General features: G+C 39.9%; 2 protein-coding genes and 1 long non-coding RNA gene across 4 annotated transcripts in view; all 3 read left to right on the plus strand.

Moving 5' to 3' along the window:
* Positions 1 to 13669: 13669 nt before the first annotated feature.
* On the plus strand, positions 13670 to 35994 carry LOC121858368. The gene is made up of 6 exons (XM_042354809.1): positions 13670 to 14133; positions 28616 to 28784; positions 31730 to 31968; positions 32419 to 32516; positions 33111 to 33239; positions 33432 to 35994. The coding sequence occupies exons 1-6, from the start codon at positions 13912 to 13914 to the stop codon at positions 33547 to 33549; spliced, it is 975 nt and encodes a 324-aa protein (XP_042210743.1). The 5' UTR covers positions 13670 to 13911; the 3' UTR covers positions 33550 to 35994.
* Positions 35995 to 38003: 2009 nt separating this feature from the next.
* Positions 38004 to 55702, plus strand: LOC121858369 (protein jagunal-like). 2 transcript variants are annotated; one of them, XM_042354810.1, is made up of 6 exons: positions 38004 to 38261; positions 46451 to 46480; positions 49655 to 49796; positions 50119 to 50211; positions 51364 to 51486; positions 54464 to 55702. In XM_042354810.1, exons 1-6 carry the CDS (start codon positions 38173 to 38175, stop codon positions 54593 to 54595), a joined length of 609 nt encoding a protein of 202 aa, XP_042210744.1. In that variant the 5' UTR covers positions 38004 to 38172; the 3' UTR covers positions 54596 to 55702. The 2 variants fall into 2 exon arrangements, with proteins under 2 accessions (XP_042210744.1, XP_042210745.1); XM_042354811.1 differs by lacking the exon at positions 46451 to 46480 and having other exon boundaries at positions 38007 to 38261.
* An 11511-nt stretch (positions 55703 to 67213) lies between these two features.
* Positions 67214 to 72089, plus strand: part of LOC121858456 — a 6033-nt gene continuing 1157 nt past the window's right edge. Inside the window, exons 1-2 of the long non-coding RNA XR_006087442.1 lie at positions 67214 to 67282; positions 69430 to 69550. This is a non-coding gene — a long non-coding RNA (uncharacterized LOC121858456). The remainder of the gene's footprint in view (positions 67283 to 69429; positions 69551 to 72089) is intronic.

The raw sequence follows: 72089 nt of genomic DNA on the forward strand, positions 1-72089 counted from the left end.
CACACACACACACACACACACACACACACACACACACACACACACACACACATTTAATTATGACTGACGGCGCTCATGAGATACTCGACTCTCTTACATCTCCTGTTATGCTGTGTATAAATTTATTTTTATTTTTCCGTCTTAATCTTTATCTCCGGATACATTACTGCTCTTTATCTCTCTCTCTCTATCTGGTAAAATAAGCTACGGGGTTAGGTTAGGTTAGGATAGGTTAGGTGAGGACTGATTAGGCTAGTATTAGGTTAGTGTTAGGTTAGCTTTATATAATGTTAGGTTAGGCTCATATCCATCCAACCTATGTTTGAAGCTATCCAGAGTATTCGAGTTAATGATGATGTTTGGTAACTTGTTCCACTCATCCACTATATTTCCAAACCAATGTTTACCTATTTCGCGCCTAAATCTAAAATTATCTAATTTAAAACCATTGTTACGAGTTCGCTCCTGGTTGGATAGTTTGAGTACCTTTGTAATGTCCCCTTTGTTTAGCCCTGACTTCCATTTATACACCTCTATCATATCGCCCCTCACTCTACGTCTCTTGAGGGAGTGCAAATTAAGATGCTGTAACCTGTCTCTGTATTCAAGGTTCCTAATGCCCAGGATTAGTCTTGTCATTCCCCTCTGAATTCTTTCTGGGGATTCTATATCCATTCTGTAATACGGTGACCAGAACTGAACTGCGTAATCCAAGTGAGGTCTCACAAACGCAAGATATAGTTTTAGGATGACCTCGCTAGTCTTGTAACTAACACTCCTTTGTATGAACCCAAGTACTTTATTAGCCTTGTTTCCAGCAAATACACATTGTTTACTTGGCTTAAGATTCCTACTTATCATTACTCTTAAATCTTTCTCACAGTCGGATTTCTCAATAACATCGTTGTTCATCTGGTATCATGTTTCTCTGTTTACATCTCCTACACTAAGTACTCTACATTTGTCCACATTAAATTTCATCTGCCATTTTCCAGACCATTCGAATTTTTTTATGATTTTATGTTTTTCTGGTAATAGTCAGTGTCCAAATCTATGTGTCATGACGTCTGTGTATATGTGTTCTTGAAATGTGTTAAGGTCAGAGATTATATGTGTGTGTGTGTGTGTGTGTGTGTGTGTGTGTGTGTGTGTGTGTGTTTTCCCAATGGTGACACGTGTATAAGGTGAGGCTCGTTATAACAGGAGGAGGAGCGGCAGACGGGTGTGTTTGGGAAGAGGCAGATGTTTCCTGTGAGGTTGGAGCTATTAATAGTATCCTGCTTTTTCGTTTAATGTGTCTTAGTCAATTTTATGTCATTATACTACTACTGCTATGATGACGACAACTGTGACTACCACTACATCTAATAATAATAATAATAATAATAATAATAATAATAATAATAATAATAATAATAATAATAATAATAATAATAATAATAATAATAATAATAATAATAGTAGTAAGTGTGCAAACATGGGGCTTCATCTGCCTGAGGCATGACGAAGTAAGGGATCTAACAGCAAATATACTGTAGGAAATCTGCCACGACGTCATGGTGGAACCGCCCCTCCTTCCCTTGGACGGTGAGAACCTTCGTCACAGGACTTCAAACACATCTAACGAAGCCCGTGTGGACGTCAGTGCTCGAGGATTCTGGACGCGGGAACAGCGAGCCTTTGATATCAGGATATTTGACCCCATGGCCGCATGTCACCGTAACAAGCTCTTGAGGCTACACACAAGAGGAACGAGAATGACAAGAACAGGGCACAGCTTTACTTCTCTGGTGGAATGGGACCAAGTGCAAGATGTTCCTACGCAAGGTTGGCCGAGGTGTATATGAACAGAAGCAGCAGCCCAGAAGTTATGCTACTGCCGGGTTGAGATGTCGACTGTCGTTCTCTCTCCTTCGGTCTGCTTTGCTCTGCCTCAGGGGAACGAGAGCCCTAAAGCCGACAACGGTCGCAGATATTGACTATGAGGCAACAGTCACTGAACACCGCATAGATCTGCGGCTCAACTAACTCAACACAGCTAGGGTAGCTACTTACTGTATGTGTTAGGATATTTTATTTTAAGATAATAAAATGGTGGTGAAGGTATGGCTATTGGGGGAGTCTGGAGGCCACATTTTAAAAAAGTAGCAGTAGTATTGTGTTATAACACACACACACACACACACACACACACACACACACACACGCAACGAAAATCTTAATGGTTATAAAGTTATATTATTACTTATTAAAAGGTTCTTTGATAAATTTCAGGTGACGTATCTTGTTTGGAATTTAATTGTTGATGATTACTGTGTCAACTAACCCGGTGTGCGAGCGTCAACCCTCAGTCCAGCGATTTTCAACCAATGTGCCGCGGGAGTTTAAATAGTATTTGGGTAGCATTTAAAGAAATGGCATTTGGATGCGTTTTGACATTACTGGTACTTTTAAGGAGCGTATTAAACTCCTTTTTTTCAATGATGCAATAAATAAATGAATGTGTCGTTCATTAAAAGCCCAAATGGCAGTTTTAAATTCTCTCCTTAATTCCGTGGTGTAGCTCCGCCGATCAAATATATCCTTAAATACTGAGATGAAAAAGGTTGAAAATCACTGCCTTAGTTTTGCAATACATAATGGGTCACCTGAAGATTAGTCACCCTTGATTATTTCACCTTAAGATTAACCACTCTAACGCTAACCTAACCTAACTTAACCTAATTTAAATAACCTAACCTATCCTAACCTAACCTAACCAACCAAGAAAAATATGCTAGGTGTTACGTGCTAGAACACAGGTGAGCTCTAATTTATTACTTCGAGAGAGACATCCGAATATTAAGTGCTGAACCTTTCCCAGTGTGTGTGTGTGTATGTGTGTTAAGCTTATACTGTATGTGAGAAGTGATAGTGTTATGCTACTTATCTATCTGTCTGTGTTTACTCTTCATGTTTCACTATATTGCTGAGTGCCTTGTCTGTCTGTCTGTCTGTCTGTCTGTCTGCCTGTCTGTCTCTTTTCTGTCTGTCTTTCTCAGTTCCTGTTTGTCTTGTTTCTCTATCTCCCGATGAGATATTTGCCAGAATATCCTGGAGGATAGTGAATGAGATACCGATTTTCAAGAAGGGAGATAGATCACTATCCTCTAACTACCGTCCAATCAGCTTAACATCAGTTGTAGTCAAATTACTGGAAGCGATAATTTCAAACTCCATTCGAATTCACCTGAAGAAGCACAAGTTGATCAATGATTCCCAACATGGCTTCACAAGTGGGCGTTCATGTCTAACTAATCTATTAACATTCTTTTCAGCTGTCTTCGTATCAGTGGACGACGGGCACAATTATGATGTGGTATATCTCGACTTTAGCAAAGCCTTCGGCAGAGTCCCCCACGAAAGACTAATACGAAAAGTGGAGGATACTGGAATTGGAGGAGATATTCTAAAATGGATTAGGGCGTGGTTAAGGGACAGAAAACAGCGAGTAAGCATTAACGGCACAAAATCTGATTGGGGTAACGTCACTAGTGGAGTACCCCAAGGCTTAGTACTTGGACCATTACTATTTATTATATACATAAACGACATAGATATAGACGTAGACAGCAACATAAATAAATCTGCTGATGACACTAAAATAGGGCGGGTAATTAAATTTGATGAGTGCTCCGCAAAACTACAGAAAGATCTAAACAAGACTAGCGAGGCCATCCAAAAACTATATCTTGCGCTTGTGAGACCTCACTTGGAGTTACACAGTTCAGTTCTGGTCACCGTATTACAAAATGGACATAGAATCCCTAGAAAGAATTCAGAGGAGAATGACAAGACTAATCCCGGGCATTAGGAACCTTGAGTACAGAGACAGGTTAAAGCATCTTAATTTGCACTCCCTCGAGAGACGTAGAGTGAGGGGCGATATGATAGAGGTGTATAAATGGAAGTCAGGGCTAAACAAAGGGGACATTACAAAGGTACTGAAACTATCCAACCAGGAGCGAACTCGTAACAATGGTTTTAAATTAGACAAATTTAGATTTAGGCGCGAAATAGGTAAACATTGGTTTGGAAATAGAGCAGTGGATGAGTGGAACAAGTTACCAAACATCATCATTAACTCGAATACGCTGGGTAGCTTCGAATATCGGTTGGATGGATATATGAGCGATAGGGGTTGGGTGTAAATGGGACTGCCCAGTATGGCCCGTTGCAGTTCCCTCCATTCTTGTGTTCTTATGTTAAAACTAAATCATGCAGTATGAAGTGGCATCGTAAGTGGTTCCTGTTATTAAGTGGCATCTTAAGTAGCTCCTGTTATTAAGTGGCATCCTAAGTGGCTCCGGTCAGTTAGTTTCACACTTCAAGGATGAAAAAGCTGTATCGGTGTTACTAATTATTTTAGGTCGGCGATCTGTAGGGTGAACCACTGCTCACTCACCCATTTAAATGAAGATGGTGTTTGGAATAATGTTATTAGTGGCCAAAGTAGTACTAATAGAACCGTTAAGAAGAAGAAGAAGAAATACTAATTATAGAAGTCATCTTTGCCGACATTTTTAATCTCCACAAACAGGAAATAGAAACAAATTTAGAAAAAAAGGAAATTGTTAGTAGACAGTCATTGATACTGAGTACCACTTGACCAGTTCCCAGCAACACACACTCACTCACAGACACACTTGAGTCTTTGTTAAGTGTATACGATGCTGTCAACCCCTCTATAACCCCCTTCCTACCCTACCCTACCCTACCCTAAACCTAACTTAACCTAACGCTAAATAACACTAACCCTAACGCTAACCTAACCAGGGTGTCTAATCTTCAGGTGACCCAGGTTCTCTCATTTCCCATCAATTAAGGAAAAATTTACCTCGTGGTCACAGATAAGAGAAACATATGAGGAGCCATCACTGCGCAGCAACATGAGTAGGTCAGACAGTTAAGTTCAAGGAAGAGAAGGTTTCCTAAATGTCTTCTCAAGAATCTAATAAAAGAGGAAAATTAAGCAAAGGGGTTAGGTTAGGTTAGGTTAGGTTAGGTTAGGTTAGGTTAGGTTAGGTTAGGTTAGTTTAGCGTTAAATTATGTTAGGCTAACCTCTATGGTAACCTAATTTAGTAAGTCAAAGATGGGCCAATTTAACCTAATCTAATCTAACCTAACTTAACAAGAAGTAGGAAGGGCCAAATTAACCTAACCTAACCTATCCTCTATAAACAAACACCTCAATATCCGTGTTTACCTTGGAGGTCTGATAATGACTTCAATATTGGCTCTTATATTATAGGCTAATTATAGGAGCCGTGACTTATATAATTATCTCTCAGTACCAGAGTCAGTTTTCACGTGACAGCTAATTAAATTGGTCATGTTTGGTGGTTAAGGGTGAGTCTCTCTCTCTCTCTCTCTCTCTCTCTCTCTCTCTCAGCAAAACCAATCGACAACGCCTAACCCTCTTTCTTGTCTCAGTACTGTGAATTCAGATAAATAAAACATGGTTCTTGAAGGTCGTTTGACGCGTGTGTGTGTGTGTGTGTGTGTGTGTGTGTGTGTGTGTGTGTGTGTGTGTGTGTGTGTTCTCGGATCAAGCAATGATGTGGAAGAGTAGAAGTGACGGCTATGATGCTATCACTACCCCACGACACACTCTCTCTCTCTGTCCACACACACACACACACACACACACACACACACTCCACCTCCCACACACACACACACTCCACCTCCCACACAGTCATTCAGTAAGGATAGAGGAGGACCCAGATTGTATCAGTTACCTTGTGGGACACCTTACCCGACGCCTCTACAGTGAAATACACTATAGGCTCATCGGGTCTCCTGACGAAGGGGTGGTCGTTTGGCGTTATATGGGCACTGAGAGAGGTGCTGGTTAAGCCTAGCTTTACCCCTGAACTACCATGACCAAACCTAACCTAACCTAAGCTAACCTAACCTAGCCTAACCGGATCTAACCTAACCAAAAATAACCTAACTAAGCCATGAGCAATGTACACCTGGAGAGCGAACAACAACAAGAGAATCACATTAAAAGCCGATTATCCTAACTAACCTGTCCTAGTTTACCTGTCCTAGTTTACCTGTCCTAGTTTACTTGTCCTAACATAACTTAGTTCTAGAGCTAGCTAACTCACCTTGACCTCAGTAGTGGGTAGTATTCAGCTGCAACTGACGTGTTGTTTTGTTGAATAATATAAACCAGGAGAAAGTTCTTATCGTGCACATGAAAAAATCCTTACCAATTAATGTTAATGAGCAAGATTCGCAGGTGAGTTACAAGGTGAAGTCCCGTAACATATAGATGAACATACAGTATACATAATATAGAGTAATGAATAATCACAAGAAAGTATATGTATACCTAAATAAATGGGTTAAGGAAGAATACTTTTAGTTAAATGAATGTGTCTAGAAGGGGGTTCCCCGGGCCGCCGCTACCGTCTACATGGCGCCATCGTCGTCACCTCCATCATCTGGCCGCCAGTGAGGCATCTCTCTCTCTCTCTCTCTCTCTCTCTCTCTCTCTCTTACTTTAGCGTGAAGTACATATACACCATAAGAGTTTCGTCGTGTAAGAAGTACTTAAACAACCTCAGAAAAGGAGCGGCTGCCTCTCAGAAAAATGAGGCAAGAAGGAAAACTTTGTCTAGTTGTCAAGACGCGTAACCACCCTCCACTCCTTGCATTGTGTCGGGTCGAGTAGATGAATCATCATGTTGTAAGAAAAGGTATGAAACTGTGAGAAAACGAGTCACTAAACATGCTTGGTAAAGATGATACCACGATCGTCATTTGTTAGTATAAGGGAGATGAAAGGCGGGATAATACCACGATCGTCATTTGTTAGTATAAGGAAGATAAAAGGCGGGATAATACCACGATCGTCATTTGTTAGTATAAGGGAGTTGAAAGGCGGGATAATACCACGATCGTCATTTGTTAGTATAAGGAAGATGAAAGGCGGGATAATACCACGATCGTCATTTGTTAGTATAAGGAAGATGAAAGGCGGGATAATACCACGATCGTCATTTGTTAGTATAAGGAAGATAAAAGGCGGGATAATACCACGATCGTCATTTGTTAGTATAAGGAAGATAAAAGGCGGGATAATACCACGATCGTCATTTGTTAGTATAAGGAAGATGAAAGGCGGGATAATACCACGATCGTCATTTGTTAGTATAAGGAAGAGGGAATATGAGAAGATGTGAATATTGAAGTTGTTAAAAGAGGAAATAATAAACACTGACGCAGAGGAACACACAAACATTAACTGGAACATATTGAAGGTCTGCCATGTCCGTCGTGTGTGCCGTGTCTGCTGTGTGAAGATAACGTCACCATCATCAGGGCGGAGCGGCAGGTCACACCCTATTCATCATCTTCTTCTATTAAACCTTACATATATGGCGACACACCTCAACCTGTGGTGTGTACATACATACATACATACTTACCTGTACATTCATACATACATACATACATACATACATACATATACAGTATAGAATTCTCTCTCACTCGTACAAATGACACCACTGAACCCAACTGAACACACATACATAAATTACAAAAAATATATAAATGCAATAGGTTCTCCTCACAACTAACTTAACTACTTAACAAGAGTATCATAAGTGTGCATTCTGAGGTTTGTTGATAAGTGTTAGTGTGTATAGAGAGAGGTTAAGTATGTGCCTAATGAATGTAGGTATTGAGATAATGTGTGTGTGTGTGTGTGTGTGTGTGTGTGTTAGTAGTAATGATTGTGTGTCTAGATAACAAAACTTTATTCCAAGATCAACAGAAGTTTCCATTTTATTGATTTTCCCTCTTCTTTCCCCTCTCCTTTCCACTGGTCTTTTTTTCCTGTTTCCTTTCCCAGTTCTACCTCTTCTCTCCCTCTTCCTTGACCCTCCATCTCTCCCCCTCTTACTTTCTTCCTCCTATCTCCTTTTCCCTGTCACTTCCACTGGTCTATTTTCCCTTCTCCCTCTCCCATCTCTCTGTTTCCCTTCCTCCTCTCCCTCCACCTCCCCCATCTCCCTTCCCTTCCCCTCACCATAGATGATGGGATCGCCTTCTGGGAGTAAAATAAACCTGTTATGCTCAGTTAATTAATACTGTTACCTGTATTTAACTAAAGGTGTAAGTCTTAATTTATATACCTACAGAAATAACCAAGAAGTATGCTAGGTTAGGTTAGGTTAAATTTTAGTGGCATTGGTTAGATTAGGTTATATTGGGTTAGGTTAGGTTATATATTTGATAAATAACATAATACACTGGAACCTAACCTAACCTAACCCCCTACCCCAGGTAACGATAAGGTGTTTAATCATCAGGTGAAATCATCTTGGGGGGGGCTAATCTTCCGGTGATATAGAAAGGCACCTGATTAACATTGACGAAGATGAAAGAAAAAAAAACTTAGAAAATCACATCCAAGTCCGGTTCTTAATTTAACTGTATATTTATGTATGCTAACTAAAGTGCTTGATATATAACCCACTAGAACGAGCACAGTTGTTGTTAAGAAGTGGTTAGAGGTCACATGTCAGAGGTCAGGTCAGGGACTCAAAGTTGTTGGGCGTGCGTGAGGTTATTATCATCCTACAGGTCCCCAGCCGTTACCAACACCTCGTCCCTCCCTGACCAGATATCCCTCCTCCTAGAGACAGGCCTGGCACTAGGGACCTGCCACACTTTGACATAAACAGATGAAATGTACCGGGAATTTCCTTCCCACACTCATCATTCTGGCACTTTATGTAACTTGCTGACAAAACCTATGACCCTTAATGCATGAGTCATAAAGGCAAGCATGAACTACGCATGCCCAGATGGGCGCTGTAAACGCTTCTGCGTTTCACCTTGCACAGGATGTAAGGGGGTGCCCAATAAATTAGCTCCCTCGGGGGCAATCTATTATCGTAGGCTGTGTGTGGGTAGGTAGGGAGGGAGGGTTAAAAGACACCTTCTTAGTAATTATATATATTCTCTCTCTCTTTCATTTTCCTTTCTCCTCAATGCACCCAGAACTCTCTCTCTCTCTCTCTCTCTCAGACACAGATCATCACCACCACCACAGGCAGGACACCGACTAGCAACACCTAACCTTGAATTTGACATTGTGACACAGCCGACTGTCTTGAGATTTTTTTTTTTTACATATAGTTACTCAAGACACACACACACACACCTTGTTTACTTAGAGCGCAAGTTTCATGTAGAAGTGAATAAAATGAACTTGATGAATAATAATATTTTAATCTTGGTGGTAATGGTGTAGACACAGTGTATAAGTGACGCGAATTGTTAAGAGTCAATATAGAATGTGTGTTACCTGATTATTGACGTCTCTACCACCTAAGCTTTTCGCCTGATGATCAATTAATTCATTTGTGACCCTGGACAAAAGACTCATTGGGGTCCTATGCAAGAGAATCATTTGGGGCTCTCTCATCACCGGTAAATTAATAGGTATAATATTTTGGGCTGCCATAAAGTGTGGAACGCCCACTTGCCCGTCACTAAGAGTAACCATCCACTCACTGCGCAGTGTACCATCGCTTCAGCTCGTGAGTAGAAGAAAAAAAAAAGAATTACGTCAATGCTCTTTTTTTTATCTGCACACACACACACACACACACACACACACACACATACACACACACACACACACACTTAACCTTCCTCGCGGCGACTTTGAATGCGCATAAGAGAACTAATTAACCCCAGACAGCTCAACCAGTGTTTGAGTGTGTTTCTGTCAGCTCCTTCTCAAACACTCTTCAACTAACCTAACCTAACCTAACCTAACCTAACCTAACCTAACCTAACCTATTAACTTAGATATATAATGAGTGCCCTAAACCCGAGTTGTCTTAGCTGGGTTAGGTTAGGTAAATTGAACAGTGCAAAGGCCTTGTTATCATGGGTTATTAATTACGTACTTTAGGGGAATATTTTCAGGTTTGGAGTTAGTATGGTGTATGTTTTTGATACGTGTGTGTGTGTGTGAGGAGGCATATAACTCGACTCACCTGAATTTCTTCGCTGTTTAAGAAAGCAGTTCCTCACACACACACACACGCACACACACACACACACACACACACACACACACACACACACACACAAGCAGTGACGTTAGTAGTAAACCCGTGTCATTTTTTTTGTGATAACCCGACAACAACACGACTGTACTAGAGCTTTAAATTCTTCCTCGTCCTCCTTCTCTCTCTCTCTCACAAGGCCGTTCCCTCCTTTCCCCCACCACGCTCCACTACGCTCCACCTCCCTTACATTTTCATTCCTTCAGAGCATCCGTGTGTGTGTGTGCGTGTGTATGTGTGTGTGTGTTTGTGTGTGTGTGTGTGTGTGTGCGTGTGTGTGTGTACAATGGCCCACCCCCACCCCCCATACAACCCCCCTTCATTTTCTTACATTCCAACATACTTGTCCAAACATACAGGGAGGGAGGGAGGGAGTGAGGGGTCTGCCACACATCGCGTCACCCTCCCTTCCTCCCTCCTTCCCTCCACTTTGACTTGTGACTTAACCAATGTTCTTAAAATTTCAGAAGTTTTAATACAAACTTTTCATTTTTGTTACATTTTACTAATTATCTCACCACACGAACTTTATAGAGATGTTTAAAATTAATGGATGTTTTTAGAATACTGATATTAACTTCCTTTAATTCATCGCCATAATGGATTGTGTTGACTAGAAGAAAAAAATAATTAAAATCGTCCGCCATGATAATATAAACAAAAAACACGTTAAGTCGACCTGAGACAGAGAGGATGTCCCCAGTGGATTCTCCCCATCAGCCACTCCCACTTCTCTTCACGGCCAAATCGGCCAAACCGTTTTTCATATTTGGCCAAATCTTTTTGGATGGGAAGCATAAGGCTATTTTTGCAATCCACTCAAAATAAAAGTCTCCCCTACAATATTCACTTAAAATGTCATAAAAAAAATTAACTTGGAATTAAGAGTCCAATAATTACATTAACATAATATCTGTAAATTACAGTGAAGATTTACCTTACTCTGAAATGGTGGTGGAGCATGATAATGGTGGTGGAGCATGGTAATGGTGGAGGAACTTGATAATGGTGGTGGAGCATGATAATGGTGGTGGAGCATGGTAATGGTGGAGGAACTTGATAATGGTGGTGGAGCATGATAATGGTGGTGGAGCATGATGATGGTGGAGGAGCATGATAATGGTGGTGGAGCATGGTAATGGTGGAGGAACTTGATAATGGTGGTGGAGCATGATAATGGTGGAGGAACTTGATAATGGTGGAGGAGCATGATAATGGTGGAGGAACTTGATAATGGTGGTGGAGCATGATAATGGTGGTGGAGCATGATAATGGTGGTGGAGCATGATAATGGTGGTGGAGCATGATAATGGTGGTGGAGCATGATAATGGTGGTGGAGCATGATAATGGGGGAGGAACTTGATAATGGTGGTGGAGCATGATAATGGTGGAGGAACTTGATAATGGTGGTGGAGCATGATAATGGTGGAGGAACTTGATAATGGTGGTGGAGCATGATAATGGTGGTGGAGCATGGTAGTGGTGGTGGAGCATGATAATGGTGGAGGAGCATGATAATGGTGGAGGATTTTGATAATGGTGGAGAAACTTGATAATGGTGGTGGAATAAGGGCGCCGGTGGTAGAGCGGTACCGCTCTTGCCTCGCAAGAGAGATGTCACTGGTTCGATTTCCGGGCCGGTGGAAAGTTGTTTGAACACACTTCCTAGTCCTCCTTGGTCCCTGTTCACCTAGCAGTAAAGTAGGTACCTGTTGTAAGTCGAAAGTTGTGAATTCGTATTCAGGGACAAGTTGTCTGAGCGTCCAATAACTTGATGACATAAACCATTGACTCCTCAGGCTTCTACGCCCTTGACAAAAAAAACCTATGACCCTTCAGGCTTGTACTCCCTTATCTCATGAGACACAAAGGCAAGCATGAACTTAGCATGCTTCCCAGATGGGCGCTTCTGCACTTCACCTTACACAGAATGTAGGGGGGTGCCCAATAAACTATAAAAAAAATGGTGGTGGAGCATGATAATGGTGGTGGAGCATGATGATGGTGGAGGAACTTGATAATGGTGGTGGACCATGATAATGGTGGCGGAACTTGATAATGGTGGTGGAGCATGATAATGGTGGAGGAGCATGATGATGGTGGAGGAGCATGATGATGGTGGAGGAACTTGATAATGGTGGTGGAGCATGATAATGGTGGTGGAGCATGATGATGGTGGAGGAACTTGATAATGGTGGTGGAGCATGATAATGGTGGTGGAGCATGATAATGGTGGTGGAGCATGATGATGGTGGAGGAACTTGATAATGGTGGTGGAGCATGATAATGGTGGAGGAACTTGATAATGGTGGTGGAGCATGATAATGGTGGTGGAGCATGATAATGGTGGTGGAGCATGATGATGGTGGAGGAACTTGATAATGGTGGTGGACCATGATAATGGTGGCGGAACTTGATAATGGTGGTGGAGCATGATAATGGTGGAGGAGCATGATGATGGTGGAGGAGCATGATGATGGTGGAGGAACTTGATAATGGTGGTGGAGCATGATAATGGTGGTGGAGCATGATGATGGTGGAGGAACTTGATAATGGTGGTGGAGCATGATAATGGTGGAGGAACTTGATAATGGTGGTGGAGCATGATAATGGTGGTGGAGCATGATGATGGTGGAGGAGCATGATGATGGTGGAGGAACTTGATAACACCAGTTGACGTAATCAAAACCATCTAGTCCGTCATCGTCCCCTGGTTCTTCCTTCTCGTACATGTTTACAGAGTTGAATAGCTCCATCATGTGTGGTGTTACATAGAAATATCTGCAAAATTTTCCTTGGAACTGGAGGTGTGAGCGAACACTAATAATTGCGTCCAACATTTCAGAAACGAGCCGATTTCGTAATTTGGTTTTGGCATAAGAACATAAGAATGGAGGAAACTGCAGCGGGCCTATTGGCCCATACACCCAACCCCTATCGCTCATATATCCAAATACCTATGTTTGAAGCTATCCAGCGTATTCGAGTTAATGATGATATTTGGTAACTCGTTCCACTCATCCACTATATTTCCAAACCAGTGTTTACCTATTTCGCGCCTAAATCTAAATTTGTCTAATTTAAAACCACTGTTACGAGTTCGCTCCTGGTTGGATAGTTTGAGTACCTTCGTAATGTCCCCTTTGTTTAGCCCTGACTTCCATTTATACACCTCTATCATATAGCCCCTCACTCTACGTCTCTCGAGGGAGTGCAAATTAAGATGCTTTAACCTGTCTCTGTACTCAAGGTTCCTAATGCCCGGGATTAGTCTTGTCATTCTCCTCTGATTAGGTGAGGTCATGACAAGGTGAGGTGCTAGACTTGTCTTCAAAATCCACTAGATGAAGAATTAATACGTGTCTTACAAAATTCGGCCAAATGGTTTGGCGTAATCATCTATTTTTCCAAGGCCAGGTAAATTTTTTACGGCCAAAGAAGATAAATTTGGCCGTGGAAGCGGCCATCTGGCAACCCTACAGCCAGCCAGGGTATATAAAAGCCAATGGGGGTTGAGCTGGTACCATCAGTTGAATCTCAGGGCTGGTACACGACACACGAGGTACTGCATCACTCATCTCTGCCCTGTGAATTATCAGCATTCTGGGTGACTTGTTTTTTTTTATCTGATACATTGCACTCCATTTTTATCAAGTATTGTTGGAAAAAGAACCGGAATAGACTTATTTTGATCCGTGAAGAAGTTTGTCAAGTTCTCCTTGAGAACTTGAAGAAGTCTCGTTGGGCCTTTTAGCACAACTCAAGATATGTCTGGCATTATCTTGAAAACATGGGTGATGCGGGCGACTGTGTGGGCGTGCTTGGCCACATATCTAGCCACAGGTGTTGTGGGCGCCGCAAGACACCACCACGATGATAGGTTATCCACGACCGACTCCTTCAATGACCTGTTGAACCGCCTGGAGACCTCCATAGACGAGAAGACTACGAGATTACAACGTGGTGTGACGGCAAGCTTCCCCTACCGGGTAAGTTAACAGTCTTAAAGCTTTACACTGGTAGGAAAAGAGTAAAGGAAGCTTGAGCTGGTGATTTACAGAAGCTTATTACTTGTGTGAGGGCCCACTAGTCATTCTACAACAAACTTTGAGGGATAAAATAATTTGGACTAACTAATAATGTCTTTGGCAAACATTATTAGTTATATTTTACTTTCTCTTCTCCCAACTATGCTCATTAAGCGTGTGGTTAAGGTTAGTACACAAAATATTCCCTCCCAGGATATTCTTGTTATATGTATGCCTGCGGTTTAGCAACTATGGTCTTTAAGTGTGTAAGTTAGTACATAGAATAATAACATAAACGTCAAGAACTTAAACTTTCACTTCACCGCCGCTTGTGACTTGCCGTCTCTGTCGGCCACGAATGTACTGACCAACTGTAGCTTAGTATGACTCCGAGTACGTACTGTTTACTATTAACTCATTCATCAAAGCTTTTCTTTCATTTAATTAGTCTATTATTAGTGACCTGTGTGCTTACTTAACTAGAATACTAATTTAAAAGACCTTAGTTAATTAAAGCAAGATTGTAATTTGATACCAGTGTAGACGTCGATGGTATGAAGTTATCAGATTGAATATTGATCTCCTTTTGTGCTTTTAATAGTATATTTTTTATGTTTTTTTTCCTTTGCTGTGTTAAATAATATCCTTCATATATATTTTTTATAGTTAGTTTAGGGTTATATAACTGCTATAATCTATCTATCTCGTTAGTACTTTGACCACACGAAGAAACATTATCGATACTGTACCATTAATTGTTGTTGATGCTCGCTAGACAGATTGTAAATTTGACTGTCCTCATTATCCGACACGAAATATTATGAAACTACTAAAATGCCTACAAGATTCACAAACACACACACGCACTCACACACACACACACACACACACGCACACCCAAATTCACTCAAAATGACACAAACAATTCGTAAGAGTTACTCATCGAACAACAAAAGAAAGCGTATGTTACAGTCGATCCATTTTCTTATCTCTCAACCTGTCAGACAGTGGACTGTTCTAACTGGCTCCCTCTGACTGTGTGTGTGATGAAGACTGATAACTGGAAGCATATCCCTAGACTGTGTGATGAGGGATAGATAACTGGGAGTATTTGTTTACCTGCAAAATACCGAAATAACTGATAATTGCGAGGAGAGACTTTTTTGAAGGTGGGGTTTTCGTGTTGTTAAAATATTACTGCGGTGACAACAAAAGTCTTCAAGCGTAATAAGGTTAAGTAATACACTAGTGCAACAACATTAAAAATTTATGGGTGATAGAACTCTCTGTGTATGTGGGCTTTTGACATTATTATTATTATTATTTATGTTATTTTCTATAAAAATGAATACACACAGATTCTCTCTCTCTCTCTCTCTCTCTCTCTCTCTCTCCCTCTCTCTCCCTCTCTCCCTCTCAGTTCATATTGGAGTCAACCATCGATAAGATCAGTCGCATAACTTGAATAGATGTCCTGATTTAATGGATAGACAGACAGACAGACACCGGTTAAAAAGGTGATGAACCGTAGAGTGAATTGTCTTGTTAACGAAAGTGAAAGAGTTATCTCGGATCACCTGAAGATTAGACCCCTCTGTTTATTTTACCTGGTGACTAAATACCCTATCGTTAACCTAACCTAACCTAACCCCCAGATATGGTTAGGGTGTGGAATCATCAGGTGAAATAAGCTAGGGAGGCTAATCTTCAGTTAATTCCTTATATTACTTTTGAAAATTACAGTTCATTAGGTGATTCTTAGAGCATAATAAATATTTACATTAATATTACAGTGTAAACAGAAAATAGTGTGTATGTGTGTCTGTCTGTCTGTCTGTGTGTGTGTGTCTGTGTGTGTGTGTGTGTGTGTTTGTCTGTGTGTGTGTGTGTGTGTGTGTCAGTATCTTGAGAGGATCACGTCGGACCACCGGGGTTACCTGTACACCTTCTGTAGCCATATTTGTACCTGTGTCGCCTGCTGCTGTGTGTGGGGGGGTTAGTTGGTGGAGGAGGGGGTAGTTGGTGGAGGAGGGGGTTGATGGTGGTGAAGGGGATTAGGGGGTGATAGTGGTGAAGGAGGAGTTAGAGGAGGGTAATGTAGTATGACAAGGGACCAGCATTCCTCCCCTCAGTAACTCACCTCATCCCCCCCCTCTCCTCCGTCCTGCCTCCTGATCCATTTCTAAGAACCTCTCCTTGAACAACCTTTAAGAACCCCCCCTTCCCTCTCCTCCTCCCTTCTCCCCCTCACCAAACTAGAACTTCCTTCCCCTCTCCCCTTGGACAAGCCTAACAGCCCCCTCCGCCTCCTTCCCTTACCCATTCATCCAACCCAGACCAACATCCTCTCTCTCTCTCTCTCTCAGATGAGGTAAGTAAGGCTTCCCACTACACGTCTGGAGGTCATTTTTAGCCTTTTTGTTTTAGGTGTGTAAGCGACGTAAACAGATGCGGTAGCTATACGGTTGATGAGTTATTAATGACGTGTTTAATGACTTGATGGTCTTATTTAATTGATTCTCTCTCTCTCTCTTACAAGGAACTAAAAAGAAAAGAAAAAAAAAAGAAAGGTGGTTTTGTCACTTCAACGCCTCCTAAGGGGTAATATAATGCTACCCAACTTCACATAAATGTCAGAAGAGTGATTATCACATTTTGTTTAAATGGATATATAAGCCTTTAGTGATAACATCTGCGGGCAAAAAGGTCGTAAATGAATCCTGACCCAGCTCCCAGCTTCTTAAAGCTGATTAAGTAGTGATTAAGTGGGGTTTTTCTAAGTTATGAGAAACGGAACGATGGGAGAATACTTATTATTATTATTATTAGTAGTAGTAGTAGTAGTAGTATTTTATTACTATTATTTTTTTTATTATTATTATTGTTGTTGTTGTTGTTATTAATAGTAGTAGTATTAAGTGGTTGCTTCTGAGCTTATGAAGAGAAGGTGGGGGGGAGGGGGGAGTTAGGATGACTGTAGTTATGGGTAGAGGGGGGGAAGAGTTAGATAGATAGGTAGATAGATAAGAAGCTATGGAAAGAGAGGAACATTCCCACGAGGTGACAAGTATGTTTATCATCTGACGGGGCGGGGCGGGGCGGGGCGGGGAGTAAACGAACCCTAAGCGTATGTTGCGTAATCCTCATACGCCATATATCTGTTTTAGTCTCTCCTTATCTCCGGGATCTTAAGCTGAGGGAGTGTGAGAGAGGGGGTGGGAGAGGGAATCAGTCTTAAAAAAACTTGACTAAAGAGAGAGAGGGAGAGATAGAGAGAGGGGAGGAGAGAAAATGAGAGATAGAGAGAGGGAAGGAGAGAGAGATAGAAAACAAGAGATATAGAGGTTACGATTAACAAATTTATTGGGAAATCTTCGAGAACAGTTCAGTCAGGTCTTGACACTGAGGGTGATGTCACTGTTCACTGCCACACAGGACAGAGGTTCATATACAGTAGAAATCATATTCTATTTGAGGACTAATCAGTGTGGCCTAGCAGCAAATTTTGGATAAGCAGCAAGACTGTTTTCAAGTACTCCTGATTTAATGTAGTAATTACAAAGTTCATGATACAATTAGCCAGGTGGCCTGAAGCCTTTGATAGTGTCACATTCAATAATATAGTGTTCACGTGTTAATCTTTAGAGGTTTATCACAAAGTTTACATGCTGTCTGTATTGTAGCCTAATTGGGGGAAGGACAGAGAGAGGGAAAAGAGAGGGCGAAGGAGAGAGACAGAGAAGGGGAAGAAGAGTCAGACAGAGAGAGGGACATTTACTTACTAGAACTGCGAGGTGTCGTCTTGAGAGGTGGCGGGCCAGGGAGAGTCAACCCAAGTACTTTATCTAGTGTGTTAATCACATTCCTTGTAGTGGTATGTATGTGAGGACAGTCTCTCTCTCTCTCTCTCTCTCTCTCTCTCTGTCCATTTAAAACACCACAACTAATTCCAGCTTAAATTTCTGTACCGCGATCATTTCTTCACAGACATAACAACAGTCAACAAATTTAATCGCCTTAGAAGTAGACAGAAGTGGGTGTGTGACTCTGACTCCACCCACTGTCTTCACTCACCCGTCTCCAACCCCCCCCTTCCGTGTCCACCCCCCCCCCCCCGAGGTCCTAGCAGCAATAGTTGTGATGGTGTTAGTGGCCGGTTCCTGCTGGTGCTGTGGCGCCATAGTGTCGCTCCATGTGCTTTCTCTGTCTCTCTGTCTCTCTCTGTCAACTTCTCTCTCTGTCTCTCTCAACAGTATATACCAGTTTTCCTGATATTATTGGTCTCTTAGCTCTCTCTCTCTAGTTTTCCTGATTTTCAAGAGTAAAATTATTAATATGATCAAAGGTTCCCAAGAAAGTATGTAGTGAAGTGATTGTTTATTGTTTATTCCATTATTGTTAGTCGAGGTTCCAATATTTTTTCCCCGGTGAGATTATACAGTCTTCCAAAAAAATTTCAATATGGTTTGAACTTTTTTGATCATCTTGATTTTTATTACGAATTGTTTTTGTTAATAAGGTTTTCTTTATTTTCTAGTTAGTTAAAAGTTCCACAAATTTCATAATATCGTGTGAGAGTGAAATGAGTTTAGTGTCGTGATCGTTTTAGAAGACTGTTCTCTTGTCTGGCTGTATACAGTCATGCACAGCTGTCAATTTATCACGTGCTCCAGAGTTTTCCTAACACGATCTTATACTTCAAAAGTTCTTAAGGTGAGTTTTCTGATGTTGTGTGATCTTTTTAGGCATTTTTTTTATTACTTATTGGGCACCCCCCTACATCCTTGTGTAAGGTGAAGCGCAGAAGCGTTTACAGAGCCCAACAGGGAAGCATGCTAAGTTCATGTTTGCTTTATGTCTCATGAGTCAAGGGCGTAGAAGCCCTTGACAGGTACCTACTTTGCTGCTAGGTGAACAGGGACCAAGGGAACTAGGAAGAGTATCCAAACAACTTCCTCTGGCCCGGGTATCGAACCCGTGACATCCCGCTTGCAAGGCAAGAGCGGTACCATTCTACCCACCGGCGCCCCTTTTTAGACATTTCTAGTTTACGTCAAGGGAAATTACTCACCCGAAAAGTGTTCCAGTGTTGTAAGTTTTGGAGAATTGTTTGTGTTTACTTTTATACACTTGATACTTCATGACTCAATCTTGCTGTGAGTTCCGAGAGTGACGTGGGTGAATGACGGCTCTTAAGAGGAGAGATACTCAATACTAAGGCGTGGTGTGTTCCTCTTAAATCGGGCACATCTCCTTAAAAGGGACAGTCGCCGTTAAAGGGCACGCCTCTATGTGAAGGAACACTATTCAATCATGTCAACCCTTGTCATTAAGTAGAACACTACCCGCTAATGAGGACGCTTGTTATTAAAGGACACGGGCTGGTACTATGGGCACCTGTCACTAAACGGGACACTCACCATCAAGTAAAACTTTAGCTGCTGAAATAAACCAGAATACAGTGACCTGGGGCCCGGGTACAGTGTCCTGGGGCCAGTGTACAGTTACCGGGTATAGTGATTTGGGGCCCGGGTACATGACCTGGGGCCCGGGTATAGTGACTTGAGACCCGGGTACATGACCTGGAGCTGGATTAAAGTGACCTGGGGTCCTGGTACAGTGACCTGGAACTGGAGTACAGTGACCTGGTGTCCGGGTACAGTGACCTAGGGTCGGGTACAGTGACCTGGGGTCCGGGTACAGTGACCTGGGGTCCGGGCACAGTGACCTGGGGTCCGGGTACAGTGACTTGAAGCTGGAGTACAGTGACCTGGTGTCCAGGTACAGTGACCTGGTGTCCGGGTACAGTGACCTGGAGCCGGAGTACAGTGACCTGGGGTCCGAGTACAGTGACCTGGAGCTGGAGTACAGTGACCTGGGGTCCGGGTACAGTGGCCTGGGGTCCGTACATTGACCTAGGATCCGGGTACAGTGACTGAGCCTGAGCTGGAGTTCAGTGACCTGGGGTCCTGGGTACAGTGACCTGGAACAGTGACCTGGGGTCCGGGTACAGTGACCTGAACTGGAGTAAAGTGACCTGGGGTTCGGGTACAGTGACCTGGAGCTGGAGTAAAGTGACCTGGGGTCCGGGTACAGTGACCTGGAGCTGGAGTACAGTGACCTGGGGTCCGGGTACAGTGACCTGGAACTGGAGTAAAGTGACCTGGGGTCCGGGTACAGTGACCTGGAGCCGGAGTTCAGTGACCTGGGGTTCGGGTACAGTGACCTGGAGCTGGGGTACAGTGACCTGGGTTCCGGGTACAGTGAATTGAGGCCAGGGTACATTACCTGGGCCCAGGTGCCGAACCACTGCCCAGGTACAGTGACTTAGGCACAGTGACCTGGGGCCCGGGTACATGACCTGGGGGTGGCTCAGTCTCTCTGGCGCCGACTGTTAGTAACTGGTGTGGCGTAGAGATATATTTAACTGACTTGATGGGGTAGGGGGCGGGGGGGAAGCTGTGGTGTGGGGTATAACTCAAAGCTCCACCTCCCCCCCGCCTCCCCCCCCTCCTCAACAAGCCCAGCGACCCCCATACCAAGCCCCCACTAAGCCCCCCCATCAAGTTGTAGTTCGTCTCCACCAACCCCCAGCAACAGCACTCTTGGTGTAGTTAATATCTCATGTGTATGTGACCAGCTGAGAATGTGTCTTGTTCTCTTACCTGTGTGTGTGTGTTAAATGTCACCTGTCTACCTGAGTGTGATTCATTCTATCTCACACACACACACACACACACACACACACACACCTATTAAACGCGTCAGCAGTGAAGTAATGTATATGCTGAAGAGTGGCTAAGGTTGAGACAGAAGGTCATTTACGAGGAGGAGGAGGAGGAGGGGGAAGGTTAGGTGCAGCCGGAGTAACAGCAGGGGGAGGAGGAGAGGGAGGCGCTGTAGAAGGACACATTCAACATACCTTTACATTCTCCGGGTATGTCCTCCTTCAAGAGTCGATTGTGAGAACGTATCTGACTGGTTGATGTACAGATTATTTATTCTATTCCACCTGATGGTTATACACCTTAATAAGTTGGATTAGTTACGTGTTTGATTAGAGTTAGGTTAGTGTTAGATTAGCGTTAGGGGTTAGACTAGGTTTAGGGAAGCATTACGTTAGATTAGGTTAGGTTTGTGGTAAGGTGATAATGCTACAGGGGCTATTCTTCACGTGATCCAAATAAGTTAATCTATTTCCTTATGAGAAGATCAACTTGTGCTTCAGTATTAACTAACATCTTCAACACGTCTCTGTAACTCTACCTTGATTTGTGCCTCTTCTTCTCGTCCCACTAATTCAGGGTCGTGTTGTTGCTGTGTGTGTGTGTGTGTGTGTGTGTGTGTGTGTGTGTGTGTGTGTGTGTGTTCTGGCTGTTGCAATACAAACTAAATCATTTGTCACATGAAGAGAGACAACCAACCTTTTCGTTTTTCCCTGGAGGATGATTATATACATCTACATAAACTATTCCTGGAAAAAAAATCCATTACTTTTTTCTCCAGGACGTAGTACGCTCGATTAGCTGTACCCAAACAACTCCTAGAAAAAAAAATGTCGGATTGGTTTTTATTTTTTTACTAGGAAGATTATGGACAAGGATACCGTGAACCTGTTATTTTTTTCCAAGGAAGATACACTATTGGTTACATCCTCACAAGTCGCCGTTCGTTTTGTAGGAAAAAATTAACAGCGGGTGTCTATTTTTATTCCCAAGACGAACACTACAAATGATTCACTGCATATGTTTAAGTCCTTGTTGATCCTGGGGATAACAAAACTAGTGGCGCCAGTCGACGGGTGGGAGGCGGTAGTGTTGTGAGAGAGAGAGAGAGAGAGAGAGAGAGAGACAGAGAGAGAGAGAGAGAGACAGAGAGAGAGAGAGAGAGAGAGAGAGAGAAGACACACAGAGAGAGAGAGAGAGTTTAATTGCTTTCTTCAAGATACGATACAAGAGTCGAAGAGGAACATGGCTCACACACGGATTCTGAGACTCTACTGAGATTAGATAAAATATTTTTAATCCTCACTAAAGATGATAAATAAACGAGAGGTAAGTACCCTCTTGGAAGTAATGTTGTGTTGCCTTTCTGCGTATCATGTGTTCAAGGTGACCACACACACACACACTCTAGGCACTGAGCATAAAAGCACCGCAGACAGTGATTATACATCTAGTCTCTGTGTATTAATGACATACCATATTGACAAGTCCTATCACTCTTCCTTACACTCCCCCTCCCTCTCCCCCCTCCCCTCTCCCCCTCTTATGGAGGGAGAGAAAGAGGCTAGTGTAACATGTGATGGGGTGTTGGAACAGCACAGGATAGATGAGAGACGAGGTCTGTCTAGATTTCAAATTGAGTCCTCTCTCTCTCTCTCTCTCTCTCTCTCTCTCTCTCTTGACTATTGAGCCTTTATCGCCTTCTGTTTGGATTAGATAATGTGACAAGTGAATATGGATGCTCTGATTGGTTCACTGGTTTGTTTTATGACGGCAATTTGTTACGCCGATGTGTCCTGATTGGTTCACTGGTTTGTTTTTATGACGTAATTTGTTATAGGTGTGTCCTGATTGGTTCACGTATTTGTTTTTATGACGTAATTTGTTATAGGTGTGTCCTGATTGGTTCACGTATTTGTTTTTATGACGTAATTTGTTATAGGTGTGTCCTGATTGGTTCACGTATTTGTTTTTATGACGTAATTTGTTATAGGTGTGTCCTGATTGGTTCACGTATTTGTTTTTATGACGTAATTTGTTATAGGTGTGTCCTGATTGGTTCACGTATTTGTTTTTATGACGTAATTGGTTATGGGTGTCTCCTGATTGGTTCAACCCTAATGTGATGACGCGTATGGTCTCTGAATTTGTTTTTTGAGTGTGACGTCATTAAGAATATGCACTGTGATTGGTGTATCCAAATGTGTTTCTTGTAAGCTGAGAATGAATGTTTTTTATTATGGAAAGAGATGAAGAAAACGTACTCTCTCTCTCTCTCTCTCTCTCTCTCTCTCTCTCTCTCTCTACACACACACATACAAGGCGTCTTTGTAAAGCAAAAGTCTTCTTGCTCATAATGGAAAAAGTGTGGGTGAGAACCAGTTTATTTGGCCACCTCACAATAACAACATTAATCTGTACATCACAACACATCACAACACATCACAACACATTACAACACATTACAACACATCACAGCATAACATACAACAAACCTAACTTAACCTAAACCTTTTCAGAATAAGAACCAAACCTAATTCACACAGTTCAGTCTATGTTAAGCCTTATAACAGAGTTGTTTACGTATAAGTCTGGTGGATCATTTGCATATGTTTACTGTGACGAAGAAGTGATCAGGGTTGTGAACTATATTTAGGTTGTTGATAAAGTCTGTGTTCTGTTTATTGTTAAAGATCATATGAATAAATGGTGTTAACGTGTGTGTGTGTGTGTGTGTTGGTGTGTGTGTGGGTGTGTGTGTGTGTGTTGGTGTGTGTGTGTTGGTAACTTTAGTAAACTTGTGTAAGAGTCAATGAAAGGCAACACCTCAATAGTACCTGGGGAATTTAACAAGCAAACATGACTGTCTGCCCTCCTCTCTCTCCCCCTCTCCCCCTCCCCTCCTCTCCTCATTCCCTTCTCGTTGTTTCCATATAAGGGAGAGAGAGGGAGGGAAGGGGGGTCTGCCTGCCTCTCGCTAGTACAGCTTCTCAGTCTGGTACCCGACTCTAATTTCAGTTATTCAGTTGAGTTCGTCGGTCGACCTTGATGTAAGTATTATTGAAACTGAAGTTGTGACACGTGATGCTCCCTCCCTCCTTCCATCTTCCCCTCCATCCATCCTTCTACTGTACTCCTCCCTCATATTCCATCCCTTCCTCGTCTTAACTCCCTCCCCCCCCCCTCCTGACACCCTCTTCTCCGGCGTCCCTCCCTCTTCCCGCATTTTCCTCCTCCTCTCCCTTGACGCCAGCCAGCCACAGTGGCCTCAGGGCAGGTCACCGGGTCACCCTTGAGCAGGATGTTACCCAGAAGAGACCGTCATGTCTAACACAACCTAACCTAACCCAAAACTAATTTATTATAATCCTAAGTAAACAGGAAACTACTTAATATGTAGTTATAATAATCAACAGGAAAAAAAAACCCATCTTAAAAAATAAATATATAAGCGTTTAAGAGGAAGACGCGCGCCAGACAATGAACATAAACATCAAAGGACCCGGAGTATAAATGAACTAATGAGTATATTTCCCTTGTAAGAAATTCATGTCATAATTTCACGTCTGTAGAGGTTACTTTAATGTGTAAGTATAAGTTAAGCGTTTATGTTTTTTTTTTGCTTTATTTTGTTTATGTTTTTTGTTGTGGTTTTTTTTACATTCAGGATCCCTTATGTTTACAGGGTGTTGATGGGTGTTATAATTTTTCTTAATGTGTTTTTGTTGTCGTGTGTTACAAAGGGTGACTCTCTCTCTCTCTCTCTCTCTCTCTCTCTCTCTCTCTCTCTCTCTCTCTCTCTCTCTCTCTCTCTCTCTCTCACCCTCGATCATAAGCTCCCAGCCAATCTATTGACGAAAGTTCTTTACAAGGAAACGCCAACCAAACTAATTCCTCAACCACACCACCACCACCTAGACCACACCCTCGACCAGACCACCATCACCTAGACCACACCCTCGACCAGACCACCATCACCCAGACTAAACCACACCCTCAACCAGACCATGTTTTGTTTTTTTGTCTCTCGACCACCCAACACCACATCCCCCCACCCCCAGATACCGTGTCAAAACAATTTCAGTAGACAAGACTAGGGTGGCCCACTAATGCTGTGACCCTTAGCACCCACTTAGCTTCCCCTTATCTCCCCCTGCACCCACCGCCCCCTTATCTATTACAAATACTTTTTCTCTCTCTCTCTCTCTCTCTTCGTCTCCTCTTGCCACTTGGAGGATCAGAAAATTATACACGACTCATACACAACTTGTATAGTAAAACGGGTTAAGTTTGCCGCTTAGTCTTGTATAAAGGGGTGCACAATAAACTAGCCTCACCCTCCCCTCTTTCCTCAACCCCCTCCCCCCTTCCCCTCTTCCACCCTCGTTTTGGATAAATTTGAATTGGGAATGTGGTTAAGTTAGGTTAGGTTGCGTTTGGTTAGGTTAGGTTAGGTTAGGTTAGGTTAACACTGAGCAAGAAGTCCCTTTTCGAGTCTTATATCTGAGTATAAGAATAATTAGTTTCACCTTTACCTGTAGACTCAATCGTGTGTCAGGTGATGCACTATGGCCTGGCTTCAATCCTCCGGTCCATCCTGTATCGTAAGTCATGTCGTACCGTGTGTGTGTGTGTGTGTGTGTGTGTGTGTGTGTGTGTGTACTGTCGAGGAGTACAGCAATGTACATGTAAAGTAGGTTACTAAGGCCCTGCTTTAGTACACAAACACACACAAATACACACACACACACACACACACACACACACACACACACTTCATGGAAAGACTCCCCTTGGGTAAACTTAATCGTCTCCCTCACCTCCCCACGTGGACAAGGACGACTGTGAGAGAAGTGAAGAAGAGGGGGAGGAAGGGGAGAAAGAGGGGGAGAGAGAAAGAGAGAGGGAGGAGGATTGTGTTAATGTGTGTTTCTAAGTGAAAATTTGCGTTTGAGGATGTATCTTCATGTGTCTCTGTGTGTGTGTGTGTGTGTGTGTGTGTGTGTGTGTGTGCGTGTGTGTGTGTGTGTACAGTAATAGTTGTATAACACCGTGTTACCACCCCTGAGTCCTTGCCTCGACCTTCCATTAAAAGTAATTACTCCAAAAAATTCAAAAAAAAAAGAATCGTCTCCTGCACTCACGAACTAACCTAACCAAACCAAACCTAACTACCAAACCAAACCTAACCAAGCCAAACCTAACCTAACCAAACCAAACCTAACCTAACCTAACCTAACCAAACCAACCAAACCAAACCCTAGCAAACCTAACCAAACCTAACCAAACCTAACCAAACCTAACCAAACCCAAACCCTAACCAAACCTAGCAAACCTAACCCTAACCAAACCAACCAAACCAAACCAAGCCAAACCAAACCTAACCAAACCAAACCAACCAAACCTAACCAAACCAAACCTAACCAAACCTAACCCAACCAAACCTAACCAAACCTAACCTAGCAAACCCTACCAAACTAACAAGCCAAACCTAACCAAACCTAGCAAACCTAACCAAACCAAACTAACCAAACCTAACCAAACCAAACCTAACCAAACCAAACCTAACCTAACCTAACCTAACCAAACCTAACCAAACCAAACCTAACCTAACCTAACCTAACCCTACCTACCAAACCTACCAAACCTAACCAAACCAAACCCTAACCTAAACACACACAAATAAAACCCTTAAACATCGTACATCGGCAACATCAAAGGTGCACTAAAGACCATAAACAAACATTTAACGTTGGTCTTTCATCTTATTTCCTCACGATAATACAAGCTGTAAATAATGAAAGAAGGGTTGTACTATTTCCTGGTTTTTTATACTACTACTACTCTCTCTCTCTCTCTCCCCTCTCTCTCTCCTCTCTCTCTCTCTCTCTCTCTCTCTCTCTCTCTCTCCAGGGATAATTATGAGTCATCCAAGTAAAAATATTAACCCGACCTTCGCCCCATCGTTAACTATGTCTGGGTCAACCACAAACTAATGACTCTTGTTAGTGAAAAATAATGTAGTTACCGCTAAAGTCTGCCTCATGTCGTCGTTTTCTTCAACACTCGAGAAAAACTTTGTGTGTTTTCATTGCCATGGTAACAGTTAGGAGCTTATCACACGCTAATCACACCCTCAGAGTTGACTTCATATCCTCAAACCTGTTCTGGTGTTACTTTATGGACACACACACACACATACACACACACACACACACACACACACACACACACACACACACACACACACACACACACACACACACACACACACACACACACATACACACACACACATACATACATACAGGAACTAATACCCTATAGTGTAGTTGTTTGCAAAGTTAAAAATGGAATCTCTCTCTCTCTCTCTCTCTCTCCAATTTAATGACCTGCCATCAATGGAGCCTTATAACTCGTAAGACTTCCAGGTATTATATATGAAAGTGTTGGATAGATAGATATGCAAAGTCGCTCTCCAAATTTACGTTGATTCAGCATGTATTTAAACAAGTCAGGTGTACAAACAATGGTAAAGCAATAAGACTCCAGTACTCCACCCAGGGTAACCTAACAAAGTCGTTTAAGATACATTTCTCTTATGACACAATTCCATAATATAGTACAGTGGTCGCAGTAGTAATAGTAGTTGCAATAGTACCCGCGGTAGCTTTAGTGTCTGTAGTAATAGTAATGGAATTAGTCGTAATGTTGCCTATTGTTAGTGGCAGTGCTATTAGTACAGCAGTAGTGAGTCTGCAGGAGGCTGACGAAGTAAGGGATCTAACAGCAAATATACTGAAGGAAATCTGCCACGACGTCATGGTGGAACCGCCCCTCCTTCCATTGGACGGTGAGAACCTCCGTCACAGGACTTCAAACACATCCAACTATGCCCGTGTGGACGTCAGTGCTCGAGGATTCTGGACGCGGGAACAGCGAGCCTTTGAGATCAGGATATTCGACCCCATGGCCGCATGTCACCGTAACTTAGCTCTTGAGGCTGCACACAAGAGGAACGAGAATGACAAGAACAGGGCACAGCTTTACCTCTCTGGTGTTCACAACCTCTGGTGGGATGGGACCAAGTGCAAGATGTTCCTACGCAAGGTTGGCCGAGGTGTATATGAACAGAAGCAGCAGCCCAGAAGTTATGCTACAGCCGGATTGAGATGTCGACTGTCCTTCTCTCTCCTTAGGTCTGGATTGCTCTGCCTCAGGGAACAGATCACATGCCCCAAAGCCGACAACGGTCGCAGATATCGACTATGAGGCACCAGTCACTGAACACCGCATAGATCTGCGGCTCAACTAACTCAACACAGCTTGGGTAGTTACTTATGTATTAGGATATTTAATATTAAGATAATAAAATGGTGGCGAAGGTGTGGCTATTGGGGGAGTCTGGAGGCCACGTTTAGCGTAATTGTAAAAAAAAAAATGTAGTGGTGATAGTAGGAACAACAGATAAGGCGTCAGACATCAACAAACAGTGAACATATAGTAACAAACAACATAGATAAACAAACTAGTCCCCAACAATATAAAATAACAAACAACATCGCGTGCACTTACGAGTCTCCAGGGTGAGGGACCAGAGGCTAAGCAACTGAATTAATAACATAATACACACACAGTTATGAGTCTTGTAAACAAAGTGAATTATGTCGCAGCAGTGAGGTTGGTGCGCTAAATACTGATGGTTTCTTTACTTACAGACGGATGTGGAGGCTTCAGGCGTGGAGGTGGAGGGCCCGACCATCGTCCAGGATGGGTCGTGGGAGGAGGAGGAGATGACGATGGCGGAAGATACGAAGGACTATGTCAACGCCGCCCCTTGGACACGTCAGAGACCCTCATCAGGTCTCACCTTGGCTCAGCATGATCGTGAGTTGGGGAGCTTTTCAAATGGGCCCTAACCTAACCTAACCTACACTAACCTAATTTAATCTAACATAACGTAACCTGTGTGTGTGTGTGTGTGTGTGTGTGTGTGTGTGTGTGTGTGTGTCTGTTTTGACTATCTTTAAGTGCAAAGTTATATTTGTTTGTGTGTACTGATGAAGTTGTGGTTTCGTGTACACATGTCAAAGTGTTTATGCAGGTGTGTGTGTGTGTGTGTGTGTGTGTGTGTGTGTGTGTGTGTGTATGTTTGTTTATGGAAAGATATGAATGTATTTCCACACCACCACCATCACCTCCTCCTCACCAGTCTCTCACAGTTGATTGGTATGGTTAGGTTAGGTTAAGTATGCTTAGGTTAGGTTAGATTAGGTTAGATTAGATTAGGTTAGGTTAGTTTAGGTTAGATTAGGTTAGGTTAGTTAGCTTTTTCAATTCCCATTACAACTTCTCCTGACGGCGGTGTGGTCGAGAAGGTCTCATATTGACTCTAGATCAACGTGTAGTGGGTTTTTTTTTTGCTGGGGAGGATCTGTGTGTGGTGGTCAGAGAGAGAGAGTTAGAAGAGAGAGAGAGAGAGAGAGAGGAGATTAGAGAGAGAGAAAGAAGAGAGAGAGAGAGACAGAGAGTTAGGAAAGAAAAGCGGAAGATAAAGACAGTCAGACATTACTAAATACCAAATAACACCAAATTCTACTCAGCTTGTCACTGGCGATAATCAGAGTGCTGCCCCCATACGCCTAAGAGTTTAATGTTACGGTACACACACACTCTCTCTCTCTCCGGAAGCAAGTGTGAGCTGCCAATATAAACAAGGAACACTTTTAAGTTATTTTCTTTCGTTTTTCTTGGCTACTATTGTTATGTTTTCTGAAGATGGAAATAAAAGAGTTTATTATTATTATTATTATCAAGAATTAAAGACAGACAGACAGAGATAGATAGATATTAGCAAATGGAAGAGAGAGAGATAGATAGAAAGAGAGAGAGAGAGAGAGAGAGAGAGAGAGAGAGAGAGAGAGTCCTTTATTACAGCCACCTTAAGAGAACACATTATGATATTTAGTTGGTAAGTACACATGGAGCTGACAGATACAATGGCAGGCTGTTAGTAGAGTATAAACTGCACAGCCCAAAGAAACCATTAGAGTCTTATTGTTTGGGTTTGGGCACGGTAGGGTAGGGTAGAGGGTAGGGTAGGGTAGGGTAGGTTTGGTTAGGTTACAGACTCTCTCTCTCTCTCTCTCTCTCTCTCTCTCTCTCTCTCCGGTGTTTGCCTCTTTACGTCGCCTCACATAACAAGAGACCCGTCGCCTATTGTCTGAACAACCTTAACACTGTGGCACCAAGACTGTTTACTTCGAGGTCCGTGCCAGAGTGCCAATTAGCTGGTGTTAATACTGTATAAGTGTGACACCAATGGGGACCTACACGCTAGAAGCATATTTTTTTTTTTTTTTTTTAGTTTCTCATATTTTTTTCCTCCTGTAATGTTTTTTTCAATTTCCTCTCTCTCTCTCTCTCTCCTCCAGACAGCCTAACACTTGAACTATCTATACCACGCGGGGCACAGAGATACGTGTCAGTCTCTGTCCTTCACACTTGACCCTCTTTGACCTCTCACCCCTCCCTTGTTGACCTTCTTCCCTCACTATCTGCGTATTACCATGTTTAGAATCCTTAGCGGTTCCTCCTCTTACTTCCCTCCTGTCTAAAAGAGAGCTCAGGTTCTCAACTGGTTCAGCCATGTTAATATTGTGTTTTTCTGGATAAATAAACTGTTTCAATTCAATTCAATTCCTTTATTCCCTCCCTCCATCCCTCTCTCCCTTCCTCCCTCCCTCCCGCCCTTCCTCCCTCTCCCTCCGGCTTGGGGTCGAATCTACATTTTAATCCTTCCATCTCACTAATAGCAGCTTCTCTCCCCTCCCCTCGTTTGTCATTACTCCCTCCCTCTCCCTCCCTCCCTCCTCCCCCCACCCCTCTTCTCTTCTCCCCAACTTCCTTCCATCATCTTCCTCCACCTCCTCTTTGCCTTTCTTAATTCTCCCCCCAACCCTCACCTCCTCACCCCCTCACCCCTCACCCCCAGTGCTGGCGCCAACGAGGGGAAGTGACTTCTCCTTAACTTACGCACATTTGATTTACGACACTTATTTTTTTTTTGTTCCTTGGCGAGCCGTGTGGGGGCGTTGAGATGGGGCGTGAAGGCGTTCATTATGGCGTAGAGGCATCCAGGGTGGCATGGAAGCGTTTATAGTAGCGTGGGAGCGTTCATAGTGGTGTAGTGGCGTTCATTTTCTTTCTACTTATCTATCTACCTCAAGAAATTTTCATTGTAAAATTATCTTAAACACCTCTCTCTCTCTCTCTCTCTCTCTCTCTTTCTCTCTCTCTCTCTCTGGTGGTGCCGGAGTGAGACTCGGGTCACCCAAAATATTGACTCTCTTTTTTTTCATTGTTACTGTAAGTCTCTACCAGCTGTACCCTGTTATAACTTACAACACAGCCTTGCCTTTTTTTTAATGTCCCTTATTGGCTCTCACAGCATGACGTCACACCGTAGTTACGAATCAGTGGCTCTCACAGCATGACGTCACACCGTAGTTACGAATCAGACTAAAGAACTGAGGATTACCTGATGATTCGCCCCTCCCCCAGCTTATTTTACCTGATGATTAACCTAACCCGCATTGCTAACATTAGGAAGGTTAATCTTGAGGTGAAATAAATTAGGGTATCTAATCTACAAGTAATCCAAATAGGAATTGATTTACAAATATTTTTTTTAAAACCCCACAAAAACATTCATAACAAAATCGCAAAAAACAGACCAAGTGGTTAAGGAATAAATAAATAAATAATCTTATATTCTATTTAATATATAAAATGATCATATTATTTTCTAACATTTTTAAATTCTTCCACAGTTCAGATGATAAAGCTTGCCTCAGAGAACGCTCGATGGGTTAAATCGAGTGGGAAGTGTGAGGTGCCGCTTCGCTTGTGTGTGACTGTCAACTCAGAAGACTTGGGACCCAGCGCAAAGTACTGGCCTCGCTGTGCTCTCCTCCACCGTTGTTCTGACGTGACCGGCTGTTGCAACTCTCCCGAAATGACTTGTGCTGCTGCCGAGTCAGAGAACGTACAGCTTTATTTCTATGTGTTTGTGAGTAATGTTTAGTTTTTGTTGTGTGTTTGTGAGAGGTGTCGTGTGTTTGTGAGGGGTGCTGTGTGTTTGAGAGAGGTGTCGTGTGTTTGTGAGAGGTGTTGTGTGTTTGTGAGAGGTGTTGTGTGTTTGTGAGAGGTGTTGTGTGTTTGTGAGAGGTGTTGTGTGTTTGTATGCCTGGTAGTATTAGTTTGAGTAGTGTTCATTGTCTCTTTGAGTGTTCATGAATAAGGTTAGGTTAGATTAAATTCGGTTAAGTTAGGTCAGGTTAATTTAAAGGTAAAATAAACTAGGAGGGCTAATCTTCATGTGATTCTGCTAAAATACTAATAGTTCACCATTGGTTGTGTCAAAAGCTCTCATGAATAAATATCCCTCACGTATAAAAACATTCATCAGTCGGGACTCAACAGACAAACTCATCTAACCTTTGACCTCTGACCTCTCCAGCACGCAGGTCGAGCTGGGGTGCAGATGATGACCTTCGCCAATAACACGCGATGTTCCTGTCAGCCTCGTTCAATCACCACCAACCTTCCCGCCAGTGGGTGAGTTTTTTTTCAATCTTTTTTATGTTTATCTACATTTGACCAATGAGGAGTGAGTTTTCATTCTTGTGTTTTTACTTTCAACCCAATTGACCAATCAGGAGTGAATTTTCATTCTTGTGTTTTTACTTCCAACCCAATTGACCAATCAGGAGTGAGTTTTCATTCTTGTGTTTATACTTTCAACCCAATAGACTAATCAGGAGAGAGTTTTCATTCTTGTGTTTTTACTTTCAACCCAATAGACCTATCAGGAGAGAGTTTTCATTCTTGTGTTTTTACTTTCAACCCAATAGACCAATCAGGAGAGAGTTTTCATTCTTGTGTTTTAACTTTCAACCCAATAGACCAATCAGGAGTGAGTTTTCAGTCTTGTGTTTAAACCTAACTTTATCCACCTCAAGCTTAAAACATCTTAACGCTACTCGGGGGGATTAGATTGAGGTAAATTAGATTAGCAATAAGGAAGGTTTTACTAAGGTGAAGTAAGTTAAGCTGGGGAGGCTAATCTTCAAGTGATCTTATTTCTCATGTTAATTTGACTGTTACTTTATATCTCAGTCGTGCTCACATTGGTGTTGTTATGACCTACAGGTGTAAATGTCCTCGTCACTACACGGCAGAGCTGAGAAATGGTCAGTGTATGTGTGAGTGTGGGAAGGGCAAGTCCAAGTGTCGACGGCTCTATAAAGGACGCCGCTACTTCTCCTCCAGCGACATCAGGTGAGACTGTCTTTACTTCCTACAAAATAAAAGGATTCACAATTCATAATGTGTGTGTACGTGTGTGTTAAATGATAAATATATAAAAAATAATGTTGAAATGCAATATTAATTTTCACCCAGAGATTTTGAAAGGCGGCGATTCGATGGTAAATTCGTGACGTTATAATGTAATCATGTTGTTACCTTCAGCTGTGTGTCACGTGGGGAGTGTTCTACGCCCACCTGTGAATTCGGCCCCTTCCTGCTGAAGTTGAAACGTTGTACCAAACGGCGGGAAAGGGAAAGCTACACCATTGCCAGGAAGTAGACGGTACATTAACACTTAGCCTATCTACCCTACTGTGCTGTTAACGCTGACTGGAGAAAGTTACCAGGGAATGTGTCACCATAATATTATTTAAAGTGAAAGCTTCAGTAAACAAAAATTGTTTTTATAGACTACACTTCCCCGTAAAGAAAACGGTAATTTCTACATGCATGTGAAAAAATAGAGTACTATACAACTTCATATCTCAAACTAATAATATCTGGACAGTAACTTGTTAGGTTTTCTGTATAAGTGGGGTTTTTAATGGTTTTATTGTGTTATAAGAAAGCGAATTAATAATATAAATTCTTGTAGAAAAAACAGTACTGTACTGGAACTCTTGTAACATAAATAGTGATTTGAGACTCCCTTAACCACACAAGTTCATTAAGCATAAATATTGTAGAAAATATTCACAACCCTAGTTTTACCTCCAACAATTGTTAAGTGAACGAATCTAGTTAAGATAGAATTCACAGTGTAGTTTTGATGTCCTTTAGCTTCTATTATATTTTTATGTACAACTATATTAGAACAGCTACGTGCCCCATTACATCATCTGGCACAAGGTACAGTAGTTTCATCCCACGAACATGTGTACAGTACAGTATAAAATTCCTTCGTTTAAAAAGTCGATCCAATGTCATAACGATCACATGTACAGTGTTTGTATAGATATTATTGTTAGACACATTTTCAGGACTTTGTTTTTGAAGAGTTTGCAGTGATAAATATGGATATATTTTCTCAGAAGCTGAAGAGAAAATGATAGTGTTCAAACAAATTTCAGGCGGAAACAAAAATGAATAAGGGTGTAAAGTAAGAGTACCTAACTGAATCGACTATAATTTTGGATGCTAAATTTGTAGCGGCGGGGGGGGGGGGGTATTGATAAATAGATTTACAGTATTGTACTATATTCAGGTATTGCATTAAAAATTTTGTTCTAAACATCACAAACCAAATTGAAAATGATCCACTTTTTATTCGCCCTAATTATTTGTTCCGTTGAATACAATAGAACCCATAAGCCTAGCCTTCGCCACGCTACTGTACTACCAAAGTGTTTCTCAAGTTACTGTTTCTATACTGTACAGTATGTTCTGATAGAAAACCTGGGTGATGGTGGCCTACCGTGAGTACTGTAGATTATAAAGTAACATGAGGTTAATTATTTTTATTTGCATTATACCATTTGTGTGTAAATGACATTACCACTGATAAGTAAAGAATTGGTTTGGTCACAGAATGTATTTGAGTGCAGGTGACCGATCCAAGATATACTGTATATTTGTACCATATTAGTTTTGTGATGATAGACATGCCATGTGTTTTGTGCTCTACATTATTGTCTACAGCGCCTGTATTAGCTCACGTTTCTCGTGTAACAGGTCTGCATTAGACAGTAGTAATATACAGTGTAATAATAATGTTAGGTTGTTGTGTGGGAAGTGGGCTCAAGTTTTCTCATCTTTCCTCTCAAGGAGAAAACAAATTTTTCATGTACAAATCTTAATGTAAGCTTTTTCTTCCCTACCATGAATTTTGCCTAGAAAGTAAGTTGAACCAACATGGAGACTTGTGTGCAGTGTGTTACTTGTGCCTTAACTTAATGTATTATGAGATGGTTACAGCTGTCAAAGAATTCTACATACACCATCACGAACTGAATGTTGAAAACTTTTAAGTGAATGTAGATCAGGGGTACATTGTTAGTAGTTTTACCCGATAGCCTACTGAAGTTAACAAATTATCCTCTTATAACAGGTTGTCTAAAGCTTTCATAGTTGGCATTAACCGCTGTATCAGCCTTACTATGTTAACACTATAAAATAAAGACCGCCATCTGTAGATGGGTGAAGAAAAGTTAAGGATGTACGACTGCATCCCGAAAAATAAGTTTCTTCGCGGCTCTACTAGCTCCAGGCTGACGGGCACCTGTTAATGCCAAGCCCGGAGATAAAATAGGTGTATCCTATTTCCTTGTACTAGTGTTACTGTAAGTAGTGACCCTTCTCTCAAGCAACACACAGCGGTCTGTTCTAACGGGATAGTACAGTAATTCTTGTATATTTTCTAAGAATTTAAACATAATCTTATATTTGTAAAGACACTATAACGAAGTTAAGCATATCTAATTATCGCTGAAACTTGTTTGAATCCAGAAATGGAATCCAAACGTCGTTTAATTTATAAAATATCTATATCAGCTTAATTAAAGCTGATTAAATAGATTTATATTTCCAACCTCTTGGAAACTACCTAATGTAAATCATTAAGTTAACAAAAATAAAAATATAAATATAAATTACGGTAGTTTTATAAAGGTATTTTAAAACATTTAATTTATTTACAGTATCTTCATACACGTTCGGCTCAGATTTAATTTGTTATATCCCAATTCAGTTGCTTATGATGTCACAACGTTTAATAAATTATATTATACAACTTGGTCTTTTTGTAACCTTTGATGTCCCTTTAAAAAGCATTAATGAGATATTCACGTATACCTGTGTGTGAGTAAATGGTGTTTAATAGTTTCAACATACAGTAGGTACATACATTATTAGGAGTGGTATGTGGGAGGAGGATAGTTTTATGTATCAGTAGAATGTATTGCTGGGTGTATGTAGTAAGGCTGTGGATGTATGTATACGATATAGAGGTGAGTGTACAGGTTTTTTTCATATTGATGACTTAACCAAAACTATCCTTACAGTGTCACGTTTGGTTGGTTTGTGTGGTTTGCATTTATGAATTATTTCCATATTGGATCTTTTCTCGTTTCCCTTGACATATTTGTATTTTATGAATTCACATCGACATATCAGTGAAGGACATGTAAAAAAAAATTAATAACCCGAATTATGGAATTAAACAATGTATTTATTAATTTAACTATGACTTCATCGATGCAAGTGGATACTATATTGACTTGTGTACTGTACAAGACGGATATCTCATCAAAGACTCCTTAACAAATTACAATATTGGGAGATTCATGAGAAAAAGGTGATTCTAAGTGTCGAGGAAATTCTTGAGTCTTCACCAATTCCTTTTCTCCAGTGGTCAGCCGGTCAAGTGGTCCTTCTGTTATTGCCGTCTGATCGTAAGTTCATTCACGTCTGTCAGGATCTTGAGTGTACTGTATACACTTGACAGTCACACCCACCAGCTTGTCTTCACCTGTGTTGTACGGTATTGCTGTGGTGGATCATTTGATGATTAGGCACCCAGTTTATTTCCCTTTAAGTTAACCACGCTAACGTAACCTAAAATAACTGGGTTAGATTAGGTTAGTAACTTAACCAAACCTAACTTAATTCAACTCAACCCCCAGATACTCACATGAGATAAGCTAAAGCTACTGTCTTCCTGGGATGCCAATTAAGAGTATATCTGCTCCGTCTGCATGATGATGATATCGATATCTACAAAGTTTTGCTTATAGACTGAGTGACCATTTTATTTATTGTATTGAGAGCTACAAATAATTATATTTTCTGAAGCAGGAAGAGTTGGTTGTTGGGTTATATTAAAATTAGAACAAGTAAAGAATGTTCTTGCCAGAACTGAGAGGAAATTGCAAACACACAATTATGGCGGTGGGTTATGCTGAGGCTGGAGAACACACATATCTATGAAAGTGGGTAGAAGAATCAGAAGACTGGGCTAATTACAACATACAGACCCTGGCACAGGAATTTACGTGCTTTTTTTTTTTGGAAACACCGACTGGAGAAAATGGCAGTCTTTAAGCAGTGGATGCCCGCTATTCCGTAACCCATCAAATCCCGGCGTCTTGCATATGGTATACTCAAAGAAAATGGCCTCACTACAACACTAATTACAGAAAACGTAAATCATCAGTAGTAGAACAGCAGAGACATTAACATTTGAACTGTCAGACGATGCCGTTTGAACCACCGACACCGACCCTGTATTTGCTTTACTTTAATTTATCCTCTTCGCCATCTATCGGTTTATCACTGTGACATGACTAACATCCTGTAATTTCATTTTTTTTTCTTTTCGGAAAGTTGTATTGTCGTGATGATGTCAAGGTATGCCGGAGCAGATAAATTCAATTTCGTAAAATTGAAAGAATGCCAAATTACAAATGTTAATTCCAACAACTGAAAACAATATCTATTACATAAGCACATTATACTGCTAAACACTTTACATTACTCTCATTTTTTTTTTTAAGTTGTTGGATTAATGTATTACTAACCATGTTACTCGCTTTAAATACCTTAGTTGTTAAAGCGCAGAATAACATTATTATAGCTATAATTAATATTTTATTCGGATATCACCAGACGATTGTAGTAGAGAGGGGGATGGTGCAGGGACCCCATACACGAGTGGTTAAAGAGTATAGTGTCCCCCTCTACATCACTATAGGCGGTGGACCATTTTCTGTGCTGGTTGGGGCTGCTTGTGTGAACATTGTTGTTATTGTTGGAGGAACAGCCACCAGGTGACAGTGTTGCTGCCAGTGCCCAGTGGCTTTGGCTACTGCAGTTGGCAGAGGAGAATCACTCGACTGTCTGCCGGCCCACTCAGCCTTCCATCTCTCGCAAAGCTGGAGGAGAGGCGGAAGGGTAGTGAGTGGTGAGGATGGCGTCTCGGGATGGTCCTGTAGTGTCGGGGACTGACGGCTCGGACTTCGTGCACAGGGAGACTGTAGCCGCACATTACCAGATTAGGTGAGTGTAACGTGATGCCCAACCCTGCAGTATTCCTGGCACTCACTCTATGGCATCTTGGGCACGTTTTTTTTCTCGTCGTCTGTCTTTCATTCATGTTACTGTCATACGCTCACCAAGGCATAACTTGTACGCCAGAATCAACAGCTGGTTGGAGGATGTTCTTGACCGGGGATGAGAGGGTCACCTGTAACACCTCACTTGTACCTGTTGGTCTTAAATAGACAAGCGAGGAATTTTGACAGCAGATGTTTTGGTGATACTAAAGATGGTTTTTGCCGCTAAACTATGCTTTTCTTGTAGAAATTATATGGAATAAAAGTGTTTATTATGGATATGTGAGCATAAGTTAGTGTGAACTTATTACATTACATTAGAATCATGAGATAGGTACACAGATAAGAGCATCTCGCCATTGTTGACATTCCTTGAACTACTCATCTGTGACATTTACTGGTAATTATTGACTAGACCAAACAGTCAATAAAACAAAAATCGTTAGGTTAGTCACTACAGATATTTATCATATATGCAAAAGTGGGTCCTATATGTAACAGCCTGTCAGTGGGATGCAACACACCCTAGACCAAGACCGTTTTCAGTACACAAGGAAGCTGTCTGGTTACTACTAAACACGACCACCTACATATCCTTTTTCACAACTGTTGAACTGGGTGTGTCTTGGTGTATATCAACAGCCCTAAGGACAGGAGTTAGTAAAGTACCCACTTGACTACCACATCCCACTTACAGTAAAATTTAAGGACAATCACCCAGGTTATCCAATCACCTAAGGTAAAATGCCTTAGAAGAAAACTTATTTCATACTTAAACAAAAAAACAAATTGAGTGGAGGAATATCACTTATTAGTCAGGTTCTCTTTTTCTAGTTTTTATTTTCAACAAGATATTTGGAGCCGATGCTGGGGTGTGTGCCGGCATCGTCTTTGTTTACCTGAGCATTAGGATGCACCATTGTCATCATTATTATTTAAGGAAAAGCAACAGATAAAACCTGAGAAGGAAAAATGCTATTCTTCTACCCGATTGGCTTTAGTGTATAGGTAAGAAATAAATTTCAGTGAGGCTGTGTAGCTGGGTACCCTAGCTCTTTAACCTAACAGCATATTTATCTAATATCATCAACTGATTCTAAACACTGATATAATATTTATGCTTTTAGTATATTTTTACCCAGTAGTTTTCTGGTTCCGATCTGATTCTGCCTCTGTAAGTGAAGAATTGTTAGCTTAGGTATAGTTTCCTTTAACGTTATATATTAAAGATTATTGGAGACTTCAGGAACTAGCATTGTATTTGCTGTGACAATAATGTTTAGTCAATTGAAATGGATTTCTGTAATTTTTATCTTGTAGTGTTATATCTGTTACCCAAAACCACACATGGAACAATACCAATTTAACCTAAATATCACAAACATAACATAAATCTTATGAAAGTGAGGTACCCAGCTAGCGACACAAGCTCTCTCCGGTGACTGGCCTTAAATATTACCTCTCGTAAATTTTACAATGTACATTTACAGTACAGTAAAATGGGTAATACTTTACAATGGTTGCATGCTTGAACGAGCAACTTTTATTGGAAAATGCTTCTGTAATGAGACAAAACTCACAAGAAGAAGATTACATATAGGTAGAATATTGATAGTATAAGAGTATAAAGAGAGGAAGACTTTGGTAGCGTGGCCGTGATAGTTATTTACACTGTCAGTACACTTATCGTATCTTTATACATCAATACACATCTATTACGTTCTTAAAGGCGACTTCTTAAACACTGCTTCGTTACAACTCTTTATTAATTACGAACATGACATGGACACATTAATAACACCTTCTATTGAAGTTACTAGGACATTATATTTACGTTACTAGGACATCATATTACGTTACTAGACACTCTGATTCTCGGACACGAACATGAAATGAATACACTTCCCACGTAGGTAACTCATCCCATGGAAAGCTCTGACAAACACTCACGTGACCTAGGGGAGGCCTAGCAGGTAGTCTGCTTAGCGGGACCACTGGTGTCGGGAGGGCGCCTGCTTAGCTGGGACACCGGAGGGAAGTCTCGGTCCTGACCGGAGGCGGCTTGCCTCCGGCCCTGACTTCGCTGGAGCAGCACTAGTGGTGTCGTAGCTGGCCACCTTGTTACAAGACAACTGCTTCTCTGCCAATCCTGGAGGGAGGACCAGGACGTCCTATATATTGGGAAGCGAGCCGTCAGGTTCAGCTGGCCTGGGGTGGCGGCGAAGGGTCTCCTTACATTTTGACCCCGCAAATGTGCGGTCAGGCCTGGACTTTTTCAGAACTATCTGGGAAAGTCATCAGGTGGGGCCATGTGTATATTGGGAGAGCAACCGTGAGAGTTCCCCTACACTTGACTTCCCAAACGTCGTGTCAGACTGGAGTTTCTGAGATGTAAGGAGAAGTCGTCAGGTGGGGCCGTGTAACACGAGAGGCCTTGAGTTGGGCTCCAAGGGTTACAAGTGACCTGGCTAATTGTGAGGTCAGGTCTGGACTTCTTTCTGCGGTGTAGGTTATTGTATATTGGGAGAGAGTCGGCTGGTGCCTTCTTACATGTGTGACATGGGAGGGGGAGCTAGTTGGTTTACAATCCTTGGTCAACCGCAGAGTTACCCTATACTTGCCCTCGGCTAATGTCCGGTCAGACTGGAGTTTCTCAGATGTAAGCTGTGGTCTGACAAACCATCACTACACCTCCCGCCAAGACCAAAGCTTTCATGCTCAGAGAACTGATGATACATTTAAAGTAGACAGTAACATCATGTGCAGTATCTAATATAGTCCCTCAGGCGATAATGCATCCTTACATTTTACAAATAATAACCCTAGAGATGTATGTTTTTCTACTGGCATAGTTTGATCTGACAAAGCTTACTATACCTCCCGCCAAGATTAAAGCTTCTATGACAGGAGAAAAAAATAAAATACATACACAGTAATTGAACATAGAGTGATCTAAAGATCCTTCATATCTAGCATAGTGTCCGAGGCAAACTTGCAAATCACATTCTACAAACAAAAACAGGTGTTACATTGCCTAACCAGGCCGTGTCAAAATAATAATTCATCTCAGTCAGTAAATGGCTACAACATTGTGTTTGGTAATACAAAACATTGATCAAATGAACTCATAGAAAAAGTGACTAATCTTTTTTTTAAAAAACATTCTTTGTAGTACATGTTAACAAAAATCAGAGAATGAAATACTTCATACAAAATGCTCCTGCTTAACATGTTAGGGTGTTATATCTTTTTATTACACATCAGCAACATCAACAACATCAGTACATTTGTTGGGTCCAGCATGGCTCAAGTCCTCCATCCAGCTGGTATCTGAAAATAAGGAATGCTGGCAGCACAACAACGGTAGTCGATTGGTCCTTCTGATTATCCACCTTGTCATCGTCGACTTTCTTCTGATGTCAGCACAGCGTCTCTTCTGTCTTCACATAGCACGTTTTTCTTTCTTCAATACCGCACTTTGTAGGTCGTGTCACCACATCTGACTTCTTCTCACTTCCTCCTGGTTTCTATCCTATTCCAGATGATTTTTCTGTTCACCTGTTCTTCCTCTACGTTTAGAGCCTTTTCATATTCCAGACGATTTTTCTGCTCGTCTGCGTTTCTTTATACATCTTCGTTTTCCGTCATATTCCAGATGAATTTTTCTGCTTCATCTGCATTTCTTCTCTGCAACATCATCATTTTCAACATATTCCAGACGATTTTCTGTTCATCTGCCGTCGGCCCTCTCCGGCTGGGATGAAAGCCGGTCCACTGTTTGGGCTGTCGTCTCCTTAGATGACTCGTAAGGCAGGTTCCGCGGACCAGGCCTCGCCCTCCGTACGTGAGTGTCGGCGAGACCAAAGACCGTCCTGTCTTACACCTTCCACAGTGGTGAATCCCTCCCTGGCTGGGCTCACCAGGGTTCGTTGTGTGGCACTTCATTCCACACTCCTTAACTTCCTAGTAGAAAAATATAAACTCTTCTTAATCCTAGACCAGGTAGGACTTGAAAGAAGTGGGGGTGGTGCGTGGCGGGTGTGGTGCTGCATTCCTCACGCTGCATTCCTCACGCTGCATTCCTCACGCTGCTACTTCTCTTCTTATATGTGCTGTGGACGGATTCCGGCTAGCCATGGGGCGGTACTGTGTGTGACATTTGACAGAAACAATCCTAAAGGGATGATGGATTAGTTGGAAGTGCATTCGCAAAAAAAAACAGATATTTATTTTATAAGTTACGTCAATGTTTGGTAACTATTATTTCCGTCACGACAATTTTCTCATTAGGCTGGGTCGGGGAGTGAAGCTCTGCTCACTACATTGAATATTATTTATCACTACGCGTCAAAGAGTACATTACAAATCATACTAGCATAAAAACACACTGAGTGAAGCTCTGTAATTATCGCAATGTTAAGTAACACTAACCACCAATTTCGAAGCATAACTCACAGGACAAAACATTGGTGGTCACACGGGCGGGCGGGGCGGGAAACATTCGGCCATGATGCGCGCGTGACCTAGGGAAGGCCTGAGGTGTAGGGTGGCGTACCCGGGACGGGGCGCGGGGCGGGGCGGGGCGGGGCGGGGCGGGGCGGGGCGGAGCGGGGCAGGGCAGGGTGGAGCGAGGCGGGAACGGATGGGTACGGAGGGTGAGGTGAGGGTTAGGACAGGGAGGAGGATGTAGGTTAAAAGACATGTTAAGTTATAACAGTTAGTACAGACACCGCTTCTATCGCTAAAACACAATGGGTACATTTAACACTGACCGACAATTAAAAAGCACTTGGGATACTGAGAATTTCACAGAACGCGGGGAACACTGAGAAATTACGTTAAGCACTGAACATATTTCTAAACAAAAAAAAATTCGCGCATACCACGACGAGAGACATTTACTTGAGCTGTAACGGTGACACACTAGGCCACTTTTCACGCTACGACGCTATGACACAGGAATTACTTATTACACAATTGTAGACAATACTTAGACTGAAACAAATGAAGGATGAAACGAGCCAGGTGTTATGGCTAATCGAGGGAAGGCATGGGTTTACGTTAAGTACACTGTTACCAATAACAAGGGACGAGGGAAGCGTGAATGCCACCAATATAATGTTACGAATGCAACCACCCTTGTACTGCCTGCTTCGTCAAGATAGTTACGAGATTACTTCAAAAGATTCTAACTATCACTGTACTGAACACTAAAGTTAAGAGGCGTGAGTTCTTTACTTTAAGTGCGCTGCCGCCATTGTAATGAAACGGATCTTGTTAGAAGAAGTAAGTTAGGAGGTTATAGTAGTAGAATATTATAGCGAGAGGAGTATAAAAGAGAGGAAGACTTTGGTAGCGTGGCCGTGATAGTTATTTACTCTTATCGTACACTGGTCGTGTCTTACACGTCAATACACATCTATTACGTTCTTAAAGGCGACTTCTTAAACACTGCTTCGTTACAACTCTTTATTAATCACGAACATGACATGGACACATTAATAACACCTTCTATTGAAGTTACTAGGACATTATATTTACGTTACTAGGACATCATATTACGTTACTAGACACTCTGATTCTCGGACACGAACATGAAATGAATACACTTCCCACGTAAGTAACTCATCCCATGGAAAGCTCTGACAAACACTCACGTGACCTAGGGGAGGCCTAGCAGGTAGTCTGCTTAGCGGGACCACTGGTGTCGGGAGGGCGCCTGCTTAGCTGGGACACCGGAGGGAAGTCTCGGTCCTGACCGGAGGCGGCTTGCCTCCGGCCCTGACTTCGCTGGAGCAGCACTAGTGGTGTCGTAGCTGGCCACCTTGTTACAAGACAACTGCTTCTCTGCCAATCCTCGAGGGAGGACCAGGACGTCCTATATATTGGGAAGCGAGCCGTCAGGTTCAGCTGGCCTGGGGGGCGGCGAAGGGTCTCCTTACATTTTGACCCCGTAATTGTGAGGTCAGGTCTGGACTTCTTTCTGCGGTGTAGGTTATTGTATATTGGGAGAGAGTCGGCTGGTGCCTTCTTACATGTGTGACATGGGAGGGGGAGCTAGTTGGTTTACAATCCTTGGTCAACCGCAGAGTTACCCTATACTTGCCCTCGGCTAATGTCCGGTCAGACTGGAGTTTCTCAGATGTAAGCTGTGGTCTGACAAACCATCACTACACTTCCTTACCTCAGGAGAAGCCCAAAGAAAGTATTTTCCATAATATAATTCATATACTTTTTTGTCCTAAGCACTTCTCTAGTGTTTAGAAATCTGTTTATGAACTATCAGTCATCTAAAGAACAAATTTAAATCTTACCTCAATAAAAAACAAATCGAGTGGAGGTAAAGCACATTTTCTATTCATATTTTTCACAAGTTTTTCTCCTAAATAAAGACACTCAATGCTACATGCATGAGGAAGATTCTTACTGTGTTTACATTAGCAGCAGGAGTCATAGTATCATTAAACACTATTCTGTTTCATGCTCACTAAGACACAGCTCCTGCAACTTCATAATTTTTTTATATAGACAGTGTTGATAAATTATTCTTTCTTAAATTAATAATAATACAGTTGCTACTCTTTCCCCCCACAAAGGAATAATACTAGGGGTTTAAATTTCTCTAATATTAGTGTCGTATTACAATACTTTGCTGATCCTTTCTTGTTTGCTTCATTACTTATTAATTTACTTACTGGTAACCCTTACTGAAAACAGACACCCTACTGTGAGCCTGAGTCTCAGGCGCCATGGCACTAACTGCTCCTTATTTTATGCAGCCATTCACATTCACAATGAAATATTGTAGAACTTTGAAAAATGCAAAGTTATTGTATAGAAATATATCTGTATCTGTGAATTATGGGTAGCATCTGAGAAACTATACACTGTATCTCTTATTTCTTAAAATAAATTACGTTAAATTAATTCTCCCCGTTAAACGTAACCCAACAATGTAATAATCATTAACCTGAGTTCTCTCAGACTCTGATGGATGAAATCATTTATAGTAAGGTACGTATACTGTACTGTACTGCGTTGCTTCCCTAATTCTCAAAAAGTAGTCTAGAGTATATTATGATCTTATTTTATAAATACTGTATATATATGTATATATATATATATACCGGTATTCTTGGTTTATAAATTCATGCAAGTAATAGGAGTTACTATACAGTACCTTTACCAAATACTGTACTGTACTGTACCTGGAATACTGTGTAGCTACAGTACTGTAAGTTTTCAAGAGATGTTATTAAAAAATTGCTTAGACAAATGTTGTTTTAAGACAATTATTCCCCTGAGGCCACTTTTAATATTTTATTTGGTTAATGCCAGAAGATTTTATTCAGATTAGGGGCGACCCATACACGAGGGGTTAAGCTGGTGTAGTTACATTACACACCCCTATGGAATGGACCACTTTAGGCATAACAAATTAAAAACTTGAAAACATTTTTATCATTGACAACATCAACTATGATGTCAGGGCAAAGCATAATCACTCAATACTTCTGTTTACTTCAGTTAGTTAATCACCAGTGAATTAAACATAACTAGTATTACCATTGCTGCTGTACAGTACAGACAAGAATTCTATTTTGGTGCTAAAAATTCAAATGTAGGAGCCCAAGTGTTTTAATAACCTTATAGTGATGTTTATTATGCCTTTATTTATTTATGTTAAAACAGCTTTCTTTTGTTTTATACAGTACAGTTCAGTACCAAATTTTGTGGCCTGTTTTGTATTGATGTATTTAAAAAACCTTGAAGTAGTTAGTCACATACTAAAAAACCTTGTAGTAGTTAGTCACATACTAACTAAGGTATTTTAAGAATGTTTAGTGAAGTTTTGACTAAACTAATTATTAGTCTTGCAGTGTTGTTGTAGTACAGTAGTTGTAGGGAGAAGAGTTGGTAGATAGTAAAACATATTGCATGTAAAGCCACTGTGTTGTAGATGAAATTTAATGAGTTTTATTTTTATTTTACAAAGTATACCATAATAAAAATTAATAGTTATTTTATTGATCCATTTTTATTTACATTTTTGATGGTTTCAGGCTAATAATGTATTGTACTGTATTCTGTATATAGATGTTTTTGTGCTAACTTTAGCTTTGGTTGTTGCAGCTGGCCACCAAAGAAGATAATTACAGAGCTGTAAGTCATATGTTGGTTACTTGTCCAGTTTCAGCCAGTCCTGTGTGTGTGTTCCTCCAACACCAAATACTGTACAGTATTACCATATTGGCTTCTGTATCCGTGTCCAATACCTCATAGAATACAGCCGTAGAATGCTGTACCGGTACATAACAGGAGCTTGCCTCATGTACTGTGCTGCATCTGTTTGGTTTCCTTCTGTTATGTTGTTTAGGACACTACATGATACATTGTTTAGGACACACTGATATGGTACATTGTTTAGGTTGTGCTCATGAAATTAATGAATTACAGTTAATTTATCGCAGAAGTAGTGGATTTGTAATGGTGATTTTTTGGGGGGGGCATTTTTACCATTGTATTCACTAGATGCCCTAGAACACGTCTTTCAATGAATGTACATTATCAGATATGCCTCGAACTGATACACAGTGAGTTGGTTGTGTGTCTATTAAGTGGGTCATTGTCTTAAGATATACTGTTCTATAGTAAATAAATGCTTCCTTCCCCATTGCATCTGTCTTCAACATAATCTCTTTATCATTAGTGAGAGTTTATAATATTGTTAACACCTGATCTCTACTTCTTGGTGTTTTTCTTTTGACTACTGTACTGTACTGGTTATCATGTTAAAGGATTAATCATGAGTTCATCTTCACAAATCTATCTTTTGTTGTATTAGTCCCCATATCGGTGTTGGTGTTTCCAGTTTCGTGGGGATAGTTTATTTTATCTTCTAACTTTACATTTATTTTATACTCAATTCTTGTCGAGTGAAGTTGCTGTAGCTCATAGCGGACCACGATGTTGGATTTGGTAGCCTTGTAATTATATATAGTCATTCATAAAAAACACTATAGCTTAATTAATTAGACTATTATGTATAAGAGCCTTATAAGCATTACTGTATACAAAGATGTTTAAGGATACTTACGGAGGCAATATAGCAACACTTGACTGTAAGGCTGTTGGGCTGGACAAGTAACCTGTGTGTGTCTCAGGCACTTCCCCCCCCCCCACCCCATGTGTGTTGTGGTGTGCTGTACACGCTTGCCGCATGCTCCTCCTCTAGTCCTGATATGCCAGAGAGGGTAGAGTGAAAATATGAACATCCAGGAGAGGAACTATTTTGTTTAGACATAAATATTGGCAACTATAGCTTCTGTATTGTGGTCATTACCTGTGATGTGTTGTATAAATTTAAGGTATTGTATTGAAGTGTGAATAATGTTAATGTTATAAATACGAAGATTTTTATCCATTCTCATTTTTGCAGGATGTTTATTCTCACAGATTGGTTGAAAGTACAGTACAGTGTGTCGCTTTTTATCTTTTGACAGTGTATAAATACTTATCAGTCACACGTAGGTTTCTTCACCGAGATCAATGTGGACTGTCCTATTCAATGCTTTTGTCTTAAAGTTTGCATTCTGGAATTATCCTCTCTGGCACTCACTGATGAGTGTCTCCTGACCCCCATCCCTGCTGGTGACTCATATTTAGGTGCCAGTGGGTGTGGCATTTTTCCATTGTTTACCCTCACAACTTTTTAATGAAGGTCTATATTAAAAGAAAATGGGTTTGCATGAACCATAAAAAGAGTGTGTTAACAAACCTATTTATGAAATAATTGTTTCATCTGGCATAATATATCTCAGATCTTTGGTTTTATATGACCAATTTAATTTAAAATGCTATGTGAAAACAGTAATAATATTTTACTTATATAATTAAATAAAATCAAGGTATTGGGCTATTTATTCCATCAGACATTAATTATTTATGAGCTCTACACTTATGGCAAATGTCACGGCTCACTAGAAGCTGCCGAGACATAAACAAACCTATTTGCTGTAATTCACTCTTAGGGAACTCACTTTTGAATAGACTACGTACTGTATGTTTAATGTATATGTACAGTGTGCAGAAAATTTTCTTTATTTTGGTATTTAAGAAGTAAAACAAACATTCAGTTGAATTTCTGTGAGTGTGGAAGGAGTGTGGTTTGGTTCCCTCAAAGACAATAAAACCCCAATTCTATACTCCTAAAAACATGAAATCAGTTCACGAACAACAAAAACCTACTTAACTAATGAAAAATAGTACCTGGCTATTGTAATTTACTACCTAATGTATATACAGTACATTAAAAATATTAATAAAATGTATCTAGATGAAAATATGCAGGTAAAACCATTAAGGTAAACAAAATAAAAGTTTAACACAACTGCCATTTATGTAAGATGCAGCCATGTGGCCTCAAAACTTACCATAGCAACTCAGCCCAGCATGGGACGCTGCCTCCGTTCCCCCTTCCAGCTCCCTCACCCGCCGTGCGAACTCTCTCACCAAAGTTTTTTTATCCCTTTATGTGTTTTACTTTATGATAGTTCATTCTTTATCTTTTTTGCACTTTATATATGAAGGATTGTGGGAGCATTTAACCAAGTAAAAAAAATTACAAGTTGAAAAATAGCCATAACATAGCTTGCCCACTCAGCCTGTTTACTCTCAATGGTGCATGAAGAAATGTTTAAGCCATTTAATGTATGTTTTTGACCTTATGCTAATCATTTTTTTTTCACTTTCTGTAGGTAGGATTGTGTGTGTATGTAGCTGAGTAAAAAAATGGAAATAAAGTTTATCTATCCAAAACTACAAGTTGAATAATAACCCTAGTGTAGCTTACAGCTCGACCTGGTAATAAGAGGAATAAGGGGATGTGACTTCAGCGACGAGTCTAACGTGACAATAATACCACCAACGATGTTTAGTGTAATACTTAAATAAACACACCACCACCACCGTCAGTTGTGAATTCAAACAAACAAACTGAATGGTGGGAGCGAGTACCTTAAGGGAGAGCACCCCAGCTGACTCTCAGGGCAGGTTATTGAAATTTTTGCTGGGACCCAATATCATATAAGCGGGGGACACCTGTGATGAATGAAAATGAGGTGTTACTTTAGGAAGTTCATATTAGCGAATTTTTCTGTCTCAAACATTTGTTAAGCGAAGGATATCTCTAATACTTTTGTGGATCAGTCGACCATCACGTCCAAAGGGTTAAGAATGTTTGTTCTTGATTTTTGGTTATTTGGTTTAACTCTACTACTGACCATCACAGTGCAGCAGATTAGCTTTGTTATGTTTACACTCCTTCTGTTTCGTCAGTGCGCTGAACAAAGGACGACTACGAAAATGTGTGTTCGCCCATCTCCTGCTGGCCCTCCTCATGCTGGTCAAGATGGTTCCTGATTTCCTAGACAGATTTGATATTTTTATCCTTGAGATTGAAGAATTAGAAGTTCCACAAGTATGGTCACATCTTTAACTGTTGATATACTGTACCTGCACTGTATTCTAGTTTGATGGTGCAGTATGCTGTAAAAGTGTGGATAGATTTAGTTTATTTAAACTTGCAAGAACCCTTTATAAATTAGATAATTATGACCAATATACTGAAATGATATACTGTACTGTTATTGGTGGATTCATCAACCATTTTAATATTGAATATCATTGTTGGGTGAACCAGTATCTTTTTCATTATAGAAACACTGTCCATGCACATATTGTTGTATATAACGTATACTATCTAAGTTAACAGATAGGTAATATTAGCTTGATTTTTACAGCCATTAAAATGGGAATATATCTGGTTGGTGGGGTCCTTGGCCAGCTTCTTGGGTCTCATAGCCATTCGAAAAAATCGGGTGTTACTTCTTCAGGTAAGGCAATTTGAATTAACTGTACTGTGCTGTGTAACAAGTATAGATTGATCAGGAAACCTTGATGCTGAAAGTTGTTTACAGTAGATACATATATACATGCATATTTATTCAGTAAAATCATCATACAATTTTACAACTGGTTCCAGCATTAATACCATAGGTAATGAAGGTATACAGTACAGTTCATGCATATAGAGAATGCAGGTACAGTAATATCTCCGTTAGCCGGAATCCCTCAAACCCGGAACTCTCCGATAGCCTGAATTATAATTTTCTCGGGGCACATTTTCCAGAAAATTCTGAGAAAATTTTCCCAATACCTGGAAAATTCTGGGGATGGGGAAGTTTTTTCTGGGTTTCAGATACAAAAATCAGGCACATTTTCTGGAAATTCCGAGAAAGTTTTTCCGTTACCCGGAAAATTCCGGGGATAGGGGATTTTTTCCGGCTTTGAGAGAGTTGTCTCGTTATCCTCATTGCCGGACGTGCTCTGCACCAATTGTTCCGGCTAACGGGGATATTACTGTTATACTGTACAGTACTGTATACAATTTCCATTGCACCAGAATTTTCCTTGGAAAGACACCAGTTCCTTTCTGTTTGCCTGTATGTACTGTACTGTATATTAGCCTGATTTAGGTACAGGTTCTGTACTTATAAGGTAATCCATGATTAAAGTTAATTTATCTTGGCTCAAGGACTTTGTTGCCTCCTTCTGGCTAATGTGACACATCTGGTCTACGATATATATACTGTACTTTATAATTTTTTCATGAAATACCTAGTCTAGTATATGGTAATGATGGAAGAAAAGTTCACTTTTGAGAATTAAGGAAAACCAATTGATGGTTGTTTGTTTGTTTTTTGTTTTGTTCTTAAATAAGATTAGCACCCCAGCTTATATCACTGTAAGATTAAACACCCTGAACTAAACTGAACTGATCTCCCCTAACCTAACGACCTCAGATAGCGTAAGAGTGCTTATTCACCAGGTGAAATATACTGTCATGGCTAGTCTGCATGTTATCCAAAATGAACACAGAGATAAAATTTTCTTCACCATCCATTTACACCAGAAGTATACATAACTGTATCCTGATGGCTGTACATTATCTCAAGAAGATGATAAACCGTTTATTTTCTTTACAGATATACTTCGGCCTCATCAACCTCCTATCGACAGTACCGATTCTTTTGGCCGCAATGATTTACTTTAAAGACTTCTGGAAGTACTGTACTGAAGAGGAACCAGAGGGCTTACAGTTGTGGCTGGTGAGTGGATACAAAAGTCCGCTTCGTTATTTTATGAGAATTTTATTACTGCTCACGAGAAAATAGATAAGAGACTGATACAGGTAAACCTCGATAAACGACGTTAAGCGATACAGTATTTCGCTTTAACGATGGTCATGAATTAAGACCACCTCGCTATATACAATAAAAAAAAAATCGTTTTAACGGTATCCATTGACATGCATTGATTGGAATTTATTTTTATCTTTAGTGCAAACTATTGGTTGTAGTTTATAGTACTCAAATGCTTTCTTGCAAGGATTCCACCAATGCAAATTATATTTTTCTTTGTTAAGTCAGTTTCATTTTATAAGGAAATGATATTTATAACCTTATGCACCACCATAAGGAATGCATCTCTCACTGCACTTGTCAGCTGCTGCAATATCTAGCCGAGCGCCGCCACATGGCCAACCCGCGCACTGCAGTCCTGCGCTTGATTCTTTGTTGATCGCATCTGTCCGTTATCATGTACCTCCATGATTATCATTCAGTATCGTTGGCAGTATGTACATTGTACTTATCATCAGTGGGTTTCTTTTTTCTTTTAATGACAGCACTAACATTTAGATTGAACTGTGTTATGGTGGCTGTGAAGTGATATTTTCTGGGGGAGGGGGCGGGATTGTGACTAAACTGCTTTGCCTCTGTTTTCGTGAGCATGTGACCTGTGTCGGCTGTTATCATTGTGCTTACGTTGTCATTGCTAGTTTTTTCTTAGAGTTAAGTGCTATTGCTCTGTTTTAGTGATTGAAGTGAGACATACAGGTTAATAATACCTCTTGGGAGTCAGAGTGATGTCTCCACCTCGAAGGGGACAGACAAGTAATAATGACCAGGCTTGTTCTTCATGTGGTGAATGTTGCTCAATTGTTTTTTATTGATTTTATGAGTAGGAATTTTTTAGTCGGTGATACATGTGTGTTTGGGGACTGGCTACGAACAGATCCCATTGAACCCCATGTTATAATGCTCCCTATCTGTGATATTTCACTTAGCGATGGGTTTGGGGGACCTAACCCCATTGTTTACTGGGGTTTACCTGTAAAGAGTACAGGGTATTAATGTTTTTTTTTTTTTAAGCTTTCAGAAATATATTTGTATGGAGGGTACTATTTATAATGGCAGAGTGTAGTGCTGGGAACTTTTTTTAATTATGTACAGTATACAAGTAGGCCATTTGACCTACTAGTCCTTGAATCTGACCCACTATAGTAGTTGTATTCAATAGGCCCACTAGTCACTTGGTGCAATATTTAACAAAAAAAAATCATTATACCAATTTTACACACCTGAACCTAAACCCACTTTAGCCTCATACTATGCTTTAAGAATTACAAAAACAGTTTGAACGTGACTTTCAAATGGTCTGCCAAGCTGCATCTCCCCAATGAGAATAATATTTATTAATTTAATTATAAACGATATTTTTTCCAGTGGTTCCTCCACCATCATCGTCCGGCAACGCAGCAGTTACTACTCCATTGTATAAAACGATCATGATTTAAATATCTTCAATAAAAAATTTTTTGGTTTTATGAGATGGTACATTTTCGGCGTCAAATGGCCACAGGCTGCGACACCAAATATTTTACCCAATCAGTCAATTATGAGATGGTATATTTTACCTTTTTGCTGGAAATGAACCACAGTAATAATATGTGTGAACTGTATAGGAGTACCCAAGTTACGAACCGGTTCCGTTCCTGAGGACGTTCTTAAGTCCTTATATACATCTAAAATCACTTAATTTAAGACAAAAGAAGAAATAGAATGACAAAATACAGTAAATGAAAGTAAAAAATATGTCTTCGGGTAAATAAAATACTGTAAATTTCAAGTTTAGTCCCTTTAGTATCAGTGGGCATTCATAAGTTGGACGTTCATAAGTCAAGGACCCCCTGTACTGGATTTCCCTTTTAAATATGGACTACTAGCTAAAATTCCCCCCAAAATTTCTTTAGTGTAGTGGATACGTCTTATATTAGCAAAGCTCAAGCCACCGAGCCTTTTTAATTTGTTCATCCTATCCATCTTGAGACAGTACTCGCACATACTCATGACACTTACAGAACTACTTCCCCAAAATATCTTTCCATGCAGTTTTCATACATCATGATAAAGGATGAATGAGACCCCCCCCTCCCCCCAAAAAAAATTCATTAAGCTAATTTTCGTATCTCAAATAAAAGAACATGACATAAAAAAATATATATACTGTACCAGTTAATGTGAGGAATAAATAAAAATAATAATAATAAATAAAATAAGAAAAAAATACTGCGTTAACATTTGGCAATCTTGTCACTAGCATGAGCCATGATGGAAACTGCTCATTCCCTCCTTCACGCTTGTGATAACGTATACCCGAAAATACGCGTTGAAAAATAACAATAAGGCAACTCGGCTTGGCTGGAGGCTGAAATAGTGACACAGACAATACTGCATCCCCCTCCTGCTCATCCCTTCCCTTTCCACAATTCTCAAGTACATAAGGAATTTTTATTTTATTTTATGCTTTTGACCTTTGTGATAATTATTTTTGAAACTTGTTTACACATTATGTATATAGGATTGTGTGCATGTAACTGAATGAAAAAAATATGAAGAAAGTTGTGTTTATATACATGAAATTATGAGTTGACAAATAACCATAACATAACTCCTATCTCAGCCTGGTACGGAGAGTGCCAAGGGGATGTGGCCGCCCCAGCTGACTCCCAGGGCAGAGGGGGTTTAATTTTTGTCCAGACCCAAAGTTGTTTAAGTAGGGGAAGCTTTCATATCACCAAATAGTGTTGTCAGTTGAGGAAATTTGTATAAGCGAATTTTCATATCTTGAACGTTTGTACAGGTATCTCGAGGGATACCTGTACTTGTTAATAATTTTTGTATTGTTTGTACTGTTAAGGGATGTAATGGAGTATCTGTGTTTATCACTGTTTTCCACTTGCAGGGTTATCCGGTGAGTGTGTTATGGTACAGCTTCATAATGGTAGCCATGCAGGTCCACATCTTCACCTTGATCTTTGCTTGGAAGCTCATACTGGCATGGAAGAACCGAGGGGCGGCAAAGAAGGCCCAGTGATTGAAGCTGGTGGTTGACACTAATATTGTTCGAGCATGGTGTCAAAATGTTATTGTTCTAGATTAAGATTTAAGAGCTGGTGAATGTTTATGGTTTGGAGTTGCAGTTATGATTATTAAAAACTGTTTGTTAACAATAACATTTCCTTTTCTATTTATTTTTTTATATGACTATAGTTCCATCAGAGTATTAGCTTATTGATGACAAAATAATGTGGTGATGGATACTGCACATAAAGTTCATAATGTTGTTGGCTGTGTGCAAAACTTTTTTAAGTTGTTGTATACTTACATGATGCAATCACTGAAACACTACTTTTTTTCTATTTCAATCTTATTACTGTATTATCTTCATTCTCTTTTGTGTTTTCCTTCCCCTTTGTTTGGTCTTCAAGTTTTGCATGACACTCGTAAAGTAAGGAAAATGTGCACTCATTTTGTTGGAACTGTGTTGGTGTTATCCTGGTGATGTTATCCACTCTTTTTGGTGGAGGAGGATGATGATGTCTGTGACAATAGGTAGATGAATTCCTGTGTTCCTGCTTGTGCCAAGGCTCCCATAGTATTACTGTTGGTTTGTCTCGACCTAATCCTGTCTTCTTAAATTTTCTAATTTTCTAATATTATTCAGGCAGGACACCAGGGAACATCATCCTTTTGTATAGCAAGATGCTCATCACTTGTTGGCTTAAGTATAATGTGTTCCTTATGCTATTGGTCTATACCCAGGAGACTGATGTTAGTGGCCAGTGTGGCTGACCCAGAAGAAAGATGAGGTGCACACTAGCTTCTGTCATGGTACTTTGTGAGGTAAGAATCTTTGCTGCTAAGTACCCCTGTTTATGCTTAATACAGTACAGTAGCCACAATAGGGGCAGCTTACCAATCATTTTCATTAGTCTCAGCCACTAATATTATGTCGTATGTGTCTAGACCAACAGCTTAATGTTAATCCATAATACTTGAGTCATCTTGATCCAGGCTCAGCCTTAAAATGGGATTTCAGGAGTAATCCTTCTTTTTCTTTTTTCAGCTTCATGATGTTAATACATGGGTTGTTGGAAAATAAATAATAAATAAAAATCTATCTTTTTGATTAATATTGATATCTCAAAGTTTTATTTCCATTTTTATAATTCCACACATTTTGCACTCATCTAGTCTGAGATGATGTAGTAGAGGAATGACTTTGACCAGTTACATATCAAAGTTATTTTAATCTGTACATTATATGTACCTTGCTATCTTTTCATTGCATTCAAATCAGGATGGCATGTGGACAGTCTTCCCATGGCTGTTGAGCATCTAACCATCCCTACCGGTAACAACAATAGTCATGCCCAAATAGTTTGCAGGAGAATTGTGCTCGTCAGTGTGAGTGTCAAGTAAGAGAAGCAGTCATCATTATATTGCTCAAATAAATAGCACTGTTACTTCTAACATTTATACATATTGTATATCATGACTTTTATTGCTGAATCTTCCAGTATGGTGTTTTAACAGTGGCCACAGGTGAACACAAGCTGAAAATGAGTGGAGAGAAATATAAAGTAATAAAGAACAAAGGAATATAATGACAAAAAATGAAAAGATGTAAAGAAAGAAAAATTAACTTTAAGACAAGATGTAAAGAGGATTGATTAAAGTAGTTAGTGTGGAATTTACCTGTGTCAAATGAACTACTGTAAACTGTCAAGGTGGACGGAAGGAAACCTCACTGAAAAGATCCGTCTGTCAATACTGTATTTTGTTTCCTTGGATGACCTGTTGAATCCATCTACCATTGTTTTACTGCCATGGATGACCAGTTGAATCCATCTACCATTGTTTTACTGCCATGGATGACCTGTTGAATCCATCTACCATTGTTTTACTGCCATGGATGACCTGTTGATTCCGTCTGCCAGCTACATTTGCATTATATATATAGACTCTTAAATACCATCTCTATATAATACCTTACAACCACATCACACCTTTTCTTCATAAAAAGGTATTGTATATTTGGTAATCACATATGGGAATCCTCTTCAAATTTGGAGAACAAATCAAGATGAAATTTGAGGGTATGGATGAATCATGTGGGTGAATATGTTAAATTGCTGGTTGAAAGGATTGACGGTTGCTTTCTGTCATATATGTCAGAATACAATGGAGATATTAACAGTATATTATGATTATTGCTTTGATAGTTTGTGTTTATGGTAATTAATGCATCTTCTCAAGATCTCGTCAGACTCCTCATTGATCCCTGCCCATTACCATTTGAAACTTTTGAAAATACAGTAATGAAAACTTTATTACATATGTATCGGGAAATATCGATTTGAAATGCAAGTAAGAAAATACCTTATTGTAGTCAGCCAGTAAATGTTATTTTTATTACTTACAAACCCTTATCCACTATGATGCAGGGTGCCTGGAATTGCACAAATGATTTCTTACTTCACTTGCTGTCATTCGTTTATTTTTACTATTGCAACAAAATTGGTCGCCAAGGGTATTCCTCTTCATTAATAAGACCCCTAAGATATCTCTGGTTCATCCCTGTTGCTTCACACATTGTAGCATCATCAGCATAAAACACAAGAAACTAAAACCTGTTTTCCAGCAATTATTTGGAAAATGTTGGCATGTATCAAAGCAAATGTAAAACCCTAATTTACAGACTACATATATAATAATACCTGATAAACAGTGGCAGTGATGATCTGTGTTGACCAGTCTGAACCATGACCTTTACTGCAGTATCCTTAAGTTAGCCTGGATCTTCGGCCCCATCTGTACTGTACCTTAGTAGCTTAACTGTGGTGGCCGAGGAATCTCTACCCACCCCACCCCACCCCAATATGTGCAAAAAGGGAACACAAGGGACATGAAATTTCCACTGTTGATGGCTGCTGACCCTACAGCTAACGTCCACTGATGATGGCTATCATTTATGGGTAAAGGACCACTGAAAAGGAAGTGAAATTAATCAAAGTATGGCTGGTGTGTCTGAATAATTCTTTCTGTAGGTCTTCTGACTGGCTAACTTTTATGCACATGCTTATCACACACAGACTCAGGGAGATGACAATAACAAGTATGTCTTAGTGTGATAATTTTGATATTGTGGATGATCAGAGGCACATAATCACTTGTAAATATTAACTTGTGATTTTTGTCATTACAATCTACCTGTGAATGGTTCCTCATCTTTTATTAATCGTAATATTTCTATAGCAGAGACAGAGATATGAATTACAAGTACCTGTGCTGTATTCAACCTTTGTGTTAAAACTTTGCTCCTCAATTAATGTTTCATTCCTTTTACATATTTTGTGTGCAATAACTCTATATTAAAGTAAGCTCAGAATGGTGTAGTGCAGCTTGTAAAATTATTTCATTTACCTCCTCCGGTTTCCATTTGTCTGTTTATTCTTTTCTGCAATTTTTTTTATGATGAACAACTTTAGATGATACTGTAGAATGTCTGTTTTGTAAAGTCTAGTTGCAGTTTTACTTTTGGATGTACAGCACTAAGTTAATATGACAAAGACAGCAGATATTGTACATGTATGTCACTAACAAAAAATGGCTTTGAACCAAAATGAATACTGTTTCAACCTCAGATTTTTTCCCCAGAGAAGAAGCTCTTCTACCATGTTTCAGTGTGTTGTTTTCATAAATTTTAATATTAATACAGCTTCAATAATGTTTGGAAAATATTGGTAATTCCTTTTCCAGTGGAGGTCATTATGGATGTTGTAAGAGATAAAGACCTATTTTTTGGAAGTTTCACATTTGAAAAGTGTCATAAATACACTACTCAGAAACAAAGTAAACTTAGAATCAAATTTGTGCTCAGTGAAATGTACAGAAATGTACAGATCCAGTATCTGCTTACCTTTACTCTTCATAATAGCTACATATGGATCACCTGAAGATTAGCCCCAGCTTATTTCATCTCTATATTAACCACCCTAGCCATACCTACCTCCTTCCCTATAGTGTTAGTGTGTTTGATCACAGAAAATAAACTGGGAGTATCTTTAGGTGATCCCTACAAATTATTTTTCATTTCTGTGAGTATAAGGGGTTCAAAAGTACATATATGATGGCCTTGATAACTTGTATGAGTTTGTGGGTGTACCATTAACTTAAAATATCAAGACTAATCAAGTGTTAAGAGAAACCATAAGGAGGTATTACTGAGGAACTCTTTCATTATGTAAACTCTATAGCCAATTTTGCCAACAAAGTACTATGTGTGTCACTAGAAAATGATGATACTGTATTACACAAGGTGCAAGGATGAAGGTTTAAACAAATGCCCAAAATGTCAGTTAAAGTTTAGCAATCTAGAAATGAGTACTGTATTATGGTATAATGGACACACCTTTAGAGACTTCATATTGCATAACATGGGGCACGTTGAACATAACAAGGCATTTGTAATGCTGTATACATGCTCACAAAATATAGAATAGCTTTCTGAGTCTTTCTTACTGTCAGAGTGATTTACTTACATAATCTCTTAAATAAGTAGAAAGAATTATGTATTAACCCTCTTGAATTCTGGCTTCTTGTGCAAGTCTCATCCACTTATGCTTACACTTTCTATGCAATCTGCATCACTAACAGGAAAATATTGTGTACTGTATTCAGGTTAGCATTGTTTAAGGTAATGTTGATGACATTTGGGTACAGCACTTATTTGTCCTAATGACTCTTGGAAAATTTTAATTTGCAACACTAATTACATGCAACCTCTGATTTTTTCAGGGCACTCTTTGGTGTTTTGTGTTATTGGGGATGTACTAAAGGAGTTAAACACAATATTTTCCATTTTTGAGAGAAATGGATTTATCGATCCAAATACTGAACAGGGTATTACTAAAGCATAAGGGTTACTGTTTCAACTATAATCTCGAAAATTTTGATTTTGTTGAAAATTTCGGTATAAGTACTGTACTCCTGTACATACAAGTGATATCTCTGTTAGCCGGAATGAGAGATTTCTGGGTAATGAGACGACTCTCTCAAAGCCAAAAAAATATTACTCATTCCCGGAATTTTCCGGGTAACAGAAATTTTTTGGCAGAAGTTTCAGAAATTGCACATTAAATCATCTCTCAAACCCGGCAAAAACTCCCTCATCCCCGGAATTTTCCAGGTTACTGGAACATTCCCAAAGCCATTTGTGCAAATAATACCTCCTTGTGCTCTCATGACACATTGTTTTGTGAAAAATCTCACCCGCTTGTGCTTTTTTATGTAGTCCGAGTCTTGTTTAAATTAATGGTAAGCAATTGTCTATAATACAATATATTTATTATATGTTATTTGTTTTACAGTACTTGTATTATTTATTATATTTATATTATATATTTCAGTATACTGATAAGACATGACATAATTTTTAATACTGTACGTACATTGTTTTACAATTATCACAAGTACAGTATAAAACTTTTTATTGTGGAATTTAGATAAACTATTCTACTCAATAAATAGACATAAGTGAGTCTTATGAACATTGTGGGAAAAACGAGACATTTTTTAAACATTTTTGAGCGACGGGTGACGGGAGAGGTGTAGTGCGTGGACTTAGTGTGAGCGGGATGGGTGAAGACAGCCCAGGTGATCTTAATAATGCAAGTTGTGTCAGAAGAGATCAAGAGGATCAATAGTTATCAAACCTAGAGTACTGTATTGCCAAGCATATTAATAATTATCTTTTTTCTGAACAATTGATCACTTTAAGTTGTTTCCCTTAACTGTAAAACTGTTATAAAGGGCATCTCTCACGTGTAGACCCTGTGATTGTTTTCATGGTTCAGACGGAAGCTTTGGTCAGTTTGTGAAGCTTTTGTAGCAGTGACATTGATAACTGATGAAGTGTAGAGTGACATAACTTATGATAAAGCAGTATAGAAAGACTTTAACAATGAATACTGTGTTATGTAACTGATTTGACAAGCAAGTGAATGTCATTATTGTATAATGTCTACTGTACTCACCACCCTTGACCATGTGAACTAAAATAAGGTTAATTGGCCATGGAAATTTACATCGTCTTCATTCAAATAGCAACACAATTTTATTGGTACAAAGCTTCCTAACCCACTAAGAACAATGAACCAAATGGAATCAGACTTATTAATCCAAAGGAAAAATAAAATTCCTGCCACCAGACCTTTCCCCTCGCTAGATACTGCCAACCAGCTCCAATAATTACATACAGGACAGTATTTACAATCTTGACATTTTCATTGCCAATTGCATTTATTTATTATTTTTTGTGTTTGAAATGTTTTAATAGGGGTATCTGATTAACCTTGAAGTGTTCCAAATCCTGATGTAATTTGTGTATGTGTGGAAATAAAATTCTATTTATTGTTCAGGGCCAGAACAAAACTTTAGCTACATTTTAATTATATTTTTATAATCCAGAAAGTTCTTCCATGCTCTTGGAACTGTTTTAAATATAGAGGAAGGTAGGTTGTGTGTCAGATGATGTTGAATATACAGGACATGGCAGTATTACAGTAGTGTTAAATGCCCATAACCGATAACACTTTAGCTTTACTTCAGGTCCAGATACAAATAAGAGAAGCATTAATGTATGTTTTCCCTTTAAATTGCTCTTTAATACCCAGAAGGATTCCATCTATGATGTGTAGGAGATGGTAGAAATGAATCCTTAGGTTATCTCTTTTTCCAGACACTTTCTCTATTTACACAAGGTTTTATTAGATAGAGTATTAAAAGTTCAGCACAAATATTGAGTTGAATCCATTTGTATATGTGGTTTTGACTGTAGCCCTTGAAGATATTGCTTGATTATAATGATACAGGTACAGTAAATATATTTTTAGTTTCAAAACCCATGTTCTTCTTTTAATCACATATCATAAGACTTACAGAGTTTTATCTCTCATGTCTTTTAATTATTGATGGATTAGTGTAATTATACTATCATTATTATGTGCTTAAAAACCTTAGTTATCGAAGCACATGAATACCAATATTTTGTATTGTTTCTCCATAATTTCTACATTTCAATAACCATTCATGTTCTCCAAGGGACCTTCCCTTCTCACTTATACTTGTTGAGGCAGTATTAATGTTCATCGTACAATCTTATTTATTGTATTTATATGCTTAGTACAAGCAAGTGATAACTGCTTCCCTTACAAGATAGCCATATAAAGGAACTTTATTCTCCACATACAGTAGTAATAATATAACTGTTGGTTTTGTCTTGTGACCGACCTCCTGGTGTGTAGGAGGTGATAACCAGGAGACATGGGAGAGCACTTAATGTATATGTATGTGAGAGAGAGAACAGAATTTACTTGGATATTATTAAAGTTGCAAGATGGATATTTTAATAAATTGACTTTTCAGGATATTTGTATGATTAGCAATATTTTGTATAAGTAGCTTTTGCATCAGGTATATTTAAGGCCTCTGGTTAGGCTTTTGAATCAAGTGATGTAATGACCTTTTTCAAGTTAAGAGAAGTTCCAGTAATAAGATTTCCATGTAGAAATAAATACAGGCATTCCCTGTGGTATGGAATCCCAGGTTAAAGAAATTTGCCTTTACCAAAATTATGAAATTTATTTTGTGTGGATTCTGACGGTTACTATAAGACGGCTGGCTGGCAGGCGGCTCACCTGCCCAGTTGCCAGCAACAACCACAACAGTGGTGCTGCTCAGTTTGAATTCTTTCCCCAGTTTGTGTTCAGTTATTCATCTTGTGTTACTGTGTACCCTTGTTGAAGATGAATGGAAAAAGACCATCAAGTTCAAGTGAAAGCAGTAGTGATGAAAGATTCCATAAAGGAATTATGTTGGATAATAAACATCGTCTCTGGTGAGTTAAATTCAAGTATGTACATTTTTTGGTATGTTACATCATAAATGAATCATTGTATAAAATTGTCTATTTTTATTCATAATGTGCTTGTGTTACGTTTTTGGGCTGCAAAAAATTTCCGTAGGAACGCTTCTCAATGGGTGTCAACGGGAAAAATGGTTTTGTGATGTGGAATTTCGCAATGCGGAAAGATTTTCAGGAATAGAACCCTTCCCTCACCCAGGGAGTGCCTGTAGTAATTAAAAAAACACTAAACTGAATGAGTAAGACTTCTCCAGTATGTAAAAAGCAACACATACTCTTTAATATTAAAAGTAAAAAAAAAATTATTTCTTCTGATTTTTTTCCGTATCTGTGTGTAATTCTAAACTTACCTTGCATCAGTATTAAAGTTTACTTTAAAAACTTTCTCCAGAATCACAGAACATTTAGCTAAATAACCCGCTGCCAAGTTTCATTCCCCCAAAACTCGTGCTGTTCTAACTACAGTAGTTATTTTTCTCTTTGTTATTATTGTTAAATTTCTGGTTGTTGTTCTTTGCATTTCATCTTGTTATTACATCTTGAAACATATCAATCATTCTTTGTAGGATGAGTAGTAATGAATCATTGCAGTAATTACATTATTCAAGTTTAGAAGAAATAAACTCCAGCTAGAATAGATTGAGTAAATTAGAAGAGTTAGATCAGACTCAACAACATAACTCATCTTCATATACAGTAAATGTATTGTTCACTTGCTTGTGGACTGTGAGGGAAGATTCATTTTTTAATTCCCAATATGTAAAAATTTATGCCAATCAATCAAATATTTTAAAGCACTTTACTGTTTTTGAGAGTTGAATGTGCCTTTATGATATGGCAACATATATATTCTTATGAATTCAACTGCACACCCTAGACTGAGGATCTCTTCTCTGTTACCCAGAATATGCTGCTGCTTATTATTTTTATGTGAGAGAATCCAATACTTTTGCCAAATATTATGTAATCCATAGGGAAACTTGTCAAATAATTATAATCTATTGAGAGACATGTGGCTGTAGAATTAGTATTAAAGCTCTTTACTGAAGATTCTATATGCGGAGTAGACGTAGAAGTGATAGGAAGCGGACACAATCCATGTCTGTTGGGTAAAGTCCAAGTGGCAGTTAATTAGCTGTGAAATTTTATGCTGAGCAAAAAGTGAGATACAAATTTTGTTTTTACATAGCATTTTTATTTTGGCATCATTTACTCTTTAAAGTTGCTACCACTTTATTATCTTTGCCAAACGAGGTTTGTAGTTGTCAGTGGTAAACTCAGTTTCTCTCTTCTTTTTTTTTTAATTCTTTTTAGATATGGTGTATAAATAAATAAATCCATAGAAATAATCCTTGTGGTGTGGGCCAGTTTATAGCAGTTATTTTTTACAAAGAGTTACCGTAACTGTCATCCTACTCTGCATGCTTAAAATATGACCCCCTGAAATAGAAATAATTAGTATTCAAGATTGAACAAATTTGTTTTATTTTTTACAAATTTGGTAAGTTCGCAGGAATATATACTGAAGTCTATAAATATGAATAAAGGATTAAGTAAGAATTGTTATGCACAAAGAATATTAAAAGTTTGCTGTATTGTATTTATTATTAACCTTTTTTGTTCAATAGCCAATCAAAGGATGAGGGCCTCTTGAGTGTCACAGGTGCAGGCCTCACAAACATTTTGATTGTTAAAATATGCAACATTATTTCATTATTTGGGTTATTAGTTGTACTAGTGAATCTCGGAAAAAATTAACTTGTTTTCCTGGGGGAGCCACCGCCCCCAGGAGAACCCCTAGCCGCTGCCCCTGAGAGAATCACTAGCTCCCGCCCCTGGAAAGGCTCTTGGGGCAGCCACCCCCCCTAGAATGGCCCCTGGGAGGGCCTCTGGGGGTGCCGCCACCCCTGGGAGGGCCCCTGGAAGGGCTCCAGGGAGTGTTGCCGGCTCTGGAAGGGTCCCAGGGGGTGCCACTGCCCCTGGGAGGGCTCTTGGGGGCACTGCCACTCCTAGGAGGGCCCCTGGGCCAAAACTGTCGAAAACATAGCCGTACACCTAATTAATTTTTCGACCAAAATATACTTTTCTCTCGGAATCAAAATTTAAGGAGTTTAACTAATTAAGTTCTTACAGAACAACACATAAACACCAACATCACATTTACCCCACAATTGAATCTTGGACCTTATATTCTAAATCAATTGCCTCCAGGTGCACCGGTCCCCCTCGGAGGGCCCTTGGGTGTGTAGCTGCCCCTAGCAAGGCTCCTGGTTGTGCTGCATTCCCAAGAATGGCCCCTGGAAGGGCCGCTGGGGGTGCCACGACCCCAGAAAGGGTTCTTGGGGGCACCACCGCCCATGGCAGGGCCCCTAAGGGCGCCGTCGCCTTTGGGAGGGCCCCAGAGGGAGCCACCGCCTCTGGTAGGGCCCTTGGGGTCACCATCACCCTTAGAGAGGGCCCCTGCGGGCACGGCCGCCACTGGGATGCCTCTACACTTGGAATAGCCCCTGGGGTTGCCACTACCCCTAGGAGGGCCCTTGGGGGCACAGCCACACCTGCATGGGCTCCTAAGGCCGCCGTGGCCCTTGGGAGGACCCCTGCAGGCGCTGCCACCCCTAAAGAGGGCCTCTGGGGCCACTGCCACTCCTGGGAGGACCCCTGGAAGGGCCCTTGGGGGGCACTGCCGCCCCTAGGGTCGCCATCACTTCTTGGAGAGCCCCTGGACACAGGGACACTGGCACTCCCGGCACTCCCAGGGACACTGGCACTTCCAGGGACGTTGGCACTCCCTGGGACACACAGGGACACTGGCACTCCCTGGGCCACTCTGGCACTGGGACACTGGCACACACAGGGACACTGGCACTCCCTGGGACACACAGGGACACTGGCACTCCCTGGGACACACAGGGACACTTTTTTATTAAAGGAATTATTTTTCTCTATCCTTTTCGCTACTGACCTATCTATCTATCTATTTATATCAATTCTATATCTATCTATCTATCCATCTATCTACCAATCAGCATTAACCACCCAGTAAGGTACGGTAACTACCATTATTGTAGTCTGGGAAGTAATTCGGCTATATTTCTCCATGTAAGGTTTTCTGAGTTAAAGGTGGAATCAATTCAAAAATTATTATATTGTTCTTAGATAAAAGTAAATGTGATGGTAATATTTAAACCAAATTTTGCTGAAATTGCAAATCATATCCAGGCTCAACCCTCACATTAGTTTTAGTATTGTTCTGTGTATCTGTATTTGGCATGTTGAGTCCTTATTTTGCATTGCAAAAAGCCAGCTTTATGCTACCTTATATAGTAATATCTGAAGGACATTTTTATTCTAAAAATATCACAAGGCTTTTTTTTCTGGTCTACAATTTATCGTAAGGTACTGTGGGGTACGGGATGTTTGGTTCACACTCAGGATGGGGTGGAGAAAGGAAACTCACAATGTGCTCTCTGTATACATGTTGTATTGGATGTACAATGCAGCTTGGTGCTGGGAAGGCAGCATGGTTACAAGCGTGATGTAGAGAGCTGGTTGGTGAGGGTGCTCAGAGGAGGACCAGCTTGTGGGTCGCTATGCTCGCCGGCGGGAGCGAGGACTGCCAGGCAGGCGGAGGAGGAGGAGGTGTTGCTGGCTGGTTGGTGTGGGTAGAAAGAGACAGGTCACCACGAGGTCAGGTCTTCAATCGCGGGGGTAGGCGTGGCTTAGTAGTTGACCTCCGTGATGTATGGCGGCGCTGGTTGACCTAGACCACGAGGCACACACTGGAATTCACGGGGTCCGCAACCTTGTGATCCTCGTTGACCACTTCAGCTGGCAAATAATCAGCGGTCGGCCGCAGCTGTACTCGACAACAAAAGTCAACAGGACTGAATGGGTAAACAGAAAATGCAGGACTATATTGCGGACCCCTCTGGTTTACATGAAGAGACGACATTTAATCATGAGTGGGCGTCACCATCACCCGTGTACCGTATGCACACGTGTAAAAAAAGATCACCCTGAGCTTGTGTTTCATGTTTTCACGTTGCTGTATATCATTGATCATATCGCATTTACTGTGTGATATTATGTGTGTGTGTCAATATGTATGTATATGTGTGTGTGAACATGTTAAGAACGTCAAGGCAAAGACATCAAGATTATAATACACACATACATACATACTGACACACACGCATACAATATCACACAGTAAATGCGATATGATCAATGATATACAGCAACGTGAAAAACATGGAACCCATCTCACTCCTCTGGTTAGTTGTTACCACACCATAGAGACATGATCTACCCTCACACACCCCGGGGTTTAGTTAGCCGCGTGGCCAACAGATGGCATTGATCAGAGCTCAGTGGCTCAAGTTTTTTTTCGGAAAGGATAGACTTTCCCGTCTTTCTTATTATACTCTTTGACCGGGACTCTTTAGCTTTGTCGTAAATAACAAAAGACTTAAAAATTTTAAATATATGATAAAAAAACATAACATACAAATACGTAAAAAGACGTGAAAGGACTTAAAAAAATAAAATTACGTAAAACGATTTTAGAGCCATTTAGAAACCGTTAGACCATTCTACCATTATATCTTGATTGGCAAATATGTTCTCATATTTAGGCAATTAGTATTAATTATTTGCATATTATAAACATCAGTATAGTATTATATGGTTAAAAAAAATAATATTAATGACAATAATCAGCTGGAAAGTTCTATAACGTTTCTACCTGACTGGGAGCCTTGTCCAGCCCCTCACGTGTACACAACAACAGCTGCTGTAAGTTGTGAAGTAATTGTTTTGTTATATTGTATTGTTAGGATTTATTAGTGTGTAGAGCAGATGTGTGTGCAGGGATTATAGAGAGAGTCTTATAACTGTTGTGAGGATATTTTAGACAATGCAAAAGCTGGGAATGCTGTGCAGATACCTCCAACTGGGCCCACCTGAACCATGATTCATATTCGTAACAAGGTAGAGTAAAGGTGTAGAAGAGGGTGACCACCAGAAGGAATTGTCCGAATTAGTTTAATTTTTTTCTGCACACTAATGTCATGATATTAAACACAACAATGGAAACGACAATGCATAGAACCTAATAGAACCTGACAGTGTTTTTATTTGCTCTATCCCACTTCACAATTCACCTCCCCCACTTCACAATTCTCCTCCCGGCGCCACTTTTGTTGTTTACCTCGCTGAATCCCTCTTCAAGAGACGTTTCCTAAATGATGGTGAACTCTTCCACGTATTCCTCCTCGCCATTGCTGACGTATATCAACCCCCAATATTAAGTAAGTTGTTTAACATATAAATTAACACAATAATGCAAAGAACCTATTAGAAGCTGACCTAACAAACCCATAGGTTGGGTATATTAGGTCAGGTTCTGATTAGGTTCTATGCATTGTCGTTTCCATTGTGTTTAATATCATGACATTAGTGTGTAGAGGGAGGTAAGGGAACACACAAACACTCATAATTTGAGCAACAGCATAGGGGCAACAGGTGCTCTGATTTTATTCTTTTAAAATTCAATAACTTCCTTATTATCAATTTGCGATGGAGTTGTAATATAAGAAAATGATCATAGAAAAAAATCGTTCTATGGATTGAGTGTACGGTAGTGAATTTCCGGAATTCTGTGGTTGCTGTTTACTGTAATATTTCCTATTATTCAATATATTTATGTATGATTCTACTGGGTCAATATTTACAAGTTGCCACCAGGCAACTGAATATTGAAAATGGGTTTGTATAGTATAAATCATCATGTTAAATACAAATTGCTGTTGGAAATGAGCAGTAGTTGAGATTTTGAAAAAAACCTAACCTAACCCTTAGTGTGTAAGAAACTTACCTTAAGTAAGAGATACAGGAGGATGGAGAGATGTGACTTGAATGAGGAAGTGGCCATCAAAGTCCCTCTCTTACCACAGTACCATGCATGGTCATCTACATGGTACTGACACTCTGAATTACATCTCCGACACTTTACAGATTAAACAAGAACACCGTGAGCCCAAAAAAGTCAATGGCTGCCGCAAAAGCTGATGAGCACACGAGTATTATGTCCCATCAACACTCTTGCTGATTGGCCAAATATTATAAAATAAAAGTTAAAATAACTCAAACTATAAATTTCTAACAGAAACAGTATTGAATAAATGTTTAATTTTTTCTCTCTCTCCCCATATATGACTCAATATTCAGTTAGGTGTTGGCACCTTCTAAATATTGACCTGTGTTGGTTTGGGATGATGCTGGCGTCAGTAGGAAACTGTTATTAGTGTGTCGTGTACTGTTAGTCGTGTTAAGTGAGTTTGAAGATAATGCAAATTTACAGTTTCAGCCACAACTACTGTTTGACCATAAAAAAAAATCCCTTGGTATTTGGTGTATTTCATTCAAATTTGACCCTCATATCCATTGGAAATGAGTGGTTTTGGAGTTACACCCCTCCCCTCCATAGAACCTGACCTAACCAACCAAAGAAACCTAACCTAACCTTACCTAACTTCCTAGCCGTCCCTGCCATATTAAACAGAAAGTACTTATTTTGATATCTGGTACCAATGAAAGCAACTTTGTTGAAGCGTCAAGGTGTAATTTTAATTTTTTTGTGGACAGTACAGAACAGTACAGTATGCTCAGACCCTCAGACTGAGCGGGTCAGTTGTAAACAGACAACACATGGTGACTGCAGTTTACTGTTAATTTCTTACGTGAAGTGGTATTAGATAAAGTTGTTCCTATTGGTGAGATATAACTAATGGTAAACACAAAATTGCTCTGAGTTGTGGCTGAAACTGTAATAATACCTAAGATGATAATATTACAGTAGATGGTACAGCAGCTGTCTGGGTCTAACCTAACCTAACCTCCCCAGGTGTTTTATAGTAAATATAATATTTTGTTTGTTACAGGAGATGGTATAACAAAACTTGGGGAAATTGAACTGCTTCATAACAGCTGAAAATGATAACTGGAGCATGGAACAAGAGCTGTCACCAGCACTATCACCACAGCACCACCACCTATGGCAAGGTAAACTATAGGAGCAGCTCTCATGGCCTATACATGGCCTATACAGGAAATCTGTCAAATTCTTAAGACAAGTTGTTGTAACTGTGCTGCTGTTAGTCATTTGTCTGTCTTCCTTTTTACATCTTTCTAAATATTTAAAAGGTAATAAGTAGTAGGCAGCTACCAAACAGGGAGGCACTACCGCCTGGGAAGATATTAGAAGCATAATGTGATGTCTAATGGTGGACCCTGCTGTCATATGGCATCACAAAAATTGTGACCAAGTCCCAGGTTGCTCATCTGACTGTCTGCCTCATTTACACACAATTGCAGGTCTCATTGTTTCTCTTACTATTGACAACACAACATTTATAAATATGTTTTTCACTTTTGATTTTTTTCTTTTTTTTTCTTTATTATTATTATTATTATTATTATTATTATTATTATTATTATTATTATTATTATTAAATTTTAGCCCCCCAGGCCCCGATGTGGGTCAGTGACCTGTGCCCGGGTGGGCTAATCCCTGTATAAAAAAAAATAAATAAATAAAAATAAAATAAAAAATTAACACACAAGTTAGTTAAAAATATGAACTATCTATTTTTGCTATATAAACACGTTAGTTAAAAATATAGACTATCATTACTATATAAACTCGTGAGTTAGTTAAAAATATAGACTACGTACCTATCTTTGTTATATAAACACATCAGTTAAAAATATGGACTATCTTTACTATATAAACACGTTAGTTAAAAATATGGACTTTCTTTACTATATAAACACGTCAGTTAAAAATATAGACTATCTTTACTATATAAACACTTTAGTTAAAAATATAGACTTTCTTTACTATATAAACACTTTAGTTAAAAATATGGACTATCTTTACTATATAAACACGTCGGTTAAAAATATGGATTATCTTTACTATATAAACACTTTAGTTAAAAATATAGACTATCTTTACTATATAAACACTTTAGTTAAAAATATAGACTATCTCTACGATATAACCACGCTAGTTATTTAAAATTTTAGACCATCTTTCTTTATTCTATAAGCACATTAATTTTCACTTTCCCCCAAAATATTGATTTCCATCAAAAATATTCCTGAACTAATACCTTAGTTTTTTGGGGAAAAAGTTGATTTTGTTTAAAATTCATACTACGGTTCTGTACTACTGTACATGCTGATTACGTATCTGGGTTCACAATTAAATCCTTTTCTTTTTAAAGAGACATGGACAGTCATTGTCAGCCATATTTTGATGAGGTTAAAGGTAATATTCAGACAATTTGACCAAGGACAGCTGACAAACAAAGCCAGGAGATAATTATTTCCAGTAGAGTCTTTATGCCAGCAGCATGGGCACGGCAGTCACCCATCTAAGTACGTACTAACTTTCCTATATGGACACGAAGCGGTGTTTCCAACGTGGTAGTACTGTACTCTTGGTGATGCACAGCTTTAGCTCTTGGACCTGCAGATTAATATCCTGAAACATTCACTAAACTGCAAGAGTCAATGTTAGACTTTGGAGAAAAAAACATGAATCAGGTAACACATAAATGAGTAGACTTTTGTAAAGAGCATGTACTGTACTGTACCACTTAAAGCTCACTAATAATCATACAAAAGGCAGTTGTGGTAGCAGCTTTTAATAAATTTGAACCAGATTTCACAAAAATTGCAGAGGATATTCTTTTGAGTCGAATTAAATGCATATTGTAGTACTGTAACTATTTCCTCTGTATTGTTCAATGTGAAACATAATTTTATGTTGTATTAGTATTTATTACCACCCATTAGGATACTCAAACAAAATTTCCGTATACCATTACAGTACTTGTCTGAATACAGTACCGGTACTGTATATAGTTTAGTTCTATATTTCTTGATGCCCAATTTCAAGTTTTAGTTTAATACATATTGCATAACTGCACTGTGTGATGGCTGATTTCTTGTTTACAATGTGGCTGATTAGTGTGTAAAGGTTGTTGACCCCTGGTATAAACCATCTGAGCTAATGATGCTTGATAGAGTTTTGGGTGGCAATGGGCCGCTACTTTATTATCAGCAAACTGGTTATCCCGGTGCTTCTGCCATTCACGTCTACCTGTCTGTCACGCTGTTGAGCATCAAATAGAAACAGCGCTATTGACTCCATGTGGAAGATGGCCTCCACTGTGCCCTGACTGTGACTAAACTACTGATTGATGACAAAGAGCAATGTCAGCCAACCCACTGAGTTTTAAATAACTTTTTGAATGTTCTTTTTGCATTTCCGTAAATTATACGCACATGCACAGCGTCCATAGTTTTGATTACCCCAGTTGTTGTGGAGTTGAGTTTATTTATGTGAGATTATAATACACACCATTTACTGCAGACACACACAGAGGTTCACATACACTATCCATGACTTGGAATCTTTTATTGTGTGGCAGTTCTATTTTACAGTATGTATCTACTGGTAATGTATATGTCACTAATAATAATGGGCAGTTCTATTTTATGTAGCTACTGGTAATGTATATACCACTAATAA

This window comes from Homarus americanus, unplaced genomic scaffold (genome assembly GCF_018991925.1).
Source record: "Homarus americanus isolate GMGI-L3 unplaced genomic scaffold, GMGI_Hamer_2.0 scaffold57980, whole genome shotgun sequence".
NCBI classification, from domain to species: Eukaryota; Metazoa; Arthropoda; class Malacostraca; order Decapoda; family Nephropidae; genus Homarus; species Homarus americanus.

Coding starts and splice junctions, on each gene's coding strand:
- LOC121858368 (XM_042354809.1), top strand. CDS start 13,912: ATGTCTGGCATTATCTTGAAAACATGGGTGATGCGGGCGACTGTGTGG. Junction 14,134..28,615: donor CGGCAAGCTTCCCCTACCGG/GTAAGTTAACAG, acceptor CTTTACTTACAG/ACGGATGTGGAGGCTTCAGG. Junction 28,785..31,729: donor CACCTTGGCTCAGCATGATC/GTGAGTTGGGGA, acceptor ATTCTTCCACAG/TTCAGATGATAAAGCTTGCC.
- LOC121858369 (XM_042354810.1), top strand. CDS start 38,173: ATGGCGTCTCGGGATGGTCCTGTAGTGTCGGGGACTGACGGCTCGGAC. Junction 46,481..49,654: donor AAGAAGATAATTACAGAGCT/GTAAGTCATATG, acceptor CTGTTTCGTCAG/TGCGCTGAACAAAGGACGAC. Junction 50,212..51,363: donor ATCGGGTGTTACTTCTTCAG/GTAAGGCAATTT, acceptor TTTTCTTTACAG/ATATACTTCGGCCTCATCAA.